The sequence below is a fragment of the Abramis brama genome, assembly GCF_963993115.1.
Source record: "Abramis brama genome assembly, chromosome: 16".
Classification (NCBI taxonomy): domain Eukaryota; kingdom Metazoa; phylum Chordata; class Actinopteri; order Cypriniformes; family Leuciscidae; genus Abramis; species Abramis brama.
Window position 1 is genome coordinate 2580885 of NC_139978.1, and position 72089 is coordinate 2652973.

Consider the following 72089-nt stretch of genomic DNA (forward strand, 5'->3'; position numbering starts at 1 on the left):
TTTTATTTAAAGGAATTAATTATAAAAGCGATTTAAGGGAATAAAGAAAAAAAACCTTATTGTATTAGTGAAATAATTGTAACTATTTGCAAATAACATTTTATTTTTAATTATGCATGCATTCTCTCTAAATGAATCAAAGAAATTATAGCATATTTTCAATTCAAAAAGGCTAAATTTAGTAAATAAATAAAAAAAGTTGAGTAATTCGCGTCACCGGATACTGTCGGTAGTTGAACATTTCTATTGTAAAACAGTCAAATATTAAATGTTTTCCACTTACATTTTGCCAGGCATTCGTTCACTTCTTTAATCATTCTGACATTGAAGAGCTAGACCGCTGAACTTTTAGTCATCCTAACACCAAACAGAGCGGTGCGTAATGGAGCGCATCAGAGCAGCATCAAGAATATCAAATACATTGCAGTGAATCTTTTATTTGCATCTTAAGTTTATAGGCAATAATAATGACTGGTTTGCGAAAGTGTAGAACTCGGTGAGCTCGCGCAAAACACATCTTCAGGACAGCGACTCATTTAAACGCCTCTGATTGGCCAATGCGTTCAACAGACATGTCAGTGATTGGCTACAATGCTCAACGCTGCCGTACGCCGTGCGTGCGCTACAGTTACTGTCTCGCATCCGTGCTCGCTCTAGATTCCGGGAGATTTTAACTAATTTGCGCCATAAATAGTGGTCCATCCAGTAGTTAAGAGCCTGAATTGTTTATAGTAATTCTGAAATTTAGTGCACACGAGTGAAAAAAAATACAGCACAGAAGAATGTCTAATTTAGCGTGAGATTTCTTTGTTAAGCGTGAGAGCGTGAGATTGAGGCTGAATGCGTGAGAGTTGGCAACCCTGTAAACCTAATGTTATGTTTTAATAGTGGTATGAGGCGTCGAGGTGTTGCAGCAGGCTTTGCAGATTTTGGGAGCATTAAAGACTGTCGGCTCGTGCTATTTTCTGTAACTCTTATCTGTGTGTGTGACGCTGGACGACTTCGGACGGATCGTGTTTCACTCCCAAGTCGCTGTGTTCGCCCGCCCTTCAGTTTCTTATTTGAACTACAGTTTCTGTGAACTTGTATGCGAATTCTAATTCAACAGTGTGACGGTCTCCATCCGGTCAAGGACGACGTCTGAGCTGATCAAAATACGCGCCGAGCGTACAGCCTGCCAGGATACATCTAAATTGGGGCTGTCAGTGTTCCTCGACGGGTGGACTGAGGACGGGGGAGGGGTAACCTTACAGCGACGAAGGTCTATGTGTGTCACCCTTATATTTGTACATTATTAGGAATGTTTGGTTCTCTTTTGTATTTTCTGTTTTGTTTGTTGAATTGATTTTCTGTTTGTGATTAATATGTTTGTCAAGACATAGGGGAATGACCCATTAACGCCCGCTATCGTGCTGATCACGGTCCACGAGCATTAGCTGGTTGGCTGGTATTGCTACTGAGAAAGACAGGCCTTTACGGCCGGGTGTGATTTATACGCTTCATTGACAGAGTTTTATGTGGAAAGTGTATGTGTTTTTGTTTATTGTTATATTGATTGTTCTCGTCTTTTCCCTTCAGAATCTGGGGTACCCGTGGTTCCTGAAGTCTTCTGGGTGTGGTGGTGGTTTGACTGACAGTCTGCAGTGTTCACAACGGGTGGAGTGTTGTGAGAGAGCACGAGTGGTTGCTGTGTTGATCTAATAGTCAGGACAAATCCCCCAGGTTCTGAAGTGGTGTGTGCGTGTGATTGTTGATTTATCTGAGTCTACGAGTTATTACTGAAGATCGTGTCGTATTTTATTAAATGTGTTTTTTTTAATAAACTTTTGTACTATCATCGTTGTCTGTTATCTGACTCAGCCACTACGTATCTGCGTGCTTTGTGTACCTGAATAATCTGTGGGGTCCCGGACTATTTCCGGGTGGCGTAGTTGGACTTAACCTAAATTGCAAACTGCCACAAAAGGTAAAATAAACATGTTACGTCTGTAAAGTATTGTTTCCATGACTTAAACCATAATTATCATCCCAAACATTTAATCTTTCACTCTGAGCATTAAATCACATAATCACATATTATTTATTTATTTAAAACACAAGATTATCAGCAAGAAACTTTTACACCATTTATTCCAATGAACAAATGATCATTTCTCCTCTATAACTGAAATAATTATTCATTTAGTCTCATGTTGAACAAACACTGAGTGTGCAGAATTTACTGCTTCAGTGATTTGATGTAATACAAGACAAATGATATATAATCATCATATATAATTATGATGCTAAAAGTTAAGAAATTAATAAACACACATTGACTGTAATAATCGGGTAAATGTCAATTATCCTGCAAACATGAATGCTAAAACGGTCTCTAATCGGTCTAATTGTGTGAAGTGGAATATAAATGAAAACTACTTGTTTATTGATCTGAGTGTTGCTGTAGTGCTGGATATCAGTCATGTGATCATCATGGCCCAATCACAGCCACCGTACTGATATTCAGATCAACAGCACTCTTACTCATGAGATATGGATTAAATATTGGAAACATGATGAAAGCAGGAAGATCCAGATCTACAGGAGTGACGTTTACTGACTATTGACCGGTAAGATCCTCAGAGAGTCAGAACACCTGAAGAATGGAAAGAGTGTGTGAGTGAAGGTGGCTGTGAATGTGTGTAGATGTGTGTTAGTTACAGGATCAGAGAACGACACCGTTCCTCCGTCATAGTCCAGATTCACTCTCACACGATCAAGATCCTGTCTAACATGAAAACCAGCATCTAAAAGCTCTCCGTCCAGATCATACTCCACACACCAGACATCAGTGTCAAAGAAAACATCTCCCTTCCTCTGGTTTGATGCTGTAGTTACTCCAAGAGTCCAGCCTAAACTCCCTTTAACCTCCACATCCCAGCAGTGTGTTCCTGAGTTAAAACCCTCTGAACCCAGAACACAGTTATAATAGTCAAATCTCTCTGGATTATCAGGAACAGGTTGATAGTTCTCGCTGTCTCTCACACTGGTCAGATCATCAGACAGGACGAGCCATGGATTCGCAGTGTTTGGATCCAGAATCACAGGAGCTGATGAGACACAATCAACAGAAGCTTTTATTCTGATCTTCATATAATGATCAAGAGTGAACCCAACACAGATTATTATGAATTATGACACTCGTCCTGTTGATCAAACAAATTTTCCTCTGATCACTGTCAGTGCTGTTATTAGTTTCACACTCGTTTTTATCATCAGCGTTTAACGGCATCAACTACAAACATTAAATATGAGATTCAGACATTTGTGTCCATCAAGAGAAACTGATACTTTGGGAAAGTTAAATAACAATAAATCAATGAGATCTGTTGAGATTTATGCTGTAGATGAAAAACTGTAAGTGTGTGTCTGATCTTCAGCATCTGATCATCTTCATTTTATTGGCTCTTATAGTCTGTGTTTTGTTTTAAATTAGTTTATTATGACAGTCTGTTGTGTCATGCCTCACAATGGGGTAAAAGTTTCCCAAAGTTTCCCATAGACTTACTATGGTGAAGGATGCATGAAACGCATACATGTTTGTCCCACTATGGTAAATTGCATAGGGATTTTGTATTAAACATAATTCTGGATCATCACAGTGTCATAGACACAAGGGTGCGGGCTCATTTTACTCAGTCCAATCAATCTCTCAGGATCATTGTGAAGCTATCAAGCCAGGCCCTAGCAACCATTTAGAGCACCTTAGCAACAAGTTCCATAGACTTCCATTCAAAGAGATCAAATGGAATATCTTTGGATAGAAGTGTCATAAGCTGTGTCCCAATGTGAAGACTGCATCCTTCGAAGGCTGCGGACTTCAAACGATGCAGCCTATGCGTCCTCCGAACGACACACCATGTAGCCTTCGTAGGATTTCCTAATTGTGCAGCCAGGTGTTCCCGATTATCGCTCCAGGCGCCAAGCAAGCGAGAGTATGCTGCCATCCTGACAATTCATTTGATATAATTAAGTAAACAGCTATGGAGCCAGAATTGGCTATTGTCATTTTTATGTTTTATATTTTACTGGAGGACCAGGTCATGTAGGCCTACTTTCGGCTTAGCCGAAGATTCAAATGTTCATTTATATCTTACCTTGATGCGATTTTGTAGGCTAGTGTATTCTTTTTATTATGCACATAAATGGACCATGGTAAATATATTTACACAGGTTTTAACCCTATTTGAATATAAAACTCAGTTGAATATAAAAAGTCCAGTGCGAATGTAACTCCCACTCGTCATCGGCAGCTGTCAGTCACTGTTGCTAGGCGACAAGAACAATCGTCCGGCTAGACCGGTCCGAGCGCTTCAGATGCGCCCTTTGAAATGGGACGGAGCTGTAGTTAGCAACAATTTGTTAATATTGTGACAATAGGCCTACATTTTGTTAGTTTAATTTTCAAAATAACCAGTGGTGGTATGTAAGGAACTACATCGTTAATACTCGAAGTGATTTTCCCACACGGGACAGCAACACTACAAAATTGTTATTTTACAATATGATGCATTGTTTTACAATAAACTACACAAAAGTATATAGTTTAAATGTATCAACCTTGAAAATATTCAGAAGTAAAATGCAACATATGCAGTAATATAAAAGCAGAACCATCATAAAAACCCTGACAAGGTTTTTTTTTTTCTCCAGAATTCCTTTACTTTTACTCTTGATACAGTGGCGGAGCCAGAGGGGGGTCCGGGGTGGCACTGGACACCCCTGACATGCGATTGGCCACCCCGGGTGCCACCCCAAAATTGTATTTGCTACTGGCAGTTGCTGATGCTGATTTAAAAAAAAAAAAAAAAAAAACATTCGCCGGCAGCGCGTCGCGCGCACAGTTTTCAAACGGACGAGCAGAGGACGAGAGATGGTTGCAAGATACCGAACTTCACCGAATAAGAAAACATCATATTTGAAGTAAGTTTTCAAGGTTTAGCATCAGGGTGGTTTGCTCCGAATACATTAGGCCTAATACACGCATAGGCTACCTTGCCGTGTGTACGTTACAGTATACAAATGTTCTAGCTAATGTGAGGATAGGAGATCAAAACGCAGGCAAAGAAGAGCAGAAACAAGTGATATATCATAATGCGATCACTAGGACTGTGAAGCTTTATGGGTGTAGGGTGTTGATGGACTCGATCTAACGTTACTGTGTTTTTATCGTCATGAAATCGGATTTAGATGTAGTCTTTGATAAAAATGCGATTTTCTCAGCTTTTTGCTCATGTTGCTTTTTATGAAACTTGCCAACATTCAAGTGTTGATAAAAAAGACGCACGAAGCTAGAATAAAGCAGTTTTTTTTTTTTTTTTAAAAGCACAGGGTCTGTTCTTTCTTTTGTTATGTTCAGATACAACAAAATACTCTGGGGTGCCATGAAATTGTGAAAATGACCAAAAACACCTTTTTTTGTATATATATATATATATATATATATATATATATATATATATATATATATATATACTGGCGAGAAAGAGTTAAGATAAAAATGTTGGTAATTGGATGATGATTAGAATATGAATATGATTGGAATTTGGAATCATATTTTAAATGTGTCATATTTTTGAACAGGGTCAATTAAACATGAAAAGAAAGGGAGAGATAGGCTATCAGAGATCTTTTTAAATAAGCACAAACATAGTCCAAACATTTTTTATGAAAAAAGGTTGAACAAATTGCAACAGAAGCAAACTCAAATAATTTTGTATCTTCAATATGTCCTGAGTAAGGAAAAAAAGTCCAGAAGAATCCCATTAGGGGAAAGTTTCGAAAACTGTTTCTGGGGATTCACTTTTTATTTTACCTTTTGTCCTTTGCATTCTCCTTACCATTGTCTCCTGTTCTTCCCTCAGACTCGTCCCCCAGAAACAGTCCCACAGACCCAGCCCCAAACCCCATCTCTTAATAATTAATAAAGGCTGGTTTCTAAAGTACTTCTTCCTGCCTCTATGTAGGCTATTAATGTTCATGGGTAGCCTAAATGGGTTCCATTCAGACCTTAACATTAAGTATTTTACTGTTCTGTGTCAACAAGATTCAACAAGACATTTTCACCTGGCTATACCCAATGTTTAGATCTGTTGTGGTATTTATGCAAATTAGCACATACGTAATTAGATTATGCACCGTTTGTCCATGTTAACAAACAATTTAAAAAAACTTGTAATACATTTTTTGTTTGTCTTGATGTAAGTAATCAACTCAGTAATTTTCATGGTGATATCTAAAGGTTAACATTTTTACCCTATTCATGTGAGAGAAAGTATGAATAGGCTATATTTGGGTCTTTTTCGAAACTTTCCCCTAATGGGATTCTTCTGGGCTTTTTTTCCCTTACTTAGGACATATTGAGGATACAAAATCAGTTGAGTTTGTTTCTGTTGCAATTTGTTCAAGGTTGACCCCCATTTTGGCTTAAAATGACTGGACTGGACAGGCAGATCAGGTGCAAACAGACCCCAGCCCTTGCATCACCACTGGCTAGTCAGAGTCAGTGTGGTCAGACTTCAGGACCAGGAACAGGTCAGAGCATCTACCAGACACAGGCAGTCAATCACATACCCAATTCAGGAATTTAAGTTGAGATGATTTTGCCAGATTAAAAGGATAGTTCACCCAAAAGTTTATATTAATGGGCAATAAAATTGTTTAAATTTTTCAAGTACATGTCTGCTTGATGGCTGCTATATCTAATAAAATAAATAAATAAAAAAAACATTTTTTTTGTAAATAAATGCAGCAGTTCATAACAGACACATGCTACGGTATCTTATCTCCTTGGTGCTTCAGCTTTGTTTTCTGCAAATATTTTGGATGTTCAACACTTATAGACACAAACAGAGTGACCCAATTCCTTCCATAAGCTTTTCCACTGTCTGTGTGTGTGTGTGTGTGTGTGTGTGTGTGTGTGTGTGTGTGTGTGTGTGTGTACTGTGTACCCCCGAAAGTGGCAGTGGCCACCCCCTGGCCACCCCATGTATAAAACTCTAGTTCCACCACTGTCTTGATACCTTAAATACATTAGAGTATGCAAGATAAGTTTGCTTAACTAAGGTTTGAAATATGACTAGTAGTTTTTCCCCAAAGCGGTATTAGTGGTTATTCAGTGTAATAAAGTATCTCAATATTTATTCCATGAGTCAGCCCTGCAAACCTGTTGGTAGACGTGGATAGTGTAAATATGCAGTCAAACACTCTGGAGCCCGTCCCAGATGATGTCCCACCAGCAGGAGGCCTTACCAGGGTCTCTATTGTGGAGCCCATCCCGGTCCAGCAGCACACCAGGGTCTCCCACTCAGCTGAATAAAAGTCTACATCATTTTTTCTTATTTTATGTACTGTAAATTTAAATGTTTATGTTGATTTTGATATGTTTAAAGTATGTTGTAAATAGTTGGGGGAAAAAAGTTATAGAAGAATTTGTTTCATGTAGAAATTATGACTGTCATTACAAAAATAAACAATGTCCAGAGCAATGAATTCTCTTTTATTTACACATTTAAAGTTGCATAATTTTTTTTTCCTTTTAAAAAATATAAGTGAAAAAAAGTTAAACAAGAATATATATATACAGGTCCTTCTCAATAAATTAGTTAATTAGTTGATTCAGATGATTAGGTTAATAGCTCGTTTAGAGAACCTTTTCATGATATGCTAATTTATTGAGACAGGAATTTTGGGTTTTCATGAGCTGTATGCCAAAATCATCAGTATTAAAACAATAAAAGACCTGAAATATTTCAGTTGGTGTGCAATGAATCTAAAATATATGAAAGTTTAATTTTTATCATTACATTATGGAAAATAATGAACTTTATCACAATATGCTAATTTATTGAGAAGGACCTGTATACATATTTCTCAATCATTCTTTCAAGAGGAGAAAACAGCCTGTCCATTCTCTCTTGTGCTCTCCTCGCCTCTGCAGTCCCATGTCTTCTCTAATCAAGTCCAAAAACTCGTCCTCTCTGTCTCGCCTTCATCGTGGTGCTGGTGCTGATGCTGCTGCTGCTGCCTCTGGCTCCTCCTCTTCTTGGTCACACACTGCTGAACTCGGCCCTGGTGTGTCCTCAGGGATTGAGGCAATGAGGGTGCAATGCCTCTGTCCCAACATCTCATCCATGAGGACAAACCAGGGCCAAGTTTCAGCAGTGGGTTTCCCACTCACACCCTCTCCTGTCTGCAACCCTAAGGCAGAGCAAATTAACCATGGCTTGTTAATAACAACAGCACAATACATTTCAGCAAAGATGTGATCTCAACTTTCTTACTTTTTATTTTTAAAATCATATTCATGAATCCTCAAATTTGGTTAAACCTTTGTAGATATAGCTTGCATGAAAGCACTACAAAAACACATAAAAGTGAAACCCCATTGCCTTATCTACTGCTTTTCTTATTGTTGTGGGCTTTATAGGGTGAGTGATATTTCTTATTTACACAAGTTAGACAGACTAGTGCAAATATTACAATAAAATGTAATTTAATTTATTTAGTTTATTTATTTTTTTAATTGCAGTTTAATAAATTGAGCTGTCTGCTCCTTGCTCCCTGAAACAATTATTAAACTAATATTAGCACAAGTTTTGCCTCAGACCACCTGACAAATGAAGCCACGCAATGGTGATGGATTTAAGATGAAGTTTATAAGAAAGAAAAACTTGTGGCTTTTAACTGTGGTTTCACTAGCTATTTGAGTAAATGAAAACATAATACTTACATTTAAATGTGAATTTGCTGTCCACCAGCGAACTCTCGGCCGTCATTTTTTTTAATAAAAATGCTGTCGTCACCGACGCGCGATGACTTATGGGGTAGGATAGTCCGCTAAGTGTCCATTTATGTATCCTTCCTTTCACGGGGAAACGAAGGGTGCATTTGGCGTCGCTTTAGCCTTCGTCGCGCCGCGATGACGCAACCGGCCTTCGAATACGGACTTCGGAGGATGCAGAATTGAATTGGGACAGCCTTCATCGCGAAGCGGTGACGCAATCAGCCTTCAAATGCGACCTCCGAAGTGTGCAGCCTTTGAATTGGGACATCCTTCGTCGCTCCGCTGTGACGTTTCGACGCGCCGCTGTGACGCAATCGGCCTTCAAATACGGCCTTCGGAGGATGCAGACTTCACATTGGGACACAGCAATAGAAACATGATTGAGGGTGGGCGTGTTTGACTCTGGGCAGCAATCAGCCAATCATGAATCACCTTCAACACTTCCTAGCCACGCCCTAGCAACCATTGTCAAGCACCCTAGCAACCCAAATCCAAAGAGGGATATCTTCTAATCTGAATGTCATAGAGGAGTTGCGGTTGGTTTATATCATTCATACTGGTAAGCAGCCTTTGAAGTAACATCATTGGCAGCTGTCAAGCCACTCCCTAGCAACTAAGCAGAGTACCCTAGCAACTGTTCAGAAAGACCTATATCTCTGCACCAGAACATCGTAGAGACATGGTGCTTGGCTCCCTTTACTAATGCTAACAAACAGGACTTTTACATGCTACATGCTACATAACTAAAACACAGTAGCAGCATGCTAATCATGTTAGCACCATGCTAAAAACATTTTAATCATGTTAGCATCATGTTAATCATTTTAGCATCTTGTTAAAACATCCAAGCAACATGGTGGTTGTGTTAGCATTATGCTAGCAACATGCTAATCATGTTTGCATCAAGCTGGCAACATGCTAATCATGTTAGCATCATGTTAACAACATGGTAATCTTGTTAACATTTTGTTAAAAGCAAGATTGCAAAATGCTAATCATGTTAACATAATGCTAAGCGCATGCTAATCGTGTTAGCAAAAGATAAATGTGTTAACATCATGTATCTATCTGTTTGCGTGATAAAGAACCTTTAACTCTCCAACCATCCAAAAACTTGTCAACAATGCTAACTAAAACGCAGTAGCAGCATGTTAATCATGTTAGCACCATGTTCACAACAATGCATCTCTGTCATGAAGAGCCTTTAACTCTCCCCCCATCCATCATGTCCAGCTAGGGTTGCCAACTCTCTGAAATGAAAATAAGGAAGGGGGGACACGCCCCCATGACACGCCCCCGGACACGCCCCCCAAGGAATAATTTTTTAAAAAATAACTCCTGAAATGATGACTTCTGGTGAATATTGTGGAAACTAATTGATATATTTAGATAAATATATTTAATACATTGTAGCATATTATAATACAACTTATAGGCCTATAGAATAGCAAAGTAGGCCTAATCAATATACAAGACCACATAAGTTAGATGTGAAATATAAAGCCTATCATGATCATTTTGCCAACAATGAACCATGGATTTTAGTTTATAATACATTTTATTTTTAACTTAAACAAATACAACATCTAACATTCAAAACTTCTGTAGCCTTGTGCAAACTTATTCAATAGAATTAGACTTCTAGAATGTTCTTTCCAGTGCCAAAAAATATATTTTTAATTTAATTAGACAACATTTTAAGGAGGTGTAGTGCAAATATATTTATATAATTATACTTCCATTATAGTTAACTTTCTTTCCAGTGCAAAACAATAATATAAAAACATAAAGAAAAAAAGCTAATAAAGAAAATCTAAAATATTGCACTCAAATACTGCATTCAAACAATACAACACCTGTATGTATGCACATGGAAAATCTCACAGAAATAAATAAACCTCCAGAATAAGCACATTGTGCAGCTATTTTTTCCATGTGTACTTTTTTGATTTCTTTACAATGTTAGGCTAAACCTGTACTATCTCTTTTAATATAATCACTTTCTTATGAACTAATTTGAGTTTTAAAATTACATAGCCTACCATATCAGCTGGAGACGTCTGACGGACAAGGAACCGTGACATCGCTCGGCCGTGTATTCATTGTCCCTCACGCATTCCAGCCATGGGTAGTCATTTTCCCATTCAATTCTATATTTTTGTGCTCTTTTCTTTTTCGCCGGCTGCTCGGAGTAAGTCATTTTTACATTTCCTGCTGTTGTCACTTGTCGTCATCGTTGCTACGATACGTGACTCACAATGACTGAAACGACCAATTAAAAGGGCATTCTCTGATGATGTTCCAAGATGTTAAAAACGCTACGCGGATCATAGACAATCCGGGGGAGAAATTAGTATCTACCGCACCGTCGGGGTTTTTTTTCACTGCACTGAGTTGATTCTCAAAAATACGGAACAAAGTGCGTTCCGTATCAGTTCAATACGGAACAAGACTTTTATGTGTCAAATACGGAACGATTCCGTATTATACGGAACGGTTGGCAACCCTATGTCCAGCTCAGATCTCCTGCTGTCAGACTCACTGTTTTGGACGATGTCCTGCATCTTCTTCCAGACTCTGAACGGCAGGTTGCCCAAGTATCGTGGCACATGAATCAAAGCTCCAGAAGCCATCTGTGGATCCGGCTGTGAGCTCTGGACTCTGGAAGAACATTCAGGAGTCAGAACTGCAGTGGCTTTGGATCAGAACCAGAGAGACCAGAGACAGGAGCAGATCACTCACCTTTCCATTGAGACTGGAAACTCCTGCAGAACAAACACACCATTTATCATCAAGAACTCAATCAATCATCAATCAATCAACGATCTGAAATCAGACCTTCAGAAAGCAGACGTCATTGGCTTTCTTCATCTCCTCCGTGTCTTTGATTGTGTGTGAAAGAGCTGAGATGTGTGTGTTCATCTCCTCCAGCTTCTCCTTCATCCTCTGCTTCTTCTGCTCCTCTTCCTCCCTCAGTGCAGTGACTGTAGCTTCTTCTTCATCTCTGAGAAACTGATGAAGCTTCTCAAACTGCTGTATAATCTGATGCTCTGTGTGCTCAGCTTGAGACTGAAATCACATCACATTCACTTCAATCATCTCAATCGACACACATCATTAATATCCAAGATAAACTCGGATACCCGACATAAAACGGATCCAGAAGCAGATTGCTGCTAGTCATTTACAGAAATAATAAACTGGAATCTATTATATCAGATCATAGCTGTATATAGTGATCCAACAGCTGTAATGAAAATGATTCTCGTTTCTGTTTCCTCACCTTGATGTGTTGAACTGTTTCCTCAAACTCTGCTTTCATTTTTTCATTGTCTTGAAGTTTCTCTTGTAAGGACCCCAGTGCTGTATTGAGCTCCTCCTAGAATTGAACAAAAATACATAAAACACCAGATTACAGTGAAGAGAAGACAATACAGTGATATGATCATATAATGCAGTGAAAAAGTATTTGCCCCCATCCTGATTTCTTCTGTTTTTGTGTACATCTCATACTAAATTGATTCAGAAATTGCAACTTGAGTAAACACAAAGTACAGTTTGTAAATGACATTGTTATTTATTGAAACAAAAAAATTTATCCAATACCAACTGGGCCGGCGTGAAAATGTATTTTCCCCCGTAGTTACTAATTCCTCAAATCTATGAAACTGCATTTATAATGTAGTTCAGCTGAACTATACACAACCAGTCCTGATCACTGCAGCCCTGTTCAATCAGATCAACACTGAATACTGAAGCCTGATTGGTTCATGTCTGTGCATCTGTACAGACAAATGGCTTTTCCGCTAAAACTGACGGGGCCGACTGCATATTTAAGTCGCGCTGAAAACTGTTTTCATCAGAAGTTTTCTCCTTCAAGTGTGAAGATCATCTCCTCGCTGTCTCCAAAGAGAAGAAGATAGGAGCCTTTCTGCTTGCTGAAACAAGTCTCAAGCAGCGGATTAACGGCGCTTCGACAGCTAGAGGATTTGTTTCAATGTTAGCATTCTGAATGGTTAGCAAAGTTAACATTCGCTGTTCAGACATCTCAAATTGAGTATGGGCCTGAGGCCGCCATCCTTCTTTGGAACGAGGAAGAAAAAGACTGAGTCGTGTGGGCCATGGGAACTTCCTCTAGAGCCCTTTGCTAGCAGAGCTTGTACTTCAGCTTGAGCGTCGATGTCCGGGACTCAATTGTTAGTCACACCCCTAAAGTGGGGGGCCTGTGAGAGAACTGGAGCAAGTAACGAGTAATAGCTTCCCAATATATGTATATACGGCTCTTCGACACCTGCAGCTCTGTGCTTTTCCCCTGCGGCTATCCAGCAACTCTTCAAGAAAAAATATCATTATTAAAGGATATGATACGATTTCTTGTTTTTCTTTTTCTTTAGTGGCTGTTTAAGATCTGCAGTGTTACAAAGCTCAAAGTCTCAAACCCAAAGAGATATTCTTTGTAAAAGTTAAGGCTCAGCCACGCCGTCCTATAACGCTTCATTCAAACACGCCGGCACAAATCTACGTCAGTGTGTGTGCGCAGAGTTTCATAACACCGCCCAGATGTATACGCACAGAAAGAAGGTGTAACTTTTATTCTCGCTGTATTATTGTTGCCGCCGGCGCCGGCATGTCGTGGAGACGCTGTGAAACTACTTTGTTTGGCCTTCCAAAAGAGGACAAAATTAGAAAACAGTGGTTAAGCTTTACTTACAACACTGCTCCAGAAAAGTACAACCAAAATATTCGACTGTGTGCTGCGCTTTTTCCGGAGGACTGTTTCCAGAGCCTGCGAGAGTACAAGGCCGGCTGTGCAAAAAGGCTGATTCTAGAAAGTGGGTAACTCAATCTTTGCTAGTCCAGTCTGGCGCTTCTGACTCACAGACACAGCCTGTAAGTATGTTTTCATATTTTAGTAATTTGCTACTGACTATTCAAACGTGAGTTTTGAGCAGTATAGAGTACGATCACAAACGCAGACATGGTTTATGCTTACAAAGTGTTCTCCCCCGTAGCGCGGCGCGACGTGTAAAAAGACGGTATAAGTCATTATATATAATCAGTAATTATGTCCCCAATGTAATAAAACTTTACCAATCTGATACGTTCTGGTCCAGTCGCGCTGGCAAAGTTCAGCCCGATCAGCTTGGCCCTCTGCGTTTTCCGGATCAGATTTGGGCTCGAATTGATAAGTTAGTACGGTACCGACATTATCACCTGTCATTGTCACCTGTCATTGGCGTCTGAACGCGTTGTTGTCTTTGGAGCTCCATCGATTTATTTATAATTCTTGATTTCTCTTTAAACTCACTTACAACGAACATTTTCTATTTTTCCTCACCTCATAGTTACAACGCGGACTGTTGAGCAGACGTGTCTCAAGCCTAGTGATCCAACGCTGGATACTCTTATAGGTTACGTCCGTGGATCACGGCTGAACGCGTCTTCTCCGCACTCATTTATAAACAAACATTTTTTTTTTTTTCGCCTATCGTGCGTCTACTCCACACCCGTACCACTAAAAAGACGGATTATATCCAAGACTTAAGCCATAAATTAGTATTAATATTGATAGCATCACTGGTAGCGTCGTTGCTAACTTAACTTACTGTCCATCTGTTAAAATGGCGAATATATCAGATGTAAGTCTACCTTTTGGTGCAGGTGAGGATACATTTGAGCTACACGCGTTGCAGTCTGAGCTGGAAGCTGTTGAGAAACAGATCCACGACCTTTTAGTGAGAAAAGCCGAGCTGATAGACCGGCGGTTAGCTCTTGAAACATCACGCGCCGATGCAATTGCACACAAATCAGTGATCAACGTTACTAACCCGCTGACTCCGACCTCGTCTACTCCGTGCGTTACTCAGCATCGGTCACGAGCGTCGAGGCCGCGATCAGCTATGGTCTCGTTTACGCCGGCTCCAACATGCCACCACGAAGCCTGGATATTTCCGTAGCGGAAGACGCGAGTCAGGTCTAGACCAAGAAAACTCTCTCCGACCCTCCCGGTTTTCGAGATATCCACACAAAACCGCTTCTCCCCTCTTAGCGAAACAGAACGCGATGCTGTGATCATCGGTGATTCCATCGTTCGACACGTACAAGCTACGTTAAATAAAAGTAAGGTGCATAGTCACTGCTTTCCTGGTGCTCGTGTTTCTGAAATCGCTGCTCACGTTCCCGAGATTCTGAACGAGCGCGTCGGAACTGTGGTCCTGCACGCGGGAGGGGCTGACATCAGGCTGCGACAGACAGAGGTTCTGAAGAAAGACTTCAGGAATCTGATCGATACGGTACGCAGCACATCGCCTGATATAACGATCATTGTGTCAGGACCGCTTCCCACGTACCGACTAGGTCATGAAAAGTTTAGTAGATTATTCGCGCTAAATGAATGGTTAATGTCATGGTGCAATGAGCAGAAACTGCTCTTTGTAAATAATTGGAATCTGTTTTGGGAGCGTCCTAGGCTTTACCGTGCTGATGGCTTACACCCAAGCAGATTCGGATCGGATCTTCTGTCAGATAACATCTCCAAAATGTTAAATACCTTTTGACTAGTAACCAAAAGTTCAAATCATAGTCTCTGCTGCACCAAATTAACTGATATAAATAGTGTAGAATATTGCATAGAAACTGTGTCTATTCCTCGTTTAGTGAGATCAAATAATAAATCTACTGCAGGATCTAGAAAAAATCTAATTGTTATTAAACCAGAAAATGTTGCTATTAGTAACCAAAAACAATTTCTAAAGCTAGGTCTTCTAAACATTAGATCACTCACACCTAAGGCAGTTATTGTAAATGAAATAGTCACGGATAATAGCTTCGATGTACTTTGCCTTACTGAAACTTGGCTTAAACCTAATGATTATTTCGGTCTAAATGAGTCTACTCCATTAGGATACTCCTATAAGCACGAACCCCGTCTGATTGGTCGTGGCGGCGGTGTTGCAGCGGTCTATAGAGATATTCTCAATGTTACTCAGAAAACGGGTTATAAGTTTATTTCGTTTGAAATACTTGTACTAAATGTTACGCTCTTAGATGTTAGAAAAAAATCCATATTATCTCTAGCCTTGGCTACCGTATATAGACCGCCTGTATGGAGTGAAAACAGTCTCAAAACCTTCCACAAATGCACGCGAGAGATCCACATGCGTGCGCAGCAATCCACAAATGCACGCGAGAGATCCACATGTGTGCGAAGCAATCCACAAATGCACGCGAGAGATCCACATGCGTGCGCAGCAATCCACAAATGCACGCGAGAGATCCACATGTGCGCGCAGCAATCCACAAATGCACGCGAGAGATCCACATGTGTGCGAAGCAATCCACAAATGCACGCGAGAGATCCACATGTGTGCAAAGCAATCCACAAATGCACGGCGAGAGATCCACATGTGCGCGCAGCAATCCACAAATGCACGCGAGAAATCCACACACGCAAAGCAATCCACAAATGCACGCGAGAGATCCACACACGCAAAGCAATCCACAAATGCACGCGAGAGATTCACACACACAAAGCAATCCACAAATGCACGCGAGAGATTATCTCTCTCACACACACACACACAGCGATCCACGAATGCACGCGAGAGATCCACACACACACACACACAGCGATCCACACACAATCGTGCATTATTGTCCTTACTCGCATTGCTTTGCACACAACACAATTCACAACTTTGCTTTATCTGTACCTGTAATTTCAGAGTCTTTTGCATTGGTGTTCTGCCTTAAAAATGCCCCTGAATATGCGCTTTTGTATCTGTGGAATCTTTTGAGACTGTCGTTCCGCGGCCCTGATTCACAAATGCACACAAGCCTATCTGTCTCATAGACTGTGATCTGTCCCCATTACCTGCAAAGATGCTATATGGTGTCTTCCTCCAGAGGGCGCTAACCGGCCTTCGAGCTGAATCTCCCAAAGGGCTGGATTCATTTCGTTTTCGGACTTAGCGAGACAACTGAAGTCTAAACATTTTTCACTAAATATCATATACATACATGCAAAGGTAGAGTAAAACCAAACCCCTTTTTTATTCTTCAACGTGAAATCAGAATAGGCTATGTAACCTGTTAAGAAAACCATACCCCACAGATAACAGGAAAGCTTTAAAGCATTTCTGTAACTGTTGGCAAACTACAAGGCTGTACGTTTTCTTTTGTTTATATAATTGTAGTTCTGAATGTACTTTGTGTAATGTAATAACCCCTCCCCTCACACACATATACAGTGAGGAAAATAAGTATTTGAACACCCTGCTATTTTGCAAGTTCTCCCACTTACAAATCATGGAGGGGTCTGAAATTGTCATCGTAGGTGCATGTCCACTGTGAGAGACATAATCTAAAAAAAAAAATCCAGAAATCACAATGTATGATTTTTTAACTATTTATTTGTATGATACAGCTGCAAATAAGTATTTACACACCTGAGAAAATCAATGTTAATATTTGGTACAGTAGCATTTGTTTGCAATTACAGAGGTCAAACGTTTCCTGTAGTTTTTCACCAGGTTTGCACACACTGCAGGAGGGATTTTGGCCCACTCCTCCACACAGATCTTCTCTAGATCAGTCAGGTTTCTGGGCTGTCGCTGAGAAACACGGAGTTTGAGCTCCATCCAAAGATTCGCTATTGGGTTTAGGTCTGGAGACTGGCTAGGCCACGCCAGAACCTTGATATGCTTCTTACAGAGCCACTCCTTGGTTATCCTGGCTGTGTGGACAAATGAAGATATTTTGAAGAATGTCAGAAACCAGACGGTTAACGGAACCCATTAAATTCCATAGTAGAAAAAAAAATAATACTATGCAAGTCAATGGCTACTGTCAACTGTCTGGTTTCTGACATTCTTCAAAATATCTTCATTTGTGTTCAGCTGAAGAAAGAAACTCATACAGGTTTGAAACAACTTAAGGATGAGTAAACGGTGACAGAACTTTCATTTTTTGGGTGAACTATTCCTGTTTTCGCAGATTGAAAAAACATGTTTGGCAATTAATGAACCATTCAATTTAAAGTGGTTTTTGTGTTGTGGTTGCAGCCAAATAAATATTGCCTTGAATTGAGTATATCATCCAGTCTCATTATTTAGTTGGTTGAAATAATATACTTTTCCCCCATTTTTATTATATAACTCTTAATAAACTTTGATTTTTTTTTGCTAAAGCTTTATAGTAAATGAACAGATCAAAAAAAGATGAACAACTGGTTCATCTGATTCACCACAAAAGGAGCAACTGACGCAAATCTCACTTTCCAACTTTTCCATGTAATGGTTTGCATAAGAATTGTTTACTTGAGGGTAATACTTGTGGATTCTTTTGAAAGAAATATTTTACTTTGTTGGTTAAATTATGTGGAAGCATTCATCCACTCTTTAAAAATAAGGAAAGCAAAACATACAGGTAATTGCTGAAAATATATTAATTTCCATTTAATATATGTGTGTGAGGGGAGGGGTTATTACATTACACAAAGTACATTCAGAACTACAATTATATAAACAAAAGAAAACGTACAGCCTTGTAGTTTGCCAACAGTTACAGAAATGCTTTAAAGCTTTCCTGTTATCTGTGGGGTATGGTTTTCTTAACAGGTTACATAGCCTATTCTGATTTCACGTTGAAGAATAAAAAAGGGGTTTGGTTTTACTCTACCTTTGCATGTATGTATATGATATTTAGTGAAAAATGTTTAGACTTCAGTTGTCTCGCTAAGTCCGAAAACGAAATGAATCCAGCCCTTTGGGAGATTCAGCTCGAAGGCCGGTTAGCGCCCTCTGGAGGAAGACACCATATAGCATCTTTGCAGGTAATGGGGACAGATCACAGTCTATGAGACAGATAGGCTTGTGTGCATTTGTGAATCAGGGCCGCGGAACGACAGTCTCAAAAGATTCCACAGATACAAAAGCGCATATTCAGGGGCATTTTTAAGGCAGAACACCAATGCAAAAGACTCTGAAATTACAGGTACAGATAAAGCAAAGTTGTGAATTGTGTTGTGAGCAAAGCAATGCGAGTAAGGACAATAATGCACGATTGCGTGTGTGTGGATCGCTGTGTGTGTGTGTGTGTGGATCTCTCGCGTGCATTCGTGGATCGCTGTGTTTGTGTGTGAGAGAGATAATCTCTCGCGTGCATTTGTGGATTGCTTTGTGTGTGTGGATCTCTCGCGTGCATTTGTGGATTGCTTTGCGTGTGTGGATCTCTCGCGTGCATTTGTGGATTGCTTTGCGTGTGTGGATCTCTCGCGTGCATTTGTGGATTGCTGCGCGCACATGTGGATCTCTCGCGTGCATTTGTGGATTGCTGCGCGCACATGTGGATCTCTCGCGTGCATTTGTTGATTGCTGCGCGCACATGTGGATCTCTCGCGTGCATTTGTGGATTGCTGCGCACGCATGTGGATCTCTCGCGTGCATTTGTGGAAGGTTTTGAGACTGTTTTCACTCCATACGCCTGGGCCTTACGCTGATTTCCTAAAAGAGTTTGCAGATTTTCTCTCAGATCTATTGGTCAATGTAGATAAAGCATTAATTGTTGGAGATTTTAACATACACGTAGATAATCCAAATGATGCGTTACGGGCTGCGTTTATAGATTTATTAAATTCCTTTGGGGTCAAACAAAACGTCACCGGACCAACTCATCGTCTTAATCATACACTCGATTTAATTATATCATATGGAACCGATCCAACCGATATAGATATCATTCCACAAAGTGATGATGTCACTGACCATTACTTGGTAACTTGCATATTACGTACTCCTGTAATATGTCATGCGGTGCCGCGTTTTCGACCAGGCAGAACAATCCTTCCATCCACCATAGATAATTTCTCGAGTTGCTTGTCTGATCTGTCTCAGCTGCTGCCTGAACCCAAACAAACAGATGAACTAGAAGAACTAACTAGCACTATGAGCACCATTCTCTCTAGAACATTGGATGTTGTTGCACCCGTTAGATTAAAAAAGGTTACAGAGAAAATTAAAGCACCATGGTACAATAATACTACGCATGTTCTAAAGAGAGAAACCCGTAATTTAGAGCGTAAATGGAAACAAACTAATTTAGAGGTCTTTAGAATCGCGTGGAAAGACAGTATGTCACGTTATAAAAAGGCCCTAAAAGCGGCCAGGGCTGAGCATCTCCGCAAACTAATAGAAAACAACCAAAACAATCCTAGGTTTTTATTTAACACCGTGGCTAGACTAACAAATAAACAGACGTCACCCGAACAAAATATCCCGTTACAGTTTAGTAGTAATGATTTCATGAACTTCTTCACTGAGAAAATAGAAAACATCAGAACCACAATTGTAAACGTTCAATCCTCAATCGCGCCTTATAATTCAGCCTCAATTTTCCCCCCGCAAGAACAATTACAGTGCTTTACAACTATAGAACAAAAAGAGTTAAATAAACTTATCACTTCATCTAAAACAACAACATGTTTATTAGATCCTATACCAACTAAACTACTGAAGGAAGTGTTACCTGTAGTGGAAGAGCCTCTCCTCAATATTATTAACTCGTCTTTATCTTTAGGTCATGTTCCAAGAACATTTAAACTGGCAGTGATAAAACCTCTCATTAAGAAACCACAATTAGATCATAATAATCTAGCAAATTATAGACCCATTTCAAATCTACCTTTTATGTCTAAAATACTAGAAAAAGTTGTGTCCACTCAACTGGGCTCTTTCTTGCAAGAAAATTATATCTATGAAAAGTTTCAGTCAGGATTCAGGCCGCATCATAGCACTGAAACTGCGCTCGTTAAAATCACAAATGATTTACTCTTAGCTTCTGACCAAGGCTGTATCTCAATACTAGTTTTACTTGATCTAAGTGCTGCGTTCGATACTATAGATCATACAATACTCTTAGATCGACTACAAAATTATACTGGTGTTCAAGGACAAGCATTAAGCTGGTTTAGATCATACTTATCTGACCGCTACCATTTTGTCTATTTAAATGGAGAAAAATCGATCATAACTCAAGTAAACTATGGAGTGCCGCAGGGATCTGTGTTAGGCCCTCTGTTATTCTCAATATATATGATGCCACTTGGAAATATTATAAGGAAACATGGAATTAGTTTCCATTGTTATGCTGATGACACTCAAATATATATTTCATCACGGCCGGATGAAAACGCTAATTTATCCAAATTGACAGAGTGTGTTAACCCTTTAGAACCTGAAGCTAAAATAGGTGTTTTTCACATAATTTGATTTTTTGACTGTAAAATTCTAAAACAATGTGCTATCTTCATGTGCAAGGTGTCATCTTTTTCAGAAAAAGGTAAGCTTTCAACAAATTACAGTTATTGACCATTATTGTGTGTGGTGAGTTTGTAAATAGAATTTAAATAGACAAAAATAAAAAAACGAGAATAAATTTACTGATTTTTATTTAGAAAAAAAGCAGAAAAAATCATGAACGAAAGAAACTAACACTTTAAAGTTGAAAAATGAACTATAATACATATATACAAGTCTTTTTTGTGACATTGGGTTGCACAGTTTTCATGTAGGACACTTTTTTTCATACACGCACACATACAAATGCACGCATTCATAGGCATGCACACGCACGCACTACATGCTTACATGTAGTTTCTTACGAAAGAAACTAACACTTTAAAGTTGAAAAATTAACTATAATACATATATACAAATTTTTTTTGTGACATTGAGTTGCACAGTTTTCATTTAGGATACTTTTTTTCATACACACACACATACAAATGCACCCATTCAAGCATGCACACGCACGCACTACATGCTTACATACGTGAAAGAGTAACGGCCATCCGCCTCCCAAATTTCATTAAAAATCATCCCAATCCCCTCTTCTGCTGTCTAACACTTCTTTCGCCATGTATTTGTTTGTTTCTTTTATTATTTTATGCAATCCAAAACACTCTAACCTGCCGCGCGTCGAATCTCTCTGTTCAAATCCTTCCATCTCGCACTGCTGTCATTTGCAGACGGAAAGCAGGACATTACCGTAATAAGCCGTATATTGGCGAAAAGCGCACATCCGGTTTTAAAGGGTTAAAGATATAAAAGATTGGATGACGCGTAATTTTCTTTTATTAAATCCAGACAAGACAGAGGTAATACTTATCGGTTCAAAAAACCGCCCACAGAACCTCTCACAATACAACTTTGACATCGTAGGATGTCCTGTTACTTTATCCTCTACAGTAAAAGACCTGGGTGTTATACTCGATTGTAACCTGTCTTTTGAAAATCATATTTCGTATGTTACAAAAACTGCCTTTTTCCACCTTAGAAACATTGCTAAGCTACGTAATATGCTATCAGTTTCTGATGCAGAAAAGTTAGTTCATGCATTCATGACCTCGAGACTAGATTACTGTAATGCTTTATTAGCCGGTTGTCCTGCATCCTCAATAAACAAGCTACAGTTAGTCCAAAATGCAGCCGCTAGAGTTCTTACTAGATCAAGAAAATATGATCATATAACACCGATTTTATCATCACTACATTGGCTACCTATAAAGTTCCGTATTAATTATAAAGTATTGCTACTGACTTATAAAGCCCTAAACGGTTTAGCTCCAGTCTATTTAACGGATCTTCTATCACCCTATAATCCATCGCGCTCTTTAAGATCAATAAATTCGAGGCTTTTGGTCATACCTAGGATATCCAGATCAACCAAAGGAGGGAGAGCATTTTCACATTTGGCTCCAAAACTCTGGAATAGTCTTCCTGATACTGTTCGTTACTCGGACTCACTCTCCCAGTTTAAAACTAGATTAAAGACGCATCTTTTCAGCCAGGCATTCATATAATATTGTTAATCTCACAGTTTCAAACTACAATCCGGCCTCTAGTTCATAAATGCCAGAGGAGAACTGGCCCCCGACTGAGCCTGGGTTCTCCCAAGGTTTTTTTTTCTCCATTAGGTCACCTGATGGAGTTTTAGGACACCATTAGGTCACTTGATGGAGTTTTTCGGTTCCTTGCCACTGTTGCCTTTGGCTTGCTCAGTTGGGGATATTTTGGGGATATTTAATTTTATTCTATCAATCAATAAATTCCGCTAGAAACAAACTTTGTTGTATTATTTTATTTTAATACTGTGAAGCTGCTTTGATACAATCTGTATTGTAAAAAGCGCTATACAAATATACTTGATTTGATTATTGCTTTGGGAGCTGATGTGGTAAGGGGCGTGACACTTCTGTCACACGCTTAAGGTATTCGTGCCAATCACAATGCACTGGATCGCTGGACAATCAGAGCACACCACGCTTTTCAGAATGATGAGCTTTGTCAAAATCGATGCGTTTCAGAAAGGCAGGGCATAGAGGAGCAACAATAAAATAATATAATATTACAACAATGGCACTATGTCTCTGGCTGCCTCTGAAGCGGAGGACTGAGAGAACTCTGCCGATGACTCCCCCTGTAGAAGAGTCCGCGAAGAACTGAATAAGTCATGGCGCGCTCCCTACTCATCATGCGTCCACTATTCCTCTTCATCTGCCTTCACCTTTGTTGATGCCACGAAGGAAAAAGGACACACCAAGCTTCCGCCATTGGGAGAGGCCGTCGCCCACGGCCCTCGGCTGGACTAAAGCTGCCCATCCCTGTAAGCCGTGCAGAACTGGATCTGCCCTCGCGGTCAGAGAGTGCAGCGAATGGTCCAGCTGGATCTGCCCCTCATACAATAGTGGTCCTTCAAGTCTACCAGGCCAACCTTCTCTGCACCATGGATGAAACTGGTCTGGATCCGGCGGCTTTCTAAGAGCTGTGCAGCGTGACCGACCTCGCCCTGCATGCCACTAAGTCTACGGCCCAAGCGATTAGTCGTGCCATCATGGCCGTAGCCAGCTATGAGGTCACCGAGGTCCGGACCTCGGTCATTATTTTATATTCAAAAATAAAATTTCAAGATCTCCGAATGATTAATTAGCCGTTTAAACCGCGTCATATGTGTGTTTGCAATTCATGTCGCTGCGAGAAGGTAGAACAGTGAACGGGGCTTGAGAGCGTGTTGTGAGTGAGGGCGCGGGTGCAGCCTCCGTGTTGCCAGATCCACCTATTATACGTCTTTTTGGACTCGTTTTTCCCATTTATTGTGACACTTTAGGACGTTAATAAAGTGGGAAGTTGAATGTTAGGGCTAGTAGTGATATATTAATTTTCTTTTCCAAAACACAAGCTTTGAACTTATTTCGGATTATTATTATTTTTTTGTTTTTTTAATGTTTTTCGTGGCGTTAATAAAAAAGAAGAAGCTTAGACAAACTGTAATTGCTGACAGGAAGATACCACATTCGGTAAGACAAACGCAATGATCATCGTGATTATCTGTAAGAAATGAACAACACTATCAAAAACAATACATATCTGTATCATTATTCTAACGTTATTTGTAACTTGTTACGAAATAAAAAGTCTCTCATCTAAAAAAACATACTTTCCTGTCCCGCCAGTCTCGTTGCGCGTCCTCTTCAATTACACGCGCAAATGCGGTAGAGCGCTTTATGTCACTTTATTATAAATAAAGCGCAAAAGAAACTACAAGCATGATGCAACAACATCGTAGTTGATGTCAATTTGTAAGTCATGAAATTACCAAAAAAGTGCCAATAAATTCCGCAACTTACTTCATGTTTGGAATGATTTACATGCAGGTTTATGTTCATTCAATTTTCATTCTATTCATCAGGATCAGTGGTCATGTTCATTAACAGCTCATGTTAGTATTGTGTATTTACCATGGTAACTGTTGTTTCCTTAACCCCAAAATGCCACTTTATTTTCACTTTGTTTTTGCACTATATTTCTAAATGACTGTGGTCTGACATACCAACTTATTTGTATTTACAAAAACTATTTTGGAACTGCTATTTAATAGCCTTATACTTTATTCATCATCAGTAGGCCTATGTGTCATATTCTTATATACAGTATATACACACAAAATTGCAAATTGTGTATGTATGCAATTAGTTATCATATTGTATTTTCAGAAAGTTTTGGAATATTTTTCCTCTCCCCAAATTTGTCACTACCGAAACACAATATTAAATAATTTAATAAGGCTTATGACCTATTCATATTTTGTTTACATCTACCTTCTTTGCTATTTTTAAAAAAAAAGTTTTCACAGGTAAATCAATAACAATTACAATTTTGACAATATTTCAAGTGTAATTTATAAGATTTGTTGTATTTTGAATCCAATTTTTCGTTGTAAAAGGCATTGTTAATCATACTGATTTCAAAGTTAAGGATTCATTAGTTTGAATAAACATTGAACCAAACATACTAACATCTTAGATGATAATTCAATATACTTTATTTTTAGACAAAACATCCACGTTCCGGTCGTGACGGTACATTTTCGGTAGTGACAGTAATGTTTTTGTAGCAATTACAGAATTTTAACTCTCATACTAAAACACTAAGATACTAATGATTTGCATAACTGTACAAAAATTGTGTTTATTTCCCCCAAATAAATGATTATGTGTTCCCTTTTGTCACTACCAAAACAATGATGACATGTTCCTCCCAATTGAAAGTACCCAATAAATGATGATTTTATATATATATATTAAACTTACTGATATTTTAAATATTATTGTGGGATTCAATAGATAATAGAAGGATCTTTGTAAACATCTAAGATTTGAATACTTAAATGCTTTTTAAATGTGTTTTTTGGTTGTGGGACAGCAGTTTGCACCAATTCTGTACTTATCCATATAGCAATGTTTATTATGAAAATCTATTACAGTAATCAGTATTGTTACATAACAAATTGTGATGCAATAAAGAAGGTCTAAATTATCAATGTTTATCCTCCAAAACAGACAGAACAGAGAGAGTGTAGAATGGCAAAAAATGTGCTCTTCTCCCTTTTCCCAATACACATGAGATGTAAAATGTATAGCCTAACATAAAGGTCTCTAGCGTTATATTTTGCCAACGAACTAAAATCGAAACCGTGATATGGTTTTGTGCTTTATAAAACCGCACAAGACTTTAATTAAGTATCCTATATAGGCATTATATTTGTGCTGCGTGATTTAAAGAAAAGTGCGCACTTTGCTCATGCGATCAAAGGGTTTATTTCTTGCAAGTGAAGACATTAGGACAAAAGTATTGTAATTTTCCTATAGTGTAATGTAAAATATACTTTTGAAATATTCATTTTCATTTATTAGGCTATATGGATTTTATATAGGAATAATTATATAAATCATTATTATATTATTATACTAATTGTTTGGCATACTAAAACACCAGTGATAATGTAATGTAGACTGAAACTCTATATCATAACTAAAAAATATGTTTGAGCCCCCTTCAATGTCCAGGTACAAGTCAATGTTTTTTCTTTGTGCACAGTTCATGGGTTGAAGCCTGTTGAAGCTCTTAATTTTGAGCTCTCAAAGAGCACCAGATTGATGCATTTAACCTTAAAACTTACAAAATTTCCTTGCGGGGGAGCATGCCCCGAACCCCCCGAGAGGGACAGAGGTCCACTCATCATAGTTTTACAAACTCCTATGGGAAAGAACTATCATTTATGAACTTTACTCCAGCATAGTACAACAAAGTTCCTTTTAAGTCAGTAAACTAAAACTGTTAATGAAAAATTAAAATGTCCTTGGACAAACTATACATTTGGCCTGTCTAAGGGGGGGCCTACAAGACATTGTGCCCTCTGAATTCTTAATCCGGCCCTGCACCTCACCCCGGACCTCACTAATTTTCAAACCCTGGTTACGCCCTTGCGTGCCATGGCCAGTTTGGAAAAATTCAGAAAATGGCTTTCGGTGTGACTTAAATAGGCAGTCTGTCCTGTTTTGGCGGACAGAAAAGCCCTTTGTCTGTGCAGAGACGTGAACCAATCAGGCTTCAGTATTTAGTGAAAAACTAAGTTTTCCTCATAAGCATCAGTTACTGATGCAATGCTCGTGATCTCAGGGAACTGAGGATACGTTAGTAGCCGGAACGATCTGTGTTTATGACTCATTCGTTATGGTTCTTTACATGTGAATCAAGAAACATTTGTCTTACCTTATATGATGAAACCACTTCACTGATGGGTCTGAATGTATGATTGTCATGTTGTTTTGAATCTCTGCACACTAAACACACAGGCTGTTTGTCCTCCAGACAGAAGAGTTTGAGTTTCTCACTGTGTAAACTGCAGATCTCCTCAGACCCTGATGAACGCCTCTCATTTCTCTCCTTCAGGAACGACTCACACAAGTTTTTTAACACAAGATTAACTGGAGGTTCAGATCTTGAGGATCTTCTCCTGCAGACAGGACACTCCTGAGATCCCTTGGTTCTCCAGAACTGTTGAAGACACTCTTTACAGAAACTGTGACTACAGGATAAAAGAACAGGAGCCTTGAAGATTTCACAGCACACAGGACAAGAAAGTTCTTCTTCAGATACATTTAGTGAAGCCATTTTCACTGTTTGAGCTCCAGCAATCTGAACTTTACTTTCACTTTCTGAACGACTGTTTCAAAAATGAATCACCATGAGAATCACAAAGATCAGAAACAAACTTGTTCAGTAACAAACTTCTCAAATTCTTCTGTAAAAATGTTTTCCCTTCGTACTCCACTGATCGCTGATTCTTTATTGCTTTTGTCGAGACAAAGTCAGTATGGCAGAAAAGAGAAATAACAAGTCAGTGTCTTTCTGGTTAGTGCTGTAAGAGGGTGGAGCTTCTGATCAAGTTGGTGTGTTGAAACAGGTCAAATAACAACATCAGATTTCTATGGGTAAAATTAACAAAATCTAATTCAAAATTAACTTGCATTGAAACATTAAGATATAATGCTATAAGCCTTGGATAAAACACACACACACACACACACACAATTATTAAAAATAAAAGATCTCAAAACCCTTATACATGTTTTATCTATTGCTCTTCTTTATTTGTCAGTTTCTCCAGGGTCTGTCATGCTCCCTCTCTCTTATAATAGCCACTTTCCGACCAAGTAGTTACAGGAACTTAGTTCTAGGAACTGTCCACTTCTAAACAGTTCTAAGAACTACTCTCCCCCAAACTTGGTTTTGCTGTTTGCATTCGCACTGGCCAAGTGGCCATAGGAACTGGTAGGAGGGGTAAGGGAGTGACGCAAGCACGGTGACTTTTATTTTGACGGCGCGACGGACCTTTATTTTGGCGGCGCTGAGAACGCCAGAGCAAACAATGCTCGCATTCTCTGTGTTTATTAGTTAGCGATCTGTCTAACAGTACTGTTTAATATGTTATTAGATAGAACTGTTATAGAAAGTAGACAGTATATGAAAAAAAGCTTATGCCGTGTGGTTGATGTCCAGTGTTGCTAGCTGGGCAGATAAACTTAAGCATGTTTGTCAGCAGCCATATTACCCTGTAGCCCAAGACTGGTTGCCCACTGAAGCTAAGCAGGGCTGAGCCTGGTTAGTACCTGGATGGGAGACTCCTGAGAAAACCAGGTTGCTGCTGGAAGAGGTGTTAGTGAGGCCAGCAGGGGGCGCTCACCCTGTGGCCTGTGTGGGTCCTAATGCCCCAGTGTAGTGACGAGGACACTATACTGCCAAAAGAGCACCGTCCTTCGGATGAGACGTTAAACCGAGGTCCTGACTCTCTGTGGTCATTAAAAATCCCAGGATGTCCTTCGAAAAAGAGTAGGGGTGTAACCCCGGCATCCTGGCCAAATTTGCCCCTTGGCCTCTGTCTATCATGGCCTCCTAATCATCCTCATATACTGATTGGCTTCATCACTGTCTCCTCTCCACCAGTAAGCTGGTGTGTGGTGGGCGTTCTGGAGCAATATGGCTGCCGTCGCATCATCCAAGTGGATGCTGCACATTGGTGGTGGTTGAGGAGTTTCCCCCCTTCTATGTAAAGCGCTTTGAGGTCTCAGAAAAAGCGCTATATAAATGTAACAAATTATTATTATTATTATTATTATTATTATGTTTGGCTTGGTCCCCTCAAAGTTGCGTTGGATTTTCTCTTCAGCATAAAGGTTTAGAGACCCATCTATCACTGTTTTCCATGTTTGTATAGTTAGTTTCTGGAGTAAATATATAGGCTATAATCTGTGTGTTTACATTCTAGCTGTTTTAAAAATGGCGGGTGCTGGTGTTCTGCGTGCGTTCGGTCAATCAGCGTACACTAACGTCACGGATAGTTCCTATAGTGCTGGTTTAGACCCTACTCTGAAGTAGGACCTAAATTAGTTCCTACAAATGGAGTTCCTAGAACTAAAATCGTTCCTAGTTCCTGCGGTGCGAACACGCCGATATCCGGGTACTTTAGCCAATAGTTCTAGGAACTGTGAAAAGATTCCTCCGGTCGGAAAGCGGCTAATGATTTCTTCTCATGCTGAAGTTTCAGTGATCAACACTCCTCTGTTTATCTGCTGATTGTCAGTGTTTGGAGAAACAAAGATCAACAGATTAAAAGTCCTGAATAAACAGGAGAAACGGAGATGTGACAAAAGTTTGTCTCTCATGGATCACTCGTCAGCACCTTTAACACTTATTTAGTATTTCTTGTTAATTATGAAAAATATACTCACTTTATTAGCATAAAGGCACTTCTTAACAAATATAATATCAATATACATTCAGTCACATCACTGTTTATTTAAATATATACACATATGCTACATTATTGCATTCTTTTCTACTCACTATATTTGTCACGAATCTGGTCCATGCACTTCCCCTTGGTCACCACCAGAGGTCGCCCACTCACAGCATGGACTCTTGCGCTTCTGATTCCACTAATCATGCTCACACCAGAGAACAATCACACACTATCTCACACTCTTTATAAGCCTTGGACTTTCTGTCCCTGTTGCCGAGTATTGTATTGTGTTTAGCTCTCCCTTAGTGTTAGCTACTCTACAGAGTCATCCAGTGATCTTAGTCTGGCCTTGTCCTTTGTGTTTTCCTGTGTTCTGATTCTTGCCTGTGTTTCCTGGATTAACCTTTAGGACCCTTTGGACTCTGTTTGCACCTCGTTTGGATCATTGCTGTTTACCTGGTTTACCTCTCCTTGCCTTGCCCCTGTTGGATATTGTTTGCCGATCGTCCACCCACGCTTGCCCTAAGGTTCATTCTGTGTCATGCCTCTGCCATACCTGTTTGCCGTTTATTGACCCTGCCTGTGTGATGACCATGGTTTGGAATAAAGCCTTGCATTTGGATCCGCATGTCTTGTTCGCCCCGTTACAATATTACTGTACTGTTAGATGTATTTGTTTTATTTAAATCAAATGTTATTTTATCAATTAATATTTGTTAATCAAATGTTTATTTAGTTTTTTTTTATTTACATCAAATTGTTTATTTGCATTTTTTATTATGTTTTAAATAAACATACATGGTTTAATTGTCAACAGTATGATCCATAACATGCATTTACAAAATACATTTTTATTGCATGTAAAAAACGGACACAAAAGTACATTCCTTTTGCGGAAATGCAATTGCCTTTCTTCATTTAGTTTGGTTAGGACTAATCGAAATAGGATATAAATAATCATTTGTGCATGTTTCAATGAGGTTCACAGTCTGTTTTTAATGGATTTAAAAAAAAATAATTCATAGGCATTTGTGACGGCCCGAGTGGTGGCCGCACAAGAGCGGTAATGTGGATGCATACACGCGCGCACACACATGCACACACGCCAACATGCATACATTTACACAAAGGCTATACATTTAAGAATACTCTTTATTTAAACTTATTTTGTCATTCATATTCATTTGTTTCAGTATAATGATGGATCATAATAATCACACAAAACAAACAATATTAATGATTTCTTTATTGTTAAGTTTTCACATGTTTACGTTTACAGCACATTTTATATACATTGTTACTGATTTGAAGTGCACACAAATTAGTTACATTGTATATGTTACTTATATTTGTTTCTATTTTGAGTTAAGTTTACCGTGATGAACTTCAGACATGGTCCGCTGCAGCCGCATCCTGGCGTAACAAGGATTAGAGTCCGGGCAGGAACAGAGAATTTAAGCGTTATTGGTTCCGCCCGAACATACCATTTGCTGGAATTGCCCGGGGGAGGAAGAAACGTTAATGTCTTTATCAATTGATTTATTTAGTTGTATATTTATGATATTTGATTATATTTTGCTTTTCTTATCTTTATGTACTATATACATTTGTTTGATTTGATTTTGATTTACTTATGGTTATATGTTGAGTGTAAAGTTGAATTGTTTCCCCTCTTAATTTGTAATGGGCCCATCCTTTCCTTTATAAACTGTTGCTTTGTTCATTTGAGCAGGTCAGTTTTAGTTTGTTTGGTTGTTTTTTTTGTCTAGCTGTTTTGATCTCATTTTCTGTTGGTTTATTTTTGTTGTATGAAAGTTATGAGTTTGTAAAGTTAATTTGTGTTCCTTGTTCTTGGCTTCTCGGTCCCTCACATATGGTGGCAGCGGTGGGATATTTCAGTCGGTCAAGGACACAAAGCTGTGTTTTGTTTTTTCTGCCCCTCGAGGCTGTGTTTTTTTTCCCCTGTTAATATGAGTCGTACCTTAAAGAAAGGTGGTCCTAAGGCTCCTCCCTTGCAGCAAGAGGAAGAAAAGGGTGAGGAGGACCAGGACATGGTTGAAGGAGCTGAAGGAGGCGAGGCAGTGGGAGACAGAGAAGTTTCGGTGACTGAGTTGGCAAATCTGCTTCGAGCCCATATGGCCAGGACGGAAGGCCGGGAGACCGTAAGACAGCAGGAGCAGGCGGATCAGGAGCGACGGTTTAAGGCTCTTCAGCACCAGTTCGGGCTTTTGCAAATAGAAGTCCAAGCACGCACCTCTCCTAATCTTCACTTATCTGATGTTGACCGGGAGTCCCGGGAAAGGCCGAATGCGGATCCTTTAGATTCTGATGGAAACTCCGTGGCTTCAGCTCATCGGCAGAGTTATAATCAGGTTGGGAACAATATAGGCCCACCATTATCTCAGATACCTCGATTGGAGAAGCTGAGTGACGCTGATGATGTAGAACACTTCCTTGTGACTTTTGAAAGGATTGCTGTTGCTTGTAGGTGGACTAAAACTGATTGGGTTTGGCATTTAATCCCTTTGCTGACGGGTAAAGCAAGAGCAGCTTATGTCAATATGGATGTGAATGAGTCTACTGACTATGACAAAGTGAAGTATGCTATTCTAAAGAAATATGATGTTAATGCTGAAACTTATCGACAAAAGTTCCGTTCCTTATCAGTAGATCCATCGGAAAGTCCCATAGAGCTTTATAACCGGCTCAAAGAACTCTTTGGAAAGTGGGTCCAGCCTAAGAGGAAACAGGTGGAGGAGGTGAGTGAGATCATCATTCTGGAGCAATATCTTAGAATGCTGTCCCCTGAACTCCAGGTGTGGATTCGAGAGAGAGATCCCAGAACCGCAGCAGAAGCAGCGTCTTTGGCGGATGTGTTTGTTGCAGCCAGAGGAAAGAGTAAGCCGTGGGCTTGGAAATCTGTCAATGATCGCCGTTCTTCTGACATGCCTCACTTTCAGCAAAGGAAGGTGGAGGGGTCTGGTAAGCCCTACATGGGGAAACCTGCTTCAGCCAAACTAAATTTTTCACCTAAACGACCTCCCATATGTTACCTGTGTGGTCAAGAAGGGCACACTAAACCGAATTGTCCAAAGATCTCAGTTCAGCTTACCCAGCTATGTTTTGTACCAAGGAGGGATGTATCCAAATCCCCAAGCTCTTTGAGAACTACAAATGTGGAGATAAATGGTGAGAAATTGACTGCTTTGATTGACACCGGCAGTGATCAGACTCTGGTAAGAAGAAAGTTCATATCACCCTCTTTGATCAGCACAGTCAACAAATTACCTATTTGCTGTGTACATGGAGATGAGAGACTGTTACCTACCGCCAATGTTTATGTCAAAATAGAAGAACAGACTTACCTGGTGAAGGTGGGGGTGGCTAATAACTTGTCTTTTCCTGTGATTCTGGGCCGAGATATACCAGTGCTGTTGGAGTTGTTGCACCCGACTCGACAGTGTAACGTGGTGGTGACCAGAGCAAAGGCCAACCAGTCAGAGGGGATTGAGCACCAACTAAGTACTTTACCTTTCTTCAATGCAGAGATTGAGACCGGGGTGTTGAAGAGGAGAAAGACTAGAAGAGAAAAAAGACAAGAAAAGGTAAAATATGCTGCTCATACAGTGTCTGAAAATATGGCCTGTGACTTACCTGTGAACTTCCAGGTGCCCACCAACATCATTCAGATGCAGCAGGAAGATGCTACTCTCACAGGGTGCTTTGCTAGAGCTGCAGAGGTAAGAGAGAAGCCTCTAGAGGACAGTACAGCCAGATATGTGATAACGAAGGGAATACTCTATCGAGAGATCGGGGTCCAGAAACAACTTGTGGTTCCACAGTGTGTTCGAGAGATGGTGTTACATCTAAGTCACTCGATTCCTTGGGCTGGCCACCTGGGGAAAAACAAGACTACTGCAAGAATTAAAAAGTGTTTTTTCTGGCCTGGTTTAAAAGTAGATGTGGCCCAATTTTGTAAAAGCTGTCCTGTGTGTCAGAAGGTTTCCCTCAGACGTCCGTCAAGAGCACCACTACAACCACTTCCTATCATTGGTACTCCGTTTGAGAGGCTTGGAATGGATGTCGTTGGTCCAGTGGAGAGGAGTCGCTCAGGGAACCGTTTCATGCTGGTAATAACGGATTACTCCACCAGATACCCAGAGGTATTTCCGTTAAGATCTGTGAAGGCGAAACCTGTAGCTACTTCCTTGGTCCAGTTATTTTCCAGGGTCGGATTTCCAGCAGAAATTCTAACCGACCAGGGCACTAATTTCATGTCTACCTTGTTGAAGCAGGTCTACCAGCTCTTAGGAATTAAGAGTCTGCGTACTACTCCCTATCATCCCCAAACGGATGGGTTGACTGAGCGATTCAACCAGACTTTGAAGCAGATGTTAAGGAAGTTTGTCAGTGAGACTGGTCAAGACTGGGATCAATGGTTGCCCTACCTTCTATTCGCTTATCGGGAAGTCCCTCAAGCTTCCACAGGCTTTTCTCCTTTTGAGCTGTTGTATGGCCGTGATGTCAGGGGCCCATTGGCTCTGCTCCAGGAGATGTGGGAAGGGAGTCCTGAAAAGAAAGAGCCTACCAGTGTTGTCGCCTATGTTCTGCAAATGAGGGAACGGTTGAAGAAGATGACTGTTTTGGCTCAGAATCACTTGGCGGAAGCCAGCGGAAAGCAGAAAACCTGGTATGACCCCCTGGCTCGAGAAAGAGATCTGGAGGTCGGTAAAAAGGTACTTGTCATGTTGCCTAGTCGAGAGAGTAAACTGCTAGCAAAATGGCAGGGTCATTACGAGATCAAGAAACGCCTGGGTCCTACGACTTATGAAATCAGTATGCCGGGTCAAGATCGATCTAGTCGGATCTTGCACGTTAACCTGTTGAAAGAGTGGGTTCCTCGTCCTGAAAAGTCACAGTCACTGATGATTCGCTGTATTGAAGAGGAAGAATCCGATGAGCAGTATCTGCCGCAGCCAGTTCCTGGGGACATAGGGTTAGATCATCTAACAGCTTCCCAGCGGTCACAGGTACAAGTTCTCTTCACTTCGAAGGTATTTTCTGAATATCCTGGGTTTACCAACTTGATTGAACATGGTGTAGTACTGAAACCTGATGCTGTCGTGAAACGCCAGAGCTATAGGATACCTGAAAGATTCCAGGTGACCTTGCAGGAAGAGGTAGACCTTATGCTCCGCTTGGGCATTATTGAGCCTTCGAACAGTGAGTGGTGTCACCCCATAGTCCTTGTGCCAAAGAAGGACGGGAGTATAAGGTTCTGTATTGATTTTCGATATCTGAATTCAGTATCACAGTTTGATTCCTACCCTACTCCTCGCATAAGTGACCTAATTGATCGGTTGGGCCAATCCAAATATCTCACAACAATGGACCTTTCCAAAGGCTATTGGCAAATTCCACTGACTCCATCCTCGCGGCCCTTGACTGCATTTAGAACACCAAGGGGCCTTTTCCATTTTAAGGTGTTACCTTTCGGCCTTCATGGGGCCGTGGCGACGTTTCAGAGGTTAATAGATCAAGTATTACGTGGTTTACCTTTTGCTGCTGCATATCTTGACGATATTGTCATTTACAGCAACACCTGGGAGGAACATGTGCAGCATCTCAGAGAAGTCTTGCAGCGTCTTCAGAATGCCGGCCTAACTGTCAACCCCACCAAGTGTGCTATAGCTAAACAAGAGACCGAATACTTGGGCTATGTCATTGGCCAGGGTGTTGTGTGACCACAGGTGAAGAAAGTTCAAGCCTTGGAGAAGTGTGTGGTGCCCCAGACACGTAAAGACCTGCGCTCATTTCTGGGTATGGCTGGATTTTACCATCGCTTTGTCCCTAACTTTTCCAGCAGGGCTGCTCCATTAACTGACATGGTGGGGGCACGTTGCCCGAACCAATTGCAGTGGACTGAGGAGAGATCAAAAGCCTTCCGGGACATCCAGGGAGCTTTGACAACTAGTGCTGTGCTACACAATCCTGATTTTAGTCGTCCTTTCATTGTACAGACTGATGCCTCTGAGAGGGGAGTGGGAGCCGTTCTATTGCAAGGACCACCAGAGAGCCGACAGCCAGTGGCTTACATCAGTCGTAAACTGTTTCCAAGAGAAATACGTTATTCAACGGTGGAAAAGGAGTGTTTAGCCATAAAGTGGGCGTTGGATTCCTTGCGATACTATCTATTAGGCCGTGAGTTTACCATGGAGACTGATCATAGAGCATTGCAGTGGTTGGAGAAAATGAAGGATTCTAATGGAAGGATTACAAGATGGTATCTCGCCATGCAGCCCTTCAGATTCAAGATACAACACGTTTCTGGTAAAGTCAACGCTACTGCTGATTATCTCTCCCGCTCTACTGGCGAGATTCCTGAAGGGGGGGGAAATGTGACGGCCCGAGTGGTGGCCGCACAAGAGCGGTAATGTGGATGCATACACGCGCGCACACACATGCACACACGCCAACATGCATACATTTACACAAAGGCTATACATTTAAGAATACTCTTTATTTAAACTTATTTTGTCATTCATATTCATTTGTTTCAGTATAATGATGGATCATAATAATCACACAAAACAAACAATATTAATGATTTCTTTATTGTTAAGTTTTCACATGTTTACGTTTACAGCACATTTTATATACATTGTTACTGATTTGAAGTGCACACAAATTAGTTACATTGTATATGTTACTTATATTTGTTTCTATTTTGAGTTAAGTTTACCGTGATGAACTTCAGACATGGTCCGCTGCAGCCGCATCCTGGCGTAACAAGGATTAGAGTCCGGGCAGGAACAGAGAATTTAAGCGTTATTGGTTCCGCCCGAACATACCATTTGCTGGAATTGCCCGGGGGAGGAAGAAACGTTAATGTCTTTATCAATTGATTTATTTAGTTGTATATTTATGATATTTGATTATATTTTGCTTTTCTTATCTTTATGTACTATATACATTTGTTTGATTTGATTTTGATTTACTTATGGTTATATGTTGAGTGTAAAGTTGAATTGTTTCCCCTCTTAATTTGTAATGGGCCCATCCTTTCCTTTATAAACTGTTGCTTTGTTCATTTGAGCAGGTCAGTTTTAGTTTGTTTGGTTGTTTTTTTGTCTAGCTGTTTTGATCTCATTTTCTGTTGGTTTATTTTTGTTGTATGAAAGTTATGAGTTTGTAAAGTTAATTTTTTTCTTGGGTTCAAATAAAGACCCATTTTTTGTGCAAAGCTTGTGTTCCTTGTTCTTGGCTTCTCGGTCCCTCACAGCATTCATAAGTCTAATATATCGTGCAACATATTTGCATCAACCAATATTAGTGTTTATTCTGGTAATTTTCTCCATCGGACAGATCTTAGAAGCACAATCCTATTCATACAGTATAAACTGTGGCTGGTTCTAGAAGTGTGAGATGTGGGACAAAACACATTCAGCAGAACGATAAATAACTACAATGATTTGTTGTAATGAATGTTATAAGAGCTGTGTAATATAACAGTGTTCTCACCATTTCCAACATGAAAGCATGATTTTTTTAATTATTTAAAAGTATGTTTTAAAAGATACAAAACAGATTTTATTTTCCCTGTAAAATTATTATTTTTTACAGTGTACCTGTACCTCAAGAGCACGGCTCAGATAATCACTGTTTATGCCTGTGAAAAAACACAAAAACACAGTAGCTATTAAGCACAAAATATTGATTTATTCTTAATTAAACTTGTACACAGTCTGTGTTGTGAGTGCATTTCGTTTGGATCTGAGCGGAGCAAAGTAATGCAGAGAAGGGTGAAGCAATCATTCACACAGAAAAGACCGGGAAAAGTCCATAACCATCAGATCCGTGAGACACAAACATGGCAAAGTGGAGTAATTATTGCCAGATATATTATCAGCATTAATAACGGCAAGAACAAAACATCAGAAACCTCCCGGAAACGTTTCTAACTGCAGATCATTGTACATCCTGTACAAATGCATGAAAAACACATTACAGGACAGAAGCTGCAGCAAAACTAAGCACTGAGGAAATAAATACTAGAGGACTGTACAATTCACAGTTTGGCAGTTATAATAGAAATATAACCCTGACTAAAGATTGAATCATACAAACATACAAATAAAACCAGACTTTATGTTGGGATGTGGATTTTGGATGTAAATACGTTTTGTACACCTGTGAGCTATTATTCAAACTCTTGCACTTTCTCATGCTAAATCGCTTTTATTTAAAACAACAATAAATATGAGTCATGACTAACAATTGCACTGCCCTCTTAAAAGAAATTAAAACTCAACATCATTAACACTGTGCAAGAAGGAATAAACTCAGCCACTATGCAAAGCAAATAAAAATGATACATTTGGTAAAACAGTCAAAAGTAGTTTGTCAATGTTCACATTATGGGTTGGGATAATGCAGCACGTAACAGGGAGGGTGAATCACATGCAATGTCATTTTGACACACATTCAGAGTCAAACCTGCATTCAGTCCCTGTGTTACGCTGTAAAGAGGGAAGGCGGCGCACTTATAAGAGCACGTTTACACAGTAATTCTTAATTCTGTATTTGGGCGTCCGCGACGCTTTGATGGCATGCATCGTTCATCAGATCATCGCAATGTAAACCAGTCGTTCCTCAAATAAGTCTGAGACTCTGTGCTTAGTGCAGTATTGCTTATGAATGATTGTAACCAATCAGAAACCCAGACATCAACCGCATTCGTTCATCAATCTAGCTACTAGCTACACTTCAAATGATTAGGTTTATATTTAATGCAAACTTGCTTCAACTGAAAGGGGACGTAAATAGAAAAAAGATCACTCAAAAAAAAAAAAAGAAAGAAAAAACGCCATTGCATTAGGAACAGAAGAGGAATGTTTTCCCCCATTTAAAATCGATTCATACCTTTCGAGGGAAAACTGATGACCGATCAAGGCACTACATCATCCTGAATTGTGTTTCTTAAAGTAGGGATTTTGTCCTGTGGTCTGAAATTGCTGGATATTTCTGTAAACCGCCAATGAAAGTGCTGTAAATGAATGAAACACGTATGATTGGAAAACAGGACTGATATTTCTGACCATAAATCAACGTTCAGCACTGGGACGCTTTCATAAAACATTTATGTATTTTTTCCATTCTTACACAAATCGTCATGAGATTTAGATAAGAATGACTACATTTATTCTGCTCCTGTTTCAATAATAAGGCCCAATATGCCTGTTTATGTATCCGTATGTTTTAGTCAATCACCAAAATGATTATGACATGATACTTCATGGCAGTGGAATTGAAGGCCTAATCTCAGCCGAACCCTTAACACTAACACTCCTTGATTCATATTCAAACATAAGAGCTAAAAGGTCAAAACAAACAAACAAACGTGCAAGCGGCGCCCACAGGACTGGTTTGATACATTAACACACTCCTCATGCCCACATTCACACACACACACACACACACACACACACACACACACACAAACTCACACCTCATATTTACAGGCTCAAAGGCTTCATACAGACGCCCATCCCATCCAACAGCGATCTAAAGCACACAGACATCGAGGAGAGATTATGTTTTGATCCTGAAGCCGAGTTAAAACGTGTTGCAGGAACTCCCAGTCAGTTTGAGTTTGCGTGATTATCCATCTGCAAGTGTGCATTGATTAGCCTTATGCAGAAGAGAGTTTGAAGCGCTCATGCAGTCCTGGCTTTGCTGGGGCACATTGGGGCGTCTGGGCTTTTGACCACCAGAGGAAACGTCTGCAGTGTCGGGCCGGCCATGGTCGGATACGGGACCATAGCGGCCGTGCCAAACATTCCCACCGGACTGGGCAAACCGGACCATTGGTGTGGATACACAGGGGCTGGCATCATCCCAGCGAAGGGGGCGGTGGGCATCAGGTATCCGCCCCGCTGGATGACGGGCGACGGGCCGCTGGTGATGCCGTGAGGCATGATGGGACCCAGAGCTGCTGACAGCGGGCAGGACAGGGGTAGATGGAGCTTCACAGCCGCCGCAGGGATTGAGCCTCTAAACTACAAGAGAAGAGAGAGACCAGATAAAATAACACTGCTTTATGGTTTCTCATGGTTTATGTTTATTCACTTTATATGCTTTAGAAATTTTAGCCTTAGAAAATAATTATTGGGTGCTTTAATCAGAGAATTGCGTAATGTCATTGCGTGATTACATAAACTAACCGGTGAATAGTTTTTTTAAACTGGTTCATTGAAACGAACTGTCCGAAAGAACCAGTTCGCGGAACTGACCACCTATGACTCGTCAGAACAATAGACTGTAAAAAAATATTGGCCTTAGTGTCCGTGACATCACCTGTAGGTTTCTGAAGAGCAATTTTGAAACCCAAAGTGGGCGGAGCCGGCCGTAGCCATCTTGGCAGCGCGTCCCTCCCGGATTAACAAAAATGGGCAAAGGGGCGGATTAGCTGAGGTGACGTGACGTGACGCTAACAGACAGCAGACAAACGGCTAGTAGTGACAGCAGCTGCAATCCACCTGTCACTCAAGTGGCCACGCCCCTAATTATGCAGAACTTTAAAGCTTAATATAATTTAAATGGATGACCCCCTCTACCTTTAGTTAGTTCCCTTTCTGTTCGTACTGATTGGGATCACGCTTAGGGAGCCTGTCATCTTCGAGTATTGAAAAAACTAACCAATGCACATTGGCGTGCAAGAGACCCCGCAGCGAGGGTATAAACACGGAAGCGGATGCACACGCCACTTTGTCTTCCTCTTCGGAGCCGATTGATGTCTCTGTGTTGGAGTGTTTTCTAACAACGAGCGAGTGTGTTGGTGCTTCTTCTGGAAGTCTCTCCCGGTGCTGGTGTGTTACAGTACGAGTGCAGCGGTGATAGCGAGTCCTCTGAGCTCTCAACTGCTGTTTTATCAACATCAGTGTGTTTGTTCTGACGGTGGTTAGAGGGTGAAGAGGGTGAAGAGGGTGAGTGCTTTACTGGTACAGGCTGCACCACCTCCTTGTCAGTGTTGCCGCGGTCATTCCCTGTGTGCTCCGGCACTGGTTGAGAACGCTATTTCCTGAAAGAGCAACACGGGTGTGTCTGCGTCTTTTTCAAGATGCCACTCCACCCGTGCGTTTCTGGATGCGGTTGTTCACTGTCCCCAGCTGACAGTCACAATAGATGCATCACGTGTTTGGGCTTACAGCACGCTGAAACAGCTTTTGTGGATAGTTCATGTTTCAATTGCGGGAACATGACTATCTCTGTGTTAAGATCGAAACTCCCCACTCCCATGCCCCGCTCTAGCGTCCCCTCTGGCCAATCCCAGAGGAGACCTACTGTGCCGTGTGGGATGTGTGATCTGAGGATCATAGTGAGGGCTTCCCCATCCGGTAACCAGTCCCCGTGGGCCCCTCACTCCTCTGTGGCACCGCAGCCGGTGGAGCTCCATGTGGAACGTGCTGGTCCCTCTAGAGTGGACCGACCAGCCGTTTTGTTCGGGTCTCCTCATGAGGACAGGATGTCGATCGCTACATCGGAAGAGGAGCTCGACTCTGGAGATGATGATTTAGCTGTGCTACCTCCTTTTGGGAGAGTAGTGTTGCCAGAATTAGATGCAGAAATGTCAGCTATGCTGAAACGGGCCACCGAGTCGGTCGGGCTCGCGTGGAACCCTCCACCGCGTCCCAAACCATCTCGATTGGATGATTGGTTTCTGGGGCGGGCCGGGCTGGTCCTGGCCCGCCGCCCCAGTGCCATTCCTTCTCGAGGTGCATGAGGAGGTTACTAGGTTGTGGACGGCACCTTTTTCTGCCAGAAACCGCCTTAGCACCTCCTCCCCCCTCACCACCCTTGACAGAGGAGCGGCGAATGGTTACAAGGCTATCCCTCCAGTGGAGCGGTCTGTCGCGATGCAGCTGTGTACGGCGACCGCTACCTCTTGGAAGGGTGATCCTCGTCTCCCCTCTCAGGCCTGTAAGTTCTCGTCCGTTCTCGTGGGCAAGGCTTACAAAGACTGTGGGCAAGCCGCCTCCTCCCTGCATGCCATGGAGTTGCTGCAGGTCCACCAGGCCAAAGCACTCTTGGACATGCACAAGGGTCGTCCAGACCATGAGCTCATGGATGAGCTCCGCACCGCAATCAACCTTGCTCTCTGGGGTAAGAAGGTTGCGGCTCACACAGTCAGTCTGGCGATGTCCACCTTATTGGTCCAGGAGCACCATCTCTGGCTCAACCTGGCCGATATGAGGGAGGCCGACAAGTCTCGGTTACTGAACTCCCCCATTTCCCAGTTTGGGCTCTTCGGCGACGCGGTGGAGAACTTCGCCCAACAGTTCACCTCTGCCCAGAAGCAGACGGAGGTGATATGGCACACCCTGCCCCGGCGGCCCGGTGGCAGATTCTCCGCTTGCTCGTCGCCGAGGGGGTCCCCCTGGTGCGACCTCTGCTCCCACTAGGCCACAGCAGCATCCTTCATCCAGACCTCAGAGTGGAGCCAGCTGCAGGCAGGGCGCCCAGGGATGGAGGAACGAGCTTTGGGAGATGGTGACTGAACCACTCCCTCCCCTGAGGCTGAGGCTGAGGTTGGGTGACAGAAAACAGAAAGAGGCACAAAACAAAGATTCTCCACCTGGCCCTCCTCCGGGGGAGAGAGTGGTTTGGTCACCATCTCCCTCCCCCGGAAGAGGGCCGGGTGGAGAATCTCTGTTTTGTGCCTTTTCTGTTTTCTGTCACTCACATTTTAAAAGAAAGAGCAAATTCCTCCCAAGAGGGCCAAACTGGCGGTGTACAACCCTGTAAAGCCTAGCCACCCTCAGCCCCCTCTTGTATCGCCAGCCGGCAGCCAGGTGCGATTCGAGGACCCGATTACGCCTTTTCATGCACCCCCTGCCGACCTGTGGAGACCGGTAAGTGTTGCACCGCACATTCGGACCACACTTCGGGTCACCCCCGGGCCTTCCGATTCGGGTCCCTGTCTTCCATCTCGCTGCCCCACCCCAGGTACGACAGTGGTGCCTCTGGTCCCCCTGGCCCGGTTCGTGGAAGCCTGGAGAGTGCTTTCCAACTGGTCCAGCTGGCTCCTCCGCACCATCAGACTCGGCTATACGATTCAGTTCGGCCGGCGTCCGCCCAAGTTCAGCGGTGTTCATTACACTTCGGTGTTGAGCGAATGTGCCCCTGTCATGCGTGCGGAGATCACAGTCCTACTAACAAAGGATGCGATAGAGCCGGTCCCTCCAGCTGATATGAAGACCAGCTTCTACAGCCCGTACTTCAATGTACCAAAGAAAGGCGGTGGGTTACGACCAATCTTGGACATGCAAGTCTTGAATCGGGCCCTTCACAAGCTTCCGTTCAAGATGCTAATGCAGAAATGCATTTTTGAATGCATCCCCACCCGAGATTGGTTTGCAGCGAGCGACCTGAAATACACGTACTTTCATGTCTCCATAGTCCCATGACACAGGCCATTCTTGCGCTTTGCGTTCGAGGGTCGAGCATATCACTACAAAGTCCTACTCTTCGGGCTGGCCCTGTCGCCCCGCGTCTTTACGAAGGTCGTATCCTCCACTATCTCGACGACTGGCTGATGCTAGCTCAGTATCGGGAGCAGTTGTGCGAGCACAGGGACTTGCTGCTCCAGCATATCAGTCAGTTGGGTATTCGGGTCAACTGGGAGAAGAGCAAACTCGCCCCCTTGCACAGGATCTCTTTTCTCGGTCTGGAGCTGGAGAACAATAACCCCTAGTCCAGCAAAGAGTTGGTGCCGCTTTGGAACCAATTTTCCTGGCCGAGAACCGGTTCTTTGGCTGTCGAAACACAAAGAACTGGTTTGCGAGTAGGCACCGGCTCCGAACCGGTACCAGCACTGCCTTGGTGGAAAAGGGGAATATGTGGACAGAACGCAAAGCCTCAGGACCGCAGACCAGCTCTTCGTCTGTTACTGAGGCCAGCAGAAGGGAAAGGATGTCTCCAAGCAGAGGTTGGCCCACTTGATAGTGGATGCCACCGTCTTAGCGTATCAATCCCAAGACGCACCATGCCCCCCGGGTTGCGAGCCCACTCCACTCGGAGTGTAGCTTCTTCCTGGGCACTGGCACAGGGTGCCTCGCTGACAGATATTTGTAGAGCTGTAGTCTGGGCGACACCAAACACTTTCGCTAGATTCTATAGCCTACATGTCGAGCTGGTAGCTTCCTGTGTGCTCTCTTCGCATAGAGGCCAGCCAAAACCATAAGCCCTGCTTGAAGTGTCGGCTTGCTGCGCCATTCCCCTCCTACGGACTGGATACATGCGCCATTCTTGCTCCAGTAGAGTTCCTCTTTAGCCGAACCCTGTTGAGTTTCTCCACACCCCTCGGCAATGGACGTGGCGGAGCATCTGTTGCCGGGCCTATCACTCGTATGCACTGGTGGAACTAGTGTTAGGCTGTGTCCCATATGTTGTGATCCGTACGGCGATCCCATATGTGTATTCTTCCACGATATGGCTCCCTGCGGCGAGCCCATGTCTTTCCCTTGCCAGAGCCCGCTCTGCTGTCTCAGACTGGTGTTGTCTCCCCACTGCTTAGGCCGGAGTCACCTCAGTGACATTCCATATGTTGTACTGCCCGGAAACGCCCAGTCCATATGTGTAACCTCCACATGATACCTCCCCAATGGGCAGGATGTGGCTTCCACAGCGTCTCCATTTCCACCGAAAGGGCACGCTTTTCCAGTGTTATCCAAGTCTGTCTGAGTGGGTCATGCGGAACAGCAGTGGACTGCCCTGGCCTAAGCCCTGTCCCATCTCCGCCTCAATATTGCGGGGGGTCAGGAGGCTTCCACTAGGCACTGGAAGGTGACAGCACTAGGTGGCATGTTAATTGGGATCCCAATCAGTATGTTACGTCTGACTATGTCGAACGTGACCGAACTGAAAGGGAACGTCTCGGTTACGTATGTAACCCTCGTTCCCTGAAAGAGGGAATGGAGACGTAGTCCCATCACCACTAGTGCTGGATCACTGCTGACCCCGGGCTCCACTCGGCTCCTCAGTGAAAAACAAGTGGTGTGTACATCCACTTCCGTGTTTATACCCGCGCTGTGGGGCGGAGCACGAGATGCCAATGTGCATTGGCTTGTTTTTTCAATACTCAAAGATGACAGGCTCCCTAAGCGTGATCCCAATCAGTACGGTAAGTCTAACTACGTCTCCGTTCCCTCCTTCAGGGTATGAGGGTTACAGACGTTCACATTTATAGTATGTCTCAATAATAATGCATCTGGTTAATAGAACAGAATATATACTCACTATAAAAAAATATTTGTTGGTTTAACTTAAAAAGTAACCTGGTGGCCTTAAAATTCCCTTAGAGTTCCCTCATATTCTCCAATGTTGCAGCTCCTCTCTGCCCAGTCTGTCAGTAACGCTCTGTTTAGTTCCGGTCTCTATGAAGCCCCTCCTCCTGAAAAGCACACTGTGCTCTGATTGGTCGGCTGGAGCAGTGTGTTGTGATTGGTCGAGAGCTTCGAGAGCGTTTAGAAAACGTCCTGCCCCTTACCATAATCGCCAGTTTCAACACACTACTAACTAACTCAACCAGACCCCTTTATTCTGCGTATGAATTATTTAAATGAGGAATATGACGTGTTCGTTCCCAGAAGAAAACTCAAGACTACAATGGAGGAGTTTCAGGGAGTTCAGAAACAGTGACACTGATATAGAGAAAAACTGAAGCTTTGCAGAACTTTTTCATGATCAAACAGCAACATTACACACTAAACACAGATGAACATGGAAAAAAAAAACATCCTTATTACAATTCTGGATGACAAACAGCATATAGTACCTGATTGGGGACTCTGGCCATTGCAGTGCTGCTGGTCTGGAAGGAGTGATGAGATCTCTGCGGTCTGATCTGACACACGGAGGGGCGGAGCTGAGGGGCGGAGGCAAGAGTCTCTTTCGCCCAATCATCAACCAGCTTGTGTAGGTCATCGGTGAATGTGCCAGTCTTGTTGTTGCTGTTGTTGGCTTGAGCCTGGACGAGCGCCGTGATTGGCCGAGGTGATGAAGCCGGCACAGCTGCAGATGATGATGATGATGAAGCACCAGCGTTATGAGACCCTGAGAAAGAGACAGAGAAAGACCTCAAGCTCAGAGAATTCACCCTGAAGTCCTCTGTAACCAATCTGCTGCTCACTGACAGATGATGAGATTCGTCACGTTACGCAGTGAAGTGTGGCTAATATCATGGTTAATCGTAACGCATTACTAGAGGTGTAAATATTTGCTTTGACAATGACTTGATTCAATACCAATTTTTAAGTTAATTAAATTTTAATAAACCATTCAAAAGTTCGAGGTCAGATTTTGAATAACACATGGTTTAAGAGTCACAGACAATCAATCAACCCCTTGCGTACTAAGATTTGTTCCCACCAATGAGTGAACAGACATTGAGTATGTACTTGAAATGTGTTGGTGGATCTGATTGTTTCTGTGTTTGTGTGTTTCTTGTTGTGCACTTGTTTCTAGCCTAAAATCAAGCAGCTGGATGGTTACAGAACCAAACAAAGAACAAAGCAATACACAAACCAGAAATACAGAAATCATAAAGGTTTCAATAAGCACTTGACTGCATTAACCATGCACTAGAAAAAAAAAATTCAAATGAATATAAAGAATCAATGCACATTTCACAATCTGCTGTTGCAAATGAAGAGCACTTAACACAGAGGCGAACGCTCATGCCAACAAAAGAAATGACAAGTGAAAAAAACAGAAAAGAAAGAAAGAAAGAAAGAAAGAAAGAAAGAAAGAAAGAAAGAAAGAAAGAAAGAAAGAAAGAAAGGGACTAGGAGCGAAGAAGAAAGGAGTGGGATATTTACTACTGTTGCGCTCTTTGCCTAGACAGAGTCGTTTCAGAGTGGACCCTACAAGAGCAAAACAGCAAAGACAGAGACGTTAGGGGCGGGGAAAAGCACATGGCAGAGCCCATTGGACAAGCTGATGCAGAAGAAAACATAGCGACCAATCAGTGAACAGATACAGAATCAGGTGTAGGGAGGCTTCATCTGTGTTCTCATGAGGTGTCGGTGGGTGACATGTTTGAATGGTTCATGAGCTAAAAAAGGCCTTTTGTGCAGACAACCTTAAAGCCTGGACTCTGAATGAGGTCCATCACTTTTGTTTGACTAAAGTGTCCTACTTTAAAGACCCAACGAAATGGTTTGACAGGCACAACAACGTTCCTTCCTGAATAGGTCATATTGAAATAGGATGTTGGTTTGGCTAAAATCATGACTGATCGTACTGTGGATGGACTTCTCACCACCAGCTTCACCTTCATTTAAGATCCAATGGCAGCTGTCAGAACATTTGCTTGTGTTGTAGCTTTAGAGGAGGACATTTAGTGTTTATAATTAAGGGCAAAAGGACTTTCTTATCCTCTGCTCATAGTCATAGTCCAATAAAATGCTCACCGGAATGATACAAACAGTCATGTGAAAAAGAAAGTACACCCTATTTGAATTCTATGGTTTTATGTATCAGGACATAAAATATCATCTGGTCTTTAGCAGATCTTAAAATTAGAACCTCAGATAAACAACACATGACGTTATATTATTTAAAAAAAATAAAGCCAAAATGGAGAAGGCATGTGTAATAAAACTAAGTACACCCCATGATTCCATAGCTTGTAAAACATCTTGGTAAACGTCTATGTAACCCTCGTTCCCTGAAGGAAGGAAAGGGAGACTTTGTCAACGTCCCGATGTAATTGGGATCACTTCAGGTAGCCCTACCATCATCGAGTGTATACAGAACGAGCAAATGCACATTGGCATGCGAAATTTGCAGAATTAACTTAAAGTAATCATTTTCTGTATGACTATCAGTCTCTTACTTTGCTGTGGAGGAATTCTGGCCCACTCTTCTTTCAGTTCATTGATGTTTGTGGGCATTTGTTTATGCACAGCTCTCTGGAGGTCCCGGCTCAGCATTTCACCTTGATTCTTTACTTTTTCAGCCATTCTGTTGTAGATTTGCTGGTGTGCTTGGGATCATTGTCCTGTTGCATGATGCAATATCATCCAAGCTTTAGCTGTCGGACAGTCTGCCTCACATCTGACTCTAGAATACTTTAATATCCAGAGGAGTTCATGGTCGACTCTATGACTGAAGGTGTTCAGGATCTGTGACTGCCAAACAAGCCCAAATCATCAAACCTCCACCAAAGTGATGGACAGTTGGTACGAGGTGTTTGTGCTGACATGCTGTGTTTGGTTTTCTGTGCATTATGGCCAAACATCTCCACTTTGGTCTCGTCTGTCCAAACGGCATTGTTCCAGAAGTCTTGTGGTTTGTTCAGATGCAACTTTGCAAACCTAAGCAGTGCCGCCATGTTCCTTTTAGGGAGAAGAAGCTTTGTCCTGGCAACCCTTCCAAACATGCCATACTTGTACCGTCTTTTTCTAATTGTACTGCCATGAACTTTAACATTCAACATGTTTACTGAGGCCTGTAGAGTATGAGGTGTAGCTCTCGTGTGTTTTGGGATTTCTCTGAGCATTGCACGCTCTGACGGTGGGGTGAATTTGCTTGTACGTCCACTCCTGGAAAAACTGGCTTGAATGTTTTCCACTTGTGAATAATCTTCCTTACTGTAGAATAATGGTCTTCAAATTGTTAGGAAATGGCCTTGTAACCCTTCCTTGATTGATTGGCTGCAACAATTGCTTCTCTAAGATCATTGCTAACATCTTTGTTCTTTGGCAATGCTCCAGACTAGCAAACTACCAAAACTTCTGCTTTTATAGAGTTGGTCAGTACACATGATCAATTAATCAAGGGCAGACACTGACTGCTACTTTCCCACTTCCCCATGGAAGCAATAAGACTTAGTTTGTCACCCATGGCTTCTCCATTTTGGCCAAGGTTTTGCTAAATAATGACACTATAAAATGCTGTGTTGTTCATCTGAAGTTGTATGATAAAATTATTTTTATTAAAGAGGGTGTACTTTCTTTTTCACATGACTCTATAGAGCAAATGACCTCAAAGCTAAAAGACAAAAACCTCATTTTGATTTCATGGGGTCTTTAAAAGTCAAGACTAATTAACTGAATCGTTGCTCAATCATATATGGTACGTGTCTGTGGCCGTGAGTAAAAATACTGTGCATTTAAGATTACAACTGAACTGATCTTCTCCTAAACATCCACTTTTAACTCTTTCCCTGCCATTGACAAGTTTTTCCAGCAATCCATGTTTCCACTGTTATACGGTAGGGGGCACTATTACACATCTTCTAAAATAGTACAGAATCTCTGGATCAAAACACAGACGAAGAAGAAGCAGAAACAAGTGATAGAAGCATTGCTTGCACACGTCAAATCACGCGATCATCAAACGGTATATAAATCAAAACTGCCTAACGTTACTGAATGAAATGTTGAATCCATGAAGAGTGGATGCTTTGTGAAGCTTTGAGGGCGTTGATGGATCGATCTACTCTATCTGTGTTTATCACTCTGAATCCCATCCGGATGAAGACTTGAACTAAAACATGATTTTTTTCCAGCTTTTTGTACAAAATGTTGCTTTTTTATGAAACGTATTCAAGTTTTAATAAAAAAGAATGCATGAATCTAGAATAAAACGTGTTTTTTTGTTTAAAAGCAGAGGCTCTGTTCTTTCTTTTGATATATTGACTGTTCAGATATTCATACATCAAAATATTCTTGGGGCCATGAAAGTTTTGTGAAAATGATCAAAAATGCTGGTGCTAGCTGGCAACTTTTTATAAAAAACGCTGGCGGGGAAAGAGTTAAAAGAATCACCAATTAAAACCAAACAACAAACATCTGGATGCATAAAAATACTTTTTATCCACCCCAGAAAGCACGGCATGAGTTATTTATAAACAGTTGAATGTTTTAAACAGATTTTACATTAAGCTTTAAAACATCATACGGTACAAAGAAAAATAATAAAGAAACAAAGCATTTCAAAGGGGAATTTGAATGCAACAAAAGTGCTGCATGCCAAATTTGAAAATCTAACTAGTAAATTACAAAGGGGGGGGGGGGGGGGACATTTTCCACACAATGAAGGTTAGAATGATGACTAAATCATAACTTTGACATGGAGGGAGACCAAGTATAAAAATAAAGCCTAATCTTCCTAATCACAGCTATGATGCACTGGTGGGGAAATTCATGTTTTTGTCCAAAATGAACCCTCACCTAGAGGAACAAAATACTACAAGCCAAAAGTAACAGAAACACAAGGTAAATAATATGCATCTGGGACAGTGTCATAGTAGAATCATGCAGGTGACAGCCAGAGAACAGGAAGTGAGGTAAAAAAATTCAAAATACAGCCCTGATGGTTTCCACAGCAACCTGCTCGTGCCCTTGGCATGCTCATCTTCCGAATCCAAACATGAGACGGCACGTCAACCATCGTCTCATTGGGGTTTTACGTGGAGTGAAAAGGAAAGAAGGCACAGATATATAGACGATACAAAAGCTTTGGCAGACAAATCAATACACGCTCTCTCTACTTTCAGTTGAATGTTGAGAATGGCTATGTTTGGGGGAAGACAGCTCACGTTATCGGTCAAAGCTGCAGCCCAGCACAAAGCATTTGTAAAGAAGACAAATTGAAGGCAGGACGAGTAGACATGAAGGTCTTTCCTGAATAGGATACACTGTAGACGCACAAATCCCAAAATGAGTTTGTGGGAATTTTTTTACTTTTTCTCAGTTGCAGTACATCGTACCATATTCATGGAAAGTGCCATCTGACATGAATATGGAAATGAAATGGCTGAGAATGTTGTTAGTAGATGTGAACATGTGGGAAATGCAGTACAGAAAAACCAAAGCAAATCACGAGAGAAGAGCAGAAAGAAATGGGGAAAGGAATTATGAGTAATAGAAGAAAAGTAGAACAAATACAAACAGATGGACATAGACACGGGTCCACTGAGGAATCTAGTGCGCGGTTTGCTACTAGATTTATAGGTGATTCGCTCGGATGTTTGGTGGTAAACGGTCCAGCCTGTGGAGAAATGAATATAAGAGGGAGAGAGAAAGGGAGAGAGAGAAAGAGAGAGAGGGAGAGAGAGACAGGTGTAACAGCCGACACAGGTAGCGTTCAGATCAGTACCCCATCAACAAGCATCATATCAGCAACACACCACAACATGGGTCAAGCGTCTCAGAAAACAGTGGTTAATGTAGATGTGGAAGTGTGTACATGTGCCTGTGTGTTTCTAACAATGGGAATGTTTTTCTGGAATTGATCAAATAGGTCACAGTCTTATGCATCATTAGCCACTTTCACACATAAACCCCATTTATGTTTAAAGCACTGTAACATTGCTGTATTAACATTCACTCAAAAGTGACTGAGTTGGTTTAACTGGTAACTACACCAGTATGAGGGGAAAAGTCGAGTTTTTTTCCTTTATTGCATTGACAACCATTCCAAATAATCCGACTGGTATTTTTCCGTCACTTCACGGCTCAAGAAAGTCCCTAGTAATGAGTTTGGGCCTGCATGTGCCGTCAAGCATGTTAGGATACCTTTTCCTTTCACAGGTTAAATCAACGTTGTGTCAGACATTATGGGAACAACCTCCAAGTGTGGCGATTGTCTGAAACCCATAGAATCACACAAGAATTAATTGGCTGGTGGCACTATCGCTGCCCTCAATAGTACAGCATTGTTGGTGCCTCAGAACGATGTGCCATCATCTTGCAGATTTCTCTTCTTCAAGATGTGATTTTTCTAGTGAATGCTTGTTAGGAGTTTGGCAGTGAGCAGGCTGACACTCTTCTCCAAAGTGGTAATGAAGCCTGGCTCTCTTTGGCTTATTCTTAGCTTTGGGACGTGGCGACCGATGCAGCCCAGCCAGAAGTGCAGTCTAAGTTGAATAAGTTAATGCTTATTGGCTGGCCATAGTACGTGTCCGCCTTGCAGGTCGCTGCCATATTTCCTGGATTTTGAGGTCCTGGAAGCAGCCCTTTTCAGCATGGATCCCGAATCCGACTACCTCTGTGTAATAAAGTTCAAGTTCAAGGAAGGAGGAGGCAGGAACCTGTGAACAGTAAATGTAACTTTAATAATAAAATAGATATATCCAAAAAAACAAAAGTAAAGCGGCAGCCCCTCACAGAGGACTGGCGCATAAACAAAACAAAACAAAACAACAAGTCCAGGCCTGGTCCTCTCTCATCTTGCACTTTCATTACTCCTTTTATCCTTCCGGAGCTCTTCCGTTGGACTCGAGACCAGTGTGGCACAGGTGACACTCATTAATACTCGCGCCACTGGCCTCGCTCCATTATCTCTGACGTGATGGAGCAGGGGTGTGTTGAAACGCATGTGGTTGAAGTAGAGCTTGCTACTCATCTCTCACTGTCTTCTGCCCATCTTGGAAGAAGTGGCCGTCTATCGGCCCTGATCGGTGATTCCTATATCACTGCCGGTCAGGTGGGTGAGGTGTTGGATACCATGCCGGCTTTGCAGGTGTACCAAGCTGATGTCTATAAAGATGACTTTACTTCTTGACAAGGAGCTCAGACGAGCTACTGATTTGGTGCTCAGTCATTCTATGGCAAGGTTGGTGTCGACCGAGAGGCATCTGTGATTCTCATGTATATCTGTGAGGTTAAAGTTGTCTAGAATTTAAACCCCATAAGTGCATCAGAGGCTGGGAGCAAAGGCTTCTGACCTGCAGCCATTCCTGATTGAGGGGTCTCAAAAAATCATGTCAAACTGCTATAGCGTATTTGCTAAAGCATATTTGCTTTTCACCTTGCTGGCCTCGAGATTCTGATCTGCTAGTTCCTCCACATTTTGCATCTCAGATCAAAAACTTGTGTTTCATGCAACAATGCCTTTGGAGCACAGGAGTTGTGCCTCAAGTCTCATTTACAGTGATGTTCTTACATGGTGCATTCTGGGTTATTTTAAATCAGGCCATACAATCTTCCAGTTGGGATAGGGTTTTCCTGCTGCTCAGCCACTTCAGGGTCCCCTTCAGGAAGGTCTACTTCTGATAGAGGCACATAACTATTCTACACCCCTCATATCTCTTGCACTGACCAGTAACTATATCAGCTCATCAGCTATATCAGATTTTGAGTCTTGCCATTTTGAGATTTCCTGATGGGCAGATTCTGTCAACATAAGACTATTTCGACAAACACCTCATCAGTAGGTTGGACGCAATTTACAAAGAACGTCCAGTCATCTGGCCAAGTAAGACTGGTAACCCAAAGGTTGCGGGTTTGATTCTCAATACCGGCAGGAAATGACTCTTGAGCAAGGCACCTAACCCCCAATCGCTCCCTGGGCACCACAGCAAAAAATTCCAAGTATGGGGTTGTGATGGGTCATTCATGAACGATCCGTTCATTGCGTTGGTCACGTGACAATTGAACGAAAGACTCAGAAGGTAAAGTATGTATTTATGTTCCCTGTAAATTATCTTTGGCTGTATTATAATGATTTCTTAATTCAGAATATGTTCAAGATTGCATGGTGGATGTGTTCGGGGAATTTGACTGTTAAAAGTATAACATTTAAAGCCACTTAAATGAATGGAATGACTCAAATAAAGATTTGTTCATTTTGATGAACGAGATCGAACAAGAGAGTCAGTAAAATTATCCGAACTTCCCATCACTAGAATGTGTTACCATACATGTCACTTTCAGCCCATGGAGTCCGGAAGTGCGATCATATCATGTGGCACTGAAATTACATGGAGATGGTGGCAGTTTTTCTACTAATAAGTTATTTCTTTCTGGACATTTGAGCCTGGTATGTGGTTCTCATGATAGACAACATGTCAGTAGTGTTGGTGACCCATGTGGTGTTTAGTGTGGCACATTCATTTGGCGCAGAACAAACTTCTGTCACTGAGGGCGGTGCATATCCCAGGTCAGTTGCATGTGGGAGCAGATCTTCTCTGAAGGTAAGGGCTGAGGCCCAGAGTACAGAGGTTACAGCCTCATACCATGGGTCTAATTTGGCGAGAAAGAGTCCAGCTCCCCCTTTGATTTGTGTCCTCCAACTCTTGGGATAAACACCCTGGCTTCATGATTGCCTGATGGCCCATCTGTATGCCTTCCCACTGATAAGTCTGCTTCCGCCTGTCCTTCTAAGAGTGTGGGAAGTGCGTCTTGGTATGTTTCTTGAATCTGGTGTTTCTCCTGGATGAGAGTTCGTGGGAAATACAGATCAGAGTGGATTTACTCTCACAGGCTCAGGGCAGTATGTGGCATCTCTGGTAGGAAACTCTGAGTTTGGTATTTGATTGGGGGTATCTGGTTAATTCTGGTCTTTTGTCTGAGGTTACAGAGACCCTTTTGGATGAAAGGGCTCCCTGTACTAGGAGGCTGTATTTTCCTAAGTGGCAGATATTTGCATTGTTGCGTAGAGAGCACAATTTGAATTTGGGTCATTCCGTGCTTCAGTTCTGGCCAGAGGTTTACGTTAACTGAAATTTTCCATAATTTACAGAATTTTTTTTTAGCAGTGATGGAAAAATCTGAATGCTGTCCATCATTTTGATTGATTACACTGAGGGTGATCTATTGTAACTTGTAACTGTAATTCCCACCCCTTTCCAGTGGGTGAGTGAGGCTGTTTATTATTGTTTGAATTTCATAATAAAATGAACATAATTTGAATGAGACTTTGTTTCATATCAAAAGTAACAAAGCACAAAGATTATTGTGATTTATTGGATGGGAGGCGCAATATAATGTTCTGTTCATTCATCAACTGAAAACAGCACTGACTAAAAAATAGATTCTTGAGATTTAATAGATATTGATAGATATTTAATAGATATATTAATTGATATTGGTCCATAAAAATAAGAAATCAATATTTTTTACCTAGTCCTAACGTTGTTTATATTTGCCTGTTCAGGTCGTGTTTAAGTGGCCTCCGCTGTCACCTGCGGGGGGAAACAAACATTCATCTGCTTCGTGAGGTGTTGAACACATGAAACACTCTCCGTTCATCTGTTTTCCTCAGAAATAAATAAATGCTTAATCTAGCCTATATTCTTGTCCTATAAATTCATGATTAAAATTGACGGGTAACAATAGATTATGACAGAATTTTTCCGACCCTGACAATGCGGAAGTCTAACACCACCTCTGGTTCTGCCATACCTTCAGGAGTGTTCTTCTGCATGCGTGGACTCAGCTACACTTAAAGTGAATGTAGCAGCGACTACTGCTGAGCATACACCAGTTAATGGTGTTTTTTCACTTGTCTCCCGTATTATGCATGGGATTAGCTGGCTGAGGCCTTTCTGTCAAGCTTGTGTTCTTTCTTGTAACTTATTTATAGTCTTAGTAAGTCTTAGCTTTTCTCCTCCACCCTTTGAGCTGGAGAATGGGACAGAGCACAGGCTTTGTCCGTGAGGCCGTTACAGATTTACTGAATGCTAACGGATCGTTTTCTCCAAGTATTTTTAACATTTATTTGCCGGAAAATCTTTAACCAGCTACAATGGAAATATATACAATACATTCACAAAATATTCAGACTGCTTTGCATTTTTATTCACTTTCTTGCAGTAAAACAGAAATAAAATCAGTTACATATGCATTCACACCCTATTCTTAGGGTACGACAATGATACTCTTAAAAAGGAGACGTTTTTCTTTTGAGTTTTCCGCGTACAGACGACATACGATTCACGTTTTTGTTGTTTACAAGGAGACAGTTTTCAAAACTTGCACTTTGAAACCCGTTTTCAAAAGTTTGCGTTTTCAGGCACCCAAAACGCTGTTGTTGTGTAAATGACGTGTCGTGTAAAATCTTTTATATTTTCAGTTGAATACGGTGTCGTGTAAACAGCTCCTAAGTCCTGGGCTACCAAGGGTGCTTCAACAATTAAAACTGAGTATGATGCACACCTTCTTTTGGGGATTCTTCTTTATGGATCCTCTTAAGGTCTGTGAAGTTGAGAGCATTGCTGTTCCACAATCATTAGGTCCTTTACAGATTCTTAGTGGGGTTAAAGTTAAGACTCTGGTTAGGCCACTCAGAAACATCAGTTGGAAGGTGAACCTTCCATCCAACCGGAGGGCCTGAGCTGGTTTTCCTCAGTATCTTCCTTATATTTTGGGGACTTTTACGATTCACTTCAAAGGTGGAGGTGAAAGGAAACAACAGAGGAATAGGGAAATGACATGAGCCAGATTCAAGCTCTTGTTTCTGCATAAGCACCACCGCAACATCAGAGTACAGCATATGCAGTTTGCCCCAAGTCTTTGGCACAAACTATTCATATGATAGACTTGTTCACATATAGCATCAATAAAGAACTTTTGTGGTAATAACTCCTTAATTTGGCAAAATACAAAAGATAATTTGCCTTCCCGCTCACACATGACCTCTAAATGGAGACATTTAACCTCTAAATGACCTCTAAATGGAGGCATTAACGGCAAAGACTAAATGTGTGAAAGTGTCTACTGACCCGTAAGAATGTTTCATACACAGTATGAGCATCATGCAATCTTCCTTTGCCGTCCAAGAAATCATGTGACAGAGCAATTAAGGAGCCGTTTAAATGTCACATTCAGACTCCATTTAAACGAAGTAAATGAGTTGAGCGCACATGAGAGACTGTGAAATAACCCCATGCATGTGAGAGTGAGTGAGATATGTGACAAAAACAGAGAAGGAGAGAGATATGAGTCACAGAGAGGCATCTCTGACACTTTTGTCTTCTGCAAATCAGCTGTAAACGAGTGTCACGCTGCGTCCGAGCCAGTTTGTAGCAATTAATCATATGCTTTGGTTTCTGTGTGTTGCTATAAATAAAATAAATACAATTTAGTGAGTTTTTGCTTAAAACAAGCAAAATTATCTGCCGATGGGGTAAGAAAAAAAAATGTAAAATTATTTGTCTTACCCAATAGGCAGATAACTTTGCTTGTTTTAAGCAAAAACTCACTTTTATTTTTCTTTATCAGAAAACAATATAGAATTTCTCATGTAATTTTATTTCTCCAGTAAATGCTTCTTGATTTAAGAATTTTTTGATATTTGAACTGGAAACAAGACAAAAATACTGATTTAAAAATTTTGTTTAAATTGCTTCACATAATCTGTGATTGTTACTACATGCATTTTGCTTTCAGTGAGACGCTAGCCGCACCGTGGCTGGTTATGGCAGCGGAAGACGCATTTACAGCAGACACTGTGTGTGCAGCATCAGCTCGGCAGGCTCCTCTAGATGACAGCGGCGTGTGTGTGTTCACCTTGTCTGGGTGGGGTGTGTGTGTTGGGGCCGTAGATGTTGTCGGAGGACAGAGAGCCCTTGAGCGAGCAGGGCTGCTGGGTTTGAACCGGCTCCAGCGGTTCTGACACAGGACTGGCAGTGCTGGAACCCACAGAGCTCTTGACCGGAGAACCCGACGTACTGGAGCACGTCTCGGCTACAGGAGAACACAAAGGAGACGGCTAATGGTGACAATCTGGGATTTTATAGTGCGATAGTGAACAATTATGTCGAAAATCCAACTAGGATGAAGCTTTCATTTTGGTGGAATTAAAGGGATAGTTCACCCAAAAATAAAAACATGACCCCATGATTTACTCTCCCTCAAGCCATCCTAGGTGTATATGACTTTCTTATTTCAGACGAACACAGTCAAAGATATATTAAAAATGTCAGTTACAAATTATATTAACTTTTGTGTTGAAAACACAGTACCTACCAAAAAGATCAAATGTTATTCAAACAACAAGCCCTGGGTCACCTCTGAGTTAAAAGTATTAAACGAGAAAAAGAGGGCCTTTCTAGTGGATAAGGATGAGCAAAAGAGAGTACAGAGGTTACTAAAAGTTAAAGTTAGAGAGGGGAAAGAGAGTTATAAGTTAAAAATGGAACAGAAACTACAACAAAAGAATGTGAGAGGGGTTTGGAAAGATCTAAATATGATGTCTGGACATGAAAATAAACTAAGGCGGTATATTGCCCCTGGTGGTCAGACATGGGTAGATGGATTAAATTTATTTTTTAATAGATTTGATGCTGGGTCTAATGATGATCTTGAACATCTCCCGCTAAGTAGTTTACCACAGAGGTCTCCACTATATCTACCCCCAGCTATTAGCTCATCCTTTTCTCCCATTTCTCCCATTTGTGTGTATATTCCTGGCTTTTCTATGTCAGTTGAACAAGTAAGAAATGGGTTAAGGAGAATTAAGATAAATAAATCTCAAGGTCCAGATGGCATTATTCCTAGAGTCCTTAAGGCCTGTGTCGATCAGATTTGTAGGGTGGTTCACTATATTTTTAATTTGAGTCTGCGCTTGGAGACAATGGAAGACATGGAAGACATCATGCATACCCCGTACCCAAGTTTTCCAAATCTTCCAAATCTTTATAATAAATCCAACAATTCCAAATCTTCCAAGCTTTATAATGGCAGTGAACGGAGGACGAGAATTTGAAGCCCCAAAAAGTGTATCCATTCATCATAAAAGTAATCCATACGACTCCAGGGGTTAATAAAGGCCTCCTGAAGTAAAGCGATGCATTTGTGTAAGAAAAATATCCATATTTAAAACTTTAAAAACTAAAAATAACTAGCTTCGACAGACGGCCTACGCAAGTCAACTTACGCCAAAGGTGCATTGCAATTTTTGGGTGAACTATCCCTTTAAAGATTAAAGATGCACGGGTTGCACAAAACTGGAAGAGATGGGATATTTAAAAATGCTATTATTGAAAATATAAGAATTATGTTGGATTGACAAAGCCAAACTACTGTTCTTCTATTTAAGCACAGACCTTCATGGATGTTCTGACAACGTATCTTTTCTAAGAGATCAGACTTCCAAGATTCGAACAAACACAAACCTCCATTGAGGGGTTGAAAACTTTCAGTTACACTTTATTTGCTAACACTTTATTTCGATAGTCCCCTTTAGACATTCTACTAACTATCAGTAACTTTGCAACTACATGTCAACTAACTCGCCTTAGAGTATCAGTAGACTGTCTGCTGCTAACACCGTCACGAACACACACGGGAAAAGGTGAGATCCAAGTGCAGTATTTATTGGGTAATCCGAAATCGTAAACCAGTCCAGGCAAGGGCCAAAACCAAACAAGCAATCCAAAAGACAAGAAAAAACAAGAAAACCAACAAACCAGAACTACGCAAGTGATATGACATTAAACAAGGACTCTGTGATAAACACTGAAACAAACAGGGTATATATACACACAGATACTAACAAGGTGACGGGAAACAGCTGTGTGCAATGATCAATGATTACACAGAACAGGATGATGGGAAATGTAGTGCATGAGAGAATGACACCGTGGGGGACAAGGACCTCTAGTGGTTACCCAGGGAAACACAAACCAGACACTATGACAAACACTTTATTTTGATGCTCCTCAACAGACAATCTACTGACTATAAGTAACTTGACAACTACAAGTCAACTTATTCTACTAACCCGAACACTAACACCTAACCATAACCTAACAGCCTACTAATACTATAATGAGAGTTAGTTGACATGTAGTTGAAAAGTTACTTATAGTTGGTAGAATGTCTAAAGTGGACTATAGAAATAAAGTGGAACCCTTTATTTTAAGGTGTCCGTGTTGCAGCGTAATTATACATTTAGGTACTGAGTAATAATAATGAACTACATGTAATGGTAACACTTTAGGGTCCAATTCTCGCTATTAACTTGTTGCTTTTTAGCATGCATATTACTAGGATATTGGCTCTTTATTAGTATTTATAAAGCACATATTAATGCCTTATTCTGCATGACTATATTCTACATCCCTTAATCCTAACCAATACCTATATTTAAAATCCCCCTGTGGTGAAAATCCAGCTTTTAATGTAGTTTATATGTCTATGTGGTGTTTTTAATACGCTTTAAGACAAACCATGTGTAAATTCATAAGTCGACTCCATTGCTGAGTATTTTCTCCTTACAACTGCAGTGAACCAAAGACAGTCTCAAAAACACGCTTTGAAATCACTGGTGTTTCTGACGTCACAAACTACCTTATAACCAATCAGATCAACGTGTGATCGTCAACCAGTGGATCTCTGAGCTGAGTGAGTGAGTGGAGGCGGGGCTCATTTGCATATTCATAGAACTGCGCATACTAAATGAGGCAAAGGTGTCGAGTTATTCAAGATATTTTAAGGCATGAAAACATTTTTTAAGGAAAAAACGTCTAAATATGTAATTTTGGTGATTAAAGAGGAGTTTTAATGGATAAATTGATTGACTACAGGGGGACTTTAAAGCTGGTACTCTGACACAGACGCTTGCATACATACTTGAGCTGTTGCTTCGGTTGCTCCTGAGGTGTTGCACCATGGGATTGAGCAGTCGGCTTCCCTTCAGCTTGTGTTTGGAGGCTCTGCGGCGTCGGCCTGTAGGCGGCACTGCGTGCAAGAAGCCCACGCTGGGGGGAACAGGCCGACCTAACTGAGAATACAGCTGCTCGATCTCTCCTCTCTGAAGGGCCTGAAGCTCAGAGATCTCCTTCATGTGCCTGCAGGGAGAAGGCATTGAGTCAGGCTTTTCATCTGCTTGTTTTGACCGTCGAGCCATGAATGCATGCATAAAGAAACGTGATTCTGTCCGGGAAATGTTCTATTTGGCCAGTGAAACTCAGTTTACAGAAGTGAAAATGTGTTTGTAAGATAAAAGGACAAAGCAAACCGCATTGACAAAAGGACTCAACTCAATTTAAGGGACTTTGATATTTTTTATGTATAAGAGTTCAATTTGAACCATGTCAGGTGCCGAGAAAGTGAGTTTAATGCAATCAAGATATATTATAATTCTGCAAATTTTAATTTCACAACAGTTCGGCGTAAATGTGTACAACCGAACAACTATAGCCATAACGTGCAAACACACAAGAGAGAAATGAGCTCAATATTTTAGAATAAAATATGCATTTTTAATATATTAGTCAGTAAGAAATCTCACTCCAGCCAAGCAACCAAAGTTGACAACCCCGTCATGTTCAATCATGTTAAAATACACATCAGTTTCCTCTTACAGGGGCCGGTTTACTCCTGGTCTCAGCTGGTCCCGTCAGAAGTGGTCAACTCATCAGATGTTTGATTGCACAGTTTTATTTTTATAACTTGAAAACCCTTATTTTGGCACAATTATTCTGTGTTATAGAAGCAGGAGGTCCTTCACTGTTGTTCAGGATTCATAAAACAGTGACGCGCGATAAAAGGCATCTTTTCTAAGTTAATCAGAGTTTTTGTCTGAACCAGCTGGCTGGAACAACAACATACATAGATTATGTGTTTTATTTAATGTTAAAAGCATCTAATGTGAGTTTGAATATCATTTTGCGTGACCTTTATAGCTGTACTGAAAGTAACAATGGATAATTCACCTCAGATCTTAAAAATAAATTAAAGGAAACAAGAACGTTCAAACTGTGAACAAAACAAGTGTTTTGTATGACTAGAGCTTGTTTTAGTCACTCAGTATGTAATAATATTAAAATGGTGTAATATTTGTGAATTTGCTTAAATGCTTATCCATTTTGTAGCAAGTGCAGTGCGCCTGACTCCGCCCACTCGCTCTTCTGATTGGCTGTGATTTTTGATTGATTTTATTGTGAGTGCAGTGCGCTTGCAGAGACTCCGCCCACTCGCTCTTCTGATTGGCTGTGATATTTGATTGATTTTGTCGCTTCTTGTAGTTTAATATTAAAGTCAAAATTATACGCTGTTTGTTTTGTGCAATATTTAGCAGTATAACTAGGAAAAAAGTAGGAGGGGACTTGATTTAATCAACTGGGAAATAAACACATGGTGAAAAATGTTTCTATATTATATGATGATATATGATGTTGTTGGCCAAAAAAGAAAAGTCGTTTCAGAAGTGAAGCAATTGTTACATTGTGGTGAAAGATTACCAAGTTTAATCATGTGCACTGACGAATTGTGCACAAGAACAAGAACCTGTGTTAAACAGTTTTCACTCTTGGATTGGGCCGATGTTAGCACACGTAGCTTTACTCACTTCTCTCTCAGCTTCTGCAACTCTCGTTTCATGTCAGCGTCCTCAAATTCAGAGTCGTTATCGCTGCTGACGTAAGCAGAGTGTGACCGGCTTGTGACCAAAGGGGCGTGTCCATTCGCCACAGGACACGAGGGCGAATCAGAGCTCTGCACGCTGCTACTGTGACCCGAGCGCCGGAGGAAAGCCACCGCGCGCTTCATGAAGTCAGACCGGGCCGGAGCCGAGGGCCTGATGGACGGGGTCTCGCTCGGATCCTCCTCTCCTGAGTCAGAGGACAGCAACTGCATCGTCCCGTCAGCTGACTGACAGCTCCGAGCGCTAGGCATTGTGGGTCTGGCCTCTGGAAAGGAAGTAGGTGTGTCCTGAAAAAAAGAAAAGTAGAAGAAATGTAAATGTAAATGTATGATATTGACATGCTATGTCAGACTCCCAAAAACAAAGAACAAAGTTTATGCAAATAACCCTAATTAAGTATAAATAACAGAATAAATCAAAAACTAAAATAAATAAACAAATACATAAATAATGATAAATGAAGGAATTATAAATAAAGAATGAATAGTATATAAAACAAGAATGAATAGTAAATAAATGAATGAATGAATTTACAACTAAAATAAAAATATGGATGGATGAATGAATATACAACTAACAAATAACTATACAAATAAATAAAAGATTGGATGGATGGATAATGAATAATGAAGGGATGAAGGAATGAATGAATGAATTAATTAATAATGATGAATGAAGAGATGAACGAATTAAGGAATCAATGTATGAATGAATGAATAAATATACAACTAAATAAATAACTATACAATAAAATAAAATATTGACTGAATGAAGTCATTTTATTTGACGGAGGCTGTTTGATGGAATAATGAGCAGTGCGTGTGAAACATTAGTGTGTTACTTTGCGGTCACATGACTTCACGCTACATTGTTCAGTGAGTGGCATGCTAGAAATACACTTATTTTGCATTTATTATCCAAATTTTGGCACAAACATCTAAAATTCTGATCAAATGATGAGTCATAAAAGAGACACTGTTCCCCAGACCGCTTTCTGTGTGCAAACTCCGAGACGGAGCCGAATGCGGATAAGCAAACGGCCTTCGGATTTGTTCACGCATAAAATGTCAAAATGCCTGTTTGGAGAGTGTTCACGTAAACACAGTGGGTTATGTCTTTAGTAAACGCTCAGTTGAGAAAGATTGTGTGTGTCAGTATATTGGATCTGTGCATTAGCTCTTAAAGAGACAGCAGCCTAATAAACCTACTGTCTGTCATTAATGTTAATGTCAAAAGACAAATGACAATCACTCAATGATATCGACAGAATAACTTAAGTAGCTTATGAAGCAGCTTTAACCAGGATTAATCTATATTTAATGTGTACAGCAAGACTATGCAGTGACATTATATGACTATATATGTTATATAACAGTGTGATTTTACATTAATTATTTATTTTTGTTGTAGGCTATTACTGTTCCTTGTTCTTATTACTGTACTGTTCTTTGTTCTTATTGTATTGCTGACTGTTCACTTGTCTTATGTAATTATTTTGAGGACCCTTTTCTTACACCCGTGATTATGATTTTTGCCATAATGTAGGTGCACAACGAGTAGTGTTACTCCAGACGCTGCAGACAGACCTGATATAAGTCCGGAGGTGCTGAGTAACGTTTGCTCGCTGACTTTGATGTGGATCTGTGTCTGTTCTCAGATCCCGACTCCAGATCCATCACAGGATCTCCTCCACCATCATGAGAAGACACGTCTGAATCAGTCGGCACAATCTACAGCAACACAAACTCACAGCGTCAGCGAACCGAGACAGTTCATCTCTGAGGAGCATCATATGGTCCTTGCACACAGTCAGAAATTCTCGTCAGAAATCTTTGCAAGTTAACAAATAAATTAGTGTCAATCATGTTTACCGAGCTTAAGCTCCGAGACTTTCATCCGTCATAAAGAAATTTGGATTGGGTTTGATTTTCTGCATTTTTCGCATCCGTAGCAAGCCTTTTGAGAAGCGTTCTGACAGTTCAGAGCAACCGAATCACGAATAAAATGTATATAAATTAAAATTTGGGACTCAGTGTGCAAGGAGCTTGAGTAATAGTTAATGACGGGCTGTGACCTGGAAGTGGCTCTTGGATGCGTGAGGGCCTGATCCGGCCCCGGAGTCCGCTCTGCTCAGGGGTCTTCTGAACGCTGATGGAGAATGAGAGAGATTGTTCTGAGAGGTTCTGACTTCTAAACCTCTATTTAAATGTACTAAAACACAACATGCAGTGCTCAAAATAATAATAAAAAAAATTCATCTCGAAATCATAAAAACGATTAAAACGGACCACCAGACATCTTCACAGAATGGCAATAAAGCACCATTCACAGACCAAACGCCTTGTGATTTTATAGGATTTACATTCCACTCTCATTCTAGATTCAACCAAAGCAGTAAATGTTTGCAGTACATTTATGTCACATTTCTACAGGTCTTCCAAATGGCTAATTTAGCTTATTTTAAGTACTAATTTAAGTACACCGTTCTCTGTGTGTTTTTGAATACTTGCATCCATAAATGAACATTCACTCATTACTTACGGGCAACGGCAGAGTCACTCAAGGTCCCAAGACTGTCAGACCTCTCTGGAATCTGAGGCTGAAAGAGACAGAATAACTGAAATTAAATCTGAGAAATACAGTATAGCAAAAATATAGCAACAAACTGGAGAAAAGAAACATTTGTAGCATCTGGACCAATCAGACACACACAAAGTATTCATTATATTTAATGAATAATCCAGCAAACTCATTCTCCCAACAAAGGTCTATGAAACTTCCTCCAAAACTAACATCCCAAATGAAGCGAACACACTGGCAGAACGCAGAGTCCTGTTACAGGACACACACTGAGACTGATAAGACTTTTACGACCCCAAAAGGAATTTGCAGAGTTGTGAATCTCACTTAATTTTTGCTGAGAAGGAGAAATAAACCCTTTTAATCCTATATATTCTAAATATAACCACTTGATAAATGTATAGACATCTATCTAATTTTACCATCTCATGATTTTCCTTTTATGTGGTTTGGCCTATGTACTCTTTTAAACTCTTTTGGGTTAATGTTTCAGACTTGCATACTATGGTTAACCAAAATCATATGTGTGGCATGTTTAGTCTCTATAAACTCCAATCTTCGTCCCCCATTTGTTAATTTACATTACATTTTGCTAACTTTGTGACGCATTAGTATTATAAGAATCTTGAAGATTCTTGTGTTAGACATCCAATCAAACTACATGTTCAAAGGCCTGCTTGAGCAAAGGGTCGTAAAGAAATTCCCTCCAAAGGGAAATCTTCTTATTGGCTCACACACCTCCAGAGGGTGTGACATCTTCACGCTTTAAAGATCACTGATCACAAGATCCTGATGTGAAGAAGATGCTGAACTAGAAGTTTCTAAGGACCACCAAGCTTGTGCCAGGCTGCGGCCTTGTCTTTCCATTCACCAAAGATCCTCTGACTCCCACTGGTTCTCTCTCATCAAGACTCAAGGCTGTTGATCTGCTGAATTTCAAACAATGCTGTAACTTTTTGCTTTCCTGTATTCTGCTTCAGCTCTCTTTCCCTTGGTAAACTGTATGCATGTATGTGTGTGTATGTTAGAGTATCATAAGTGTTTAGACTAGTTAATAAAATCTTGTTCATGTCACACGTAAAGTTGTCCGTGTCTCAAGCTCATATCTGGAGTCACTAATCATAGATTTTGACTACTTGCTCTTACTGTAAAGTAAGAAAGACATTTCCCATGCCCCGGAAACGTACATTTCTTAGAATTAATAGACAATTAACACTGAGTGTTCATGGCACAAACAGGTTAATTGATTGTAATATTGATTTTACTACATTGTTAATTCTATTAACTGATCCAAATATTCATAATCAATTATAACAAGTTATGATTGATTATTAATATTTCTTTAGAGCTAATTTACTACACATTTATACAAGAGACCACTTAGAATAAAACTTAATTTAATGGTGCATTGTTAAGAAAAGGTCATAATATTTAAATGCATTTATTTCTCTCGATTTTTATTTGCTTTGGATAAAATCAAAAACTAAATCAATATAAATGATTCATGATGATTTGATTTAGTTACGAAATGAAACTAACATTATCTGAAAGTTACGTTCTCTGAAACACTGCATCTGATGTCAAGCTGTATTGTGCCATCAAGCAAAATAAAAAAATAAATATGTTAGGATATAACTATTGATACAGAAAGTAAGAGGGTTTATGGTAACTAATGTTAACAAATACAACCTTTGATTTAAATAACGTATTAGTAAATGCTGAAATTAATATTAACTAAGATTAATAAATGCTGTAGAAGTATTGTTCATTCTTAGTTCGTGTTAACTAGGTAGTTAACTAATGTAAACTAATGAACATTATTGTAAAGTGTTACCCATTTTATTATCAGCTATTAATCTTAACAAAACAACCTGACAGCTGGCAGTGTGAGTGAAAAGGAGGAGGATTGATTTTACAAACAAAAAAAAATACTACAAAAAGTATGGATTTAAGTTCCATACTTCATGACTTCAATGAGCTCATTGTTTTTGCCATAAATTATTACATTAACTAACTTGCTAACTGGGATTTTGTATATGTACATTTCTGAAATGCATAACTTAGACAGTCACCTCTGATAACAGATCACTGTAAATTATAATGTGGACTGAAAATGTGGCATTTTCTGTAAAGGTGCGTTGAAACGATGTGCATTGTGAAAAGCGCTATACAAATAAATGTGAATTGAATTATTATCAGCTATTAATCTTAACAAAACAACCTGACAGCTGGCAGTGTGAGGGAAAAGTTATTAAACTTTACCAGTTTCTCTGCGTTCCTCACGGCTCCATCGCTGCCTTGGCTGTCTGACAGCGGCGGGGATCCCGGCGGCTCGGAGGCGGAGCTTGTGGTTTGCGATGGGTGATACTCCTGGTACAAAAGGTTTCGGAGTTTCTCATCCAGAGTCTTTATGGTTCTGTCAGTGAACTCCAGTCGGGGCGGCCCTTCGCCGTCGGACTCGGCCGGCTGCGTCTGCGATGCTGTGGCGGGTTGGGACTGATGGGTGGGGCTCGGAGGCTGCGATTGGCTGATGCTCGGAGGCTGCGATTGGCTGATGCTCGGAGGCTGTGATTGGCTGATGCTGACAGCAGCTTGTGGAGTGGGCGTGGCAAAGGGTTGCTGAAGCACCACGGCTGGAGTCTGGCTGACACACGGCTCTGCGTTCGGGCTGCCTTCATGAGCCACGGGCTGCTGAGGGGTTTCGTCGACTTTCTGAGCAGTGACATCGAGAGAGACAGGAGGCGCAATTGGGCAGCATGGGATATCAGAAACCATAGAAACTCCTGGCGGACAGGCGGTCTGAGGGCTGTCAGAGACAGAAGCTTGTGGTGGCATTGATGGCTGTTTCTGCAGAGGTTTGGCACTGTTGACGTCCTGCGCTTGAGATGTAGAGGAACTCTTTGGGTCTGGAGAAAAATGAGTGAGCGGTAAGCAAGCACATACACTGCAAAAAAATTATTTCTTACTTGGCATTTTGGTTTTGGTTTCCAGTCCAGTTCCCAGTCAAAAATGTCAGACCGTTTAAATCGCATTGTAAATCGCTCGTTATGCTATATTAAATCACCAAATAGTGGATTCAGTCTTTTTATGAACTGGTTCTCTTTTCAATTAGCACTGGTTTTGTATCTCTTTTTCGAACTGACTGATCATAGGCCTCAGTGTTTTTTGAGGTGAATAGGCTTGATTGAACTTTTTCACTCAAAAACTGTTCCAAAAATAAATAAAAAACCTGTGCTAAAAGAGCGCAACAGTCGGGTTCCAGAAGTAAAAACTCCATTTATTTTTTCCATAGAGAAACTTTAATTGTCTTTTAATTGTAACTTATAAACCTTCAAAGACAGCCTATGAGATAATTAATCGATAGTATTTGCTTCTGTTGAAGCTGACAACCTGCATTATTCCAGCATATATATATTTTTTTTCAAATAACAGTCATAAAGTGGAACTCATGGTGAAAAACTACATTATCCATGATGCAAAGCAAACCGCTCCAAGAGATCTCATGAAGCACTGTGAAAGGCCAGAGAGGGCAGATTTCTCGATTTCATCAAAAATATCTTTAATCTCTAATTTGTGTTCCAAAGATGAACAAAGGTCTTACGGGATTGGAACGACATGAGGGTGATTAATAATGACAGAATTGTCTTTTTTGGGTGAACTAACCCTTTAAATATGTGTGTCTAAACTTAAAATATATTGTTTTTATACATATAATCAACATTTTTAAATGAGTAATTTTATATTTCTCCATTGTCTTTAATTCGATTATGCTGTTCGCAATGCTGAACCAATGCCGCTGAAAAAGTGGGCGGGCACTAATGCACTATTGAAAGAGAACAAGTTGACAAAAAGATTGAATCCAATATTTGGTGATAATACAGCATAATGAGAGATTTACATGCAATTTAAAAGCACAAGGATTGTTTATATTTCTGACCACACTGACAGATATTTTTTTCTTGTTTGAATCATACATTTTAAATTTTGAACAAGTCATCTTGCTTCTCAAGTAAATATATCTTGATTCAAGTATGTTTAGATATTTGTACTGGAAAATAAGACAAAAATGAAATGTACTAAAACAGTGCATTTAGTATTAGTTGAGGTGTGCTGTATTACTCGTCTCTTCTCGGTCAGGCGCGGCCGTCTCAGCAACAGGACAGATGATGAACCAGCGCTTTCCGGTGTGAAGCACTGTAAATCGAGGAAGACTGTGGGTTAAATGCTCATACTACAGTCGTTGCAGTGAGACCTGTAGAACATGACGAGTCTTAGACTTACCGTTCTGTTTATAGACTAGCTGGTCAGACTGCGTGTGCTCAGGTTTTGACCCCTGAATACGGAAGACAACAAGTTCAGTACTGTTTGGTGATGCAGAATTTACACAGTAAAGTACAACAGGGCTAAAGGCACACCGAGGCAAAAGGCAGATTTTATTCTTCTCTAAACCACTAGATGGCACAAAAACAGTGAGATGAGTAACAAGGTATGCCCCAGCGTATATGAAGGGCGCCAGAGTACACGTCATCAGATTCGTGCCGTTTTAAGGCAGACACGCAGGCATGCCTGAAGCATGGCAACGTGACACAGTGTCTCATTCCCTTCTCAGAGAACCAGTGCTGCGTTCCAGTCCACTTTTAGACACGCACTTGCAAACTTCCCTAAGCACTTCCCCTCGGGGGAATCCCTGCCGCCATTTTGAAGTGCGTTCCACTTCGTGGAGTGGACGAGGGAAGTTTATATGGACAGACCCTCGTTCCCTCGGTTTTGACAGAGGGAGCGAGTCTACTTCATATGTACACTTCAGGCACCTATATGTCCCACAATGCAGTACGATTGTGACGTCACCACACATCTCATCTAATCACCAACAACTTGATTAATTTTTTTTTTTTTTTTTTTAAACAACTCAAACACACCTATAAACATTTGGATGCTGCATTAAACAAACTCTTAAAGGGAAAAATAAATATATAAATAAATCAACTCCATAGCTGATTCCAAGTGATCAAGGGCTTAGGACGTTCCAGTTCAGCCCATTGTAGTTTCCGCCAGTAGAGGGCACTCGTGCAACGTAAGCAATGACGTACATCCGAGTGAACGAGACGGAGGGAAGTTAGCGAGTGAAGGGCATGACAATTTTGGACTGGAACGCAGCACAGGTTACATATGTAACCTAGACTTTTATTTTGAGGGAACTCAACACTGCATCGCCTGATGCTATGGGCATGTCAATCCCAACTACGTCATGCTGACCAGTGCCTGCTTGTGGTTAGAACCAATCTAACAACCTAGGCACTAAAACTCAAAGCCTTAAGCCTTGAACCAATAGTGTGTCAGCGGGCGTGCGGTACACACCTTGCACAACATTGCTTCCAGTAACTAATATAGCGATGTTAGGAAAGGCCCTAAAGCTTCTATTTTCAATTGGAATCTCAAACTAGTCCGAGCCATGCTCCAGGAGAGTCTAGATCCCAAAAGCAGAGCTACCAGAAAATCCACATCAAGCCCATGACCCACTTCTAACAACTTCCCCAACCGTAGACAGGGGCAATGAGGAGCATAACCTTACTTCATATCCAGACCTGAACAAGATGACAGAAAAGAGATTATAAAGAATGTAGATAGTATAATAATATAATATAATAAATGTTCTATCAGGAGCCAAACAGCAGGCTACTCTGGCCTAATTAAACAAGCTTAGCTTACTTTATTTCTCGGGGTAAGGAGTTGGCCCAACCCTCAGTTTAGACCACCCCACTCCTAACGTAATAGCCATAAGTGCCAGAAACAAGCTCTTGTACACCAACACCCTTCTCAGAGGAAATAAAATAAATAAAGGAGAAAAAAATAATTAAAAAGTGGGGCGAGAGCTTTAGCCGCAGCCCCGCTCAATAAATGTCCTCTTTTTCACCACTCACAGCCCTGAGATTTGTGTGTGGTTTTCTCCTATTATGGCGCCTCCGCTCCCCACCCTTGGGCAACCACATTCGCCTTCTGCTCTTCTCTCCAGGAACTCGTTCCTGGTGAGGGCGCAAACAATTACCGATTACATTCTTGCCTCTCTAAACCAGTCCATCATGGCCAAAACCCTGGTTACCCAGACCCTCTACATTCGAAAAACTCGAAGCCGAATGAGCGCCAGAAGGCTTGCCAGAGCTGCACATTTAAACAGATATTGTTCGTCTAAGCCACATCATCACACTGTGTTGGCCATGAATGGCGTGTTGTTACATGCCTCAGACAACAGGTTCCGGTGGAGCGTGTCCCACTAGCGGCAGCACCGAGTTCCCTCTAAAGGGAACATATTACTTTAGCTGAAGTATTTTTGTTTTGCCTTTTGCCCCTTGCCTTTGCTTTCAAAGCCTTCAAATATCACCTCATTTGCCTCTATAAAACAAACAACTTCAGGTGATTTAGCAGAGAAAAGTACATTTTCCTTAAGGCGTGCCTTTAGACCCGTTATGTGTGCTAATACAAGAACACAGTCGTTGTTTCCACTTTGAAAGATCTCAGTTAGGACAAAGAGATCAGCTGTACATTTTCATCCAAATCATATATGTATTAATAAACCTGTGCGCCGGAGTCTGCGGTGACGGGCGTCTGACGGAGGGGTGAGGTCTGGACGTTGGCCTTCTCACCCTCCGCGTCCTCGCTCAGAATGTCCTCGGCTTTATCCATGATGTCCTTCAGCTGCTCGATGAACATCTCTCGCTCCAGCAACAGAATGAACTCATTCTCAACCTGGAGGAACATGAAGAACAGATATGTCCATCTAGCAATCAATGCAGTGGTTCTCAACTAAAAAAATGGGTCAGTCTGGCATTTTCAGCTGGCTAAAAAACACTTTGGTGGACACATGGTCTTGGATGCTTTTGGTTTAACTGAAGTGTTATATTGTGAAGATCTTCACTAATGGCAGACTTATCTATTCATAAATGAATAATAAAATCAAAATAAGAAATAATGAAAATGTAAAAGTACTTAATTCATGTGAATAAACATGGTTATTTCATTATTATAGTTGGTCCAAACCCTTCCAAATCTCATTTACTTTGAGAAAAAAGGCTTCCACAAGCTTTAGCACAGGAGTTTAAACGCATCAAGCACATTTCTCTATAGGGAGAGAAAGAGACAGATCTCACCATATACGTGGCTATCTCCTCTGGAGCATCTCCATCAAGGTCAAATTTAAATGTCACCATCCTATGGTTATGAGTCTCCAGTTGGCACTCCACCATCTTGTCTCCTGTGTCGCACACCTGTAACAGAGTTGAGGAAAATATTTCATCAGGAACATCAACAAAAAAAGAATATTTACATTCTTAATGCTTCTGAAAGAACATAATATTAGCCAAAAATATCACGGCATAATAACCAGTATCCAATCAAATCCCGATGAATAAAATCAAACACCAGCCTGCATCATCTAAGCTAAATTCTCAGTTTTTCAAAGAAATGTGTGAAATTCTATTAAGTTAAACATGTTTTCTAATGTCCAAATTGGTACTGAGGTCTGAGCTTCAACCCGTGAACCGCTCAAAAGCCCTGATCGGACGGTAATTGTCTCTCATAGGGACGTGGGGTATTTTCAGCATTCACAGGAGTTAGTCACTTTATTGCCTTCTGAATCCAGAATGTCAGTGTTTTTCTCCCACGACCTGCGTAAAATATCCCAGTCAAATTACCTTCTGTTTCTTTGACGAACACCAAGGCTGCGTGGTTATTTAATTGCTGCCTGAATATCAATCCAAAAGTCATTGTGTAAATCCATTTTGACCACTGCTAGGCACCGTTCGTGATAATGTTTTAAATATGAACACTTTTATTACTGAAATGCTGGAAACTGTTTAAAAAAACAACATGCAGATTTATTTTTACAGACATC

General features: G+C 41.0%; 2 protein-coding genes across 4 annotated transcripts in view; both read right to left on the reverse strand.

Annotated features, from left to right (window-relative positions):
- Window positions 1–612: 612 nt before the first annotated feature.
- Window positions 613–27592, reverse strand: LOC311066099 (nuclear factor 7, brain-like). The gene is made up of 6 exons (XM_084087096.1): window positions 26932–27592; window positions 12108–12203; window positions 11663–11893; window positions 11567–11589; window positions 11367–11485; window positions 613–3089 (listed from the first exon to the last, which is right to left on the reverse strand). The coding sequence occupies exons 1-6, from the start codon at window positions 27331–27333 to the stop codon at window positions 2593–2595; spliced, it is 1368 nt and encodes a 455-aa protein (XP_083943222.1). The 5' UTR covers window positions 27334–27592; the 3' UTR covers window positions 613–2592.
- Window positions 27593–35599: 8007 nt separating this feature from the next.
- Window positions 35600–72089, reverse strand: part of LOC311066082 (serine/threonine-protein kinase WNK2) — a 73224-nt gene continuing 36734 nt past the window's right edge. For 2 of the 3 annotated variants that reach the window (XM_084087062.1, XM_084087061.1), the window contains exons 16-30: window positions 71347–71463; window positions 70775–70945; window positions 68483–68534; window positions 68321–68395; window positions 66464–67107; window positions 64163–64220; window positions 63696–63769; window positions 63208–63351; window positions 61547–61908; window positions 59827–60044; window positions 56761–56937; window positions 50420–50518; window positions 46339–46383; window positions 45297–45574; window positions 35600–39519 (exon numbers count right to left, since the gene is read on the reverse strand). In XM_084087062.1, coding sequence (XP_083943188.1) covers window positions 39178–39519; window positions 45297–45574; window positions 46339–46383; window positions 50420–50518; window positions 56761–56937; window positions 59827–60044; window positions 61547–61908; window positions 63208–63351; window positions 63696–63769; window positions 64163–64220; window positions 66464–67107; window positions 68321–68395; window positions 68483–68534; window positions 70775–70945; window positions 71347–71463 — 2856 coding nt within the window. In that variant the 3' untranslated portion in view covers window positions 35600–39177. The remainder of the gene's footprint in view (window positions 39520–45296; window positions 45575–46338; window positions 46384–50419; window positions 50519–56760; window positions 56938–59826; window positions 60045–61546; window positions 61909–63207; window positions 63352–63695; window positions 63770–64162; window positions 64221–66463; window positions 67108–68320; window positions 68396–68482; window positions 68535–70774; window positions 70946–71346; window positions 71464–72089) is intronic. The other variant, XM_084087063.1, reaches the window with a different exon arrangement.

Excerpts from the sequence above, each read along its gene's own strand:
- LOC311066099 (XM_084087096.1), bottom strand. The coding sequence starts at position 27,333 with ATGGCTTCACTAAATGTATCTGAAGAAGAACTTTCTTGTCCTGTGTGC. Across the intron at positions 11,894-12,107 it reads AAACAGTTCAACACATCAAG|TCTCAAGCTGAGCACACAGA; the intron begins GTGAGGAAACAG and ends ATGTGATTTCAG. Across the intron at positions 11,486-11,566 it reads TTTCCAGTCTCAATGGAAAG|AGTCCAGAGCTCACAGCCGG; the intron begins GTGAGTGATCTG and ends ATGTTCTTCCAG.